General features: G+C 35.3%; 1 protein-coding gene and 1 long non-coding RNA gene across 4 annotated transcripts; one reads left to right on the plus strand and one right to left on the minus strand.

Annotated features, from left to right (window-relative positions):
* The first annotated feature begins 14,050 nt into the window (after nucleotides 1–14,050).
* On the plus strand, nucleotides 14,051–15,320 carry LOC139904157 (uncharacterized). Of its 3 annotated transcripts, none has more exons than XR_011778688.1 (3): nucleotides 14,051–14,187; nucleotides 14,653–14,717; nucleotides 14,819–15,320. It is a non-coding gene; the product is annotated as an uncharacterized lncRNA (long non-coding RNA). The 3 variants fall into 3 exon arrangements; XR_011778686.1 differs by having other exon boundaries at nucleotides 14,057–14,247; XR_011778687.1 differs by having other exon boundaries at nucleotides 14,057–14,247; nucleotides 14,831–15,320.
* Nucleotides 15,321–31,932: 16,612 nt separating this feature from the next.
* On the minus strand, nucleotides 31,933–33,247 carry LOC139841069 (uncharacterized). The gene is made up of 2 exons (XM_071831302.1): nucleotides 32,581–33,247; nucleotides 31,933–32,495 (listed from the first exon to the last, which is right to left on the minus strand). The coding sequence occupies exons 1-2, from the start codon at nucleotides 33,245–33,247 to the stop codon at nucleotides 31,933–31,935; spliced, it is 1,230 nt and encodes a 409-aa protein (XP_071687403.1).
* Nucleotides 33,248–72,089: the final 38,842 nt, after the last annotated feature.

Below are 72,089 nucleotides of genomic sequence, written 5' to 3' on the forward strand. Positions count from 1 at the left end.
ATATTTGAAAGAAAGATGGAGCTACACGATGAATGAATTAAATCATTAAAAGGAAGTAAAGTCTTCCAAAAAAGAAACGTGCTTCTTGATTAAGGTCAGGAAGTTGTCGTCCAGACCAGTTGTAGAGTCTACGAAAAACCTTGAAAAGTTTTCTCTAAAATCAGCTGGAAATCCACGGACCTCAGCATCAAACAGGGTCGCCAAGTGGTCAGACTTATCCTAACCATGAGAAGATCTGTCTCGTAAAATGGGGAGGGCACCGTGCAAATTAGCTTGATAAGACTAATGAATCAGATCCTCAGAAAGGATAATCTCCTTAAAGATCAAAAATCAGCGTTTAAGACTGATATTACTCAATCCTATAGATTGACTTTTAAAGATTGAGAATTACAAACTCATAGAATTCGATGATATCTAAACTCGAGCTTGAACGAGAAAATATTTTGATAAAAATTACAAACCGATTTGTTTTCTGAAAACCCATTTTTAATGCGTTCATTACCATTGAACGTAAAATCCTAGGAATTCACCTGGAATTCATTAGGTCACCTGAACCAAATCGGGTGTCAACCGTAAGAACGGTGGTTGCATAGCATGGTCGAAGACAGGACCTTGTGCCAGACCGAAAAACTATAGGGTGAGCTTTACTATTACTCCTACAAAGGATAGTAATTGCATCTGACATGTTATAGACCATAATTAAAAGCATGTCAGGGGACATTGCCTTAACAGTTGCTTGTTCAACGCTTTCCTTTACAACCGGACGGTAGTTTATCGAAAGGTAATATACGAAGCAAGTATACTGGACGTGTTGCTTTCCTAATACAAGGTTAGCAAGTGGGTGACACAAAATCGCAAGTTTTGAGCTAAAATTTTCAAATCTGAAACCCACCAAACCCACAAAAATATTTTGCAAACACCGGTGAAGGGTTATTCCGGAAAACTTATCTAGGGTAAAAGCTAGATTGTATTTTCAAAAGATCAAATGTTTTCATAAAGATCCAATTTCCTTAAGGATCTAAATTTTCATAGTCATGTGGGACTGTAAACCACATCGTTACTACCATTGTTCATACTGCCGTATAAAAATCAATGATGTACATAGTGTGAAGAATAAAGAAGTGATTCTAATATTTTTATTTCAAGACTATATTGCTTGAGGACAAGCAACGCTCAAGTGTGGGAATATTTGATAATGCTAAAAACGAACATATATTTCATAGCATTATCCCTCAAGAAAGACAAGCTTTTAGTTGCAATTGTTCTATTTACAAGTGATATTTGTTTAAATAATAAAAGGTGAAGACAAAAGACAGATTCAACGAATTGAAGACGCAAATGACCAAAAAGCTAAAAAGTACAAAGTACAATCAAAGTGGTTCAAATTATTGATGAGAAACGTCTCAAAATTACAAGAGTACAAGACGCAAAACGCAAAATACAAGATATTAAATTGTACGCAAGGACGTTCGAAAATCCGAAACCGGGACCAAAGTCAACTCTCAACTCTCGACGCAACGGAATAAAAATTACAAGTCAACTATACACATAAATATAATATAATATTTAAATAATTCTTAAAATTATTTATATATTATATATATTTATATAAACCGTCGGCAGAATGCAAACAAACTCTTGTGAGCTGGAAAAAGGGGCCATGCGATCGCATGGCCTGGAGGCTATAACTCCATGCGATCGCATGGTGAACAGTGACAGGTCAGGTCCTATAAAGTTCGCGAGTTTTGGACGAATTTTGACACCATCTTTTCCATCTATCTCTCACTCAACGTATATATATATATATATATATATATATATATATATATATATATATATATATATATATATATATATATATATATATATATATATATATATATATATATATATATTAGTTTTAATTTTAATTTTAAATTCTAATAATAAGGGTATGTTAGCGAATATTGTAAGGGTGTAAGTCGAAATTCTGTCCGTGTAACGCTACGCTATTTTTAATCATTGTAAGTTATGTTCAACCTTTTTAAATTAATGTCTCGTAGCTAAGTTATTATTATGCTTATTTAATGCCGAAGTAATCATGATGTTGGGCTAAATATTAAAATTGGGTAATTGGGCTTTGTACCATAATTGGGGTTTGGATAAAAGAACGACACTTGTAGAAATTAGACTATGGGCTATTAATGGGTTTTATATTAACTAAATGATACCTCGTTGATTTAATATATAGACTTATAATTTGACGTATTTATATATAACCACATACGCTTGACTGGGTACGGTGGGCGGGATATCTATAAATACCAATAATTGTTCATTTTACCGGACACGGAACTGGATTAATAGTTAATAGACTTGTTGAAACAAGGGTGGATTACATTCAAGGGTAATTGGTGTAATTGTTAACAAAGTAGTAAAACCTTGGTTTACACGCAGTCGATAACCTGGTGTATTCATTAAACAAAGTATTAAGACCTTGTTACAATTCGAATCCCCAATTAGTTGGAATATTTGACTTCGGGAATAAGAATAATTTGACGAAGACTTCCGCATTTTATGATTATGACTGATAGACTATTATGGACAAATCCGTATGGACATATTGAATAATCCAGGACAAAGGACAATTAACCCATGGAAATAAATTAAAAATCAACACGTCAAACATCATGATTACGGAAGTTTAAATAAGCATAATTCTTTTATTTCATATTTAATTGCACTTTTAATTATCGCACTTTTATTTATTGTCATTTTATTTAATTGCACTTTTAATTATCGTTCTCTTTAATTATCGCAATTTTATTTTATCGCACTTTTATTTATCGCAATTTCATTATCGTTATTAATTTACGCTTTAAATTAAGTTATATTTATTTTTAATATTTTACATTAGGTTTTAACTGCGACTAAAGTTTTAAAATCGACAAACCGGTCATTAAATGGTAAAACCCCCCTTTTATAATAATAATACTACTTATATATATTTTTACAATTATAAGTTAAAAATATAGCGTTAAACTTGGCGAGTTCCCTGTGGACGAACCGAACTTACTAAAAACTACACTACTGTACGATTAGGTACACTGCTTATAAGTGTTGTAGCAAGGTTTAGGTATTTCCACTCTATAAATAAATAAATAACTTGTGTAAAATTGTATTGTATTTAATAGTATTTTGTAGTAAAAATTAATACTATTTTGTATACACCTCTACGCACATCAAGTATTTTCCCGGCAATGGAACCAAAAACGAACATATATTTCATAGCATTATCAAATATTCCCACACTTGAGCGTTGCTTGTCCTCAAGCAATATAGTCTTGAAATAAAAATATTAGAATCACTTCCTTATTCTTCACACTTTGTACATCAGTGATTTTTATACGGCGGTATGAACAATGGTAGTAACGATGTGGTTTACAGTCCCACATGACTTTGAAAATTTAGATCCTTAAGGAAATTGGATCTTTATGAAAACATTTGATCTTTTGAAAATACAATCTAGCTTTTACCCTAGATAAGTTTTCCGGAATAACCCTTCACCGGTGTTTGTAAAATGTTTTTGTGGGTTTGGTGGGTTTCAGATTTGAAAATTTTAGCTCAAAACTTGCGGTTTTGTGTCACACACTTACTAACCTTGTATTAGGAAAGCAACAAGTCCAGTATACTTGCTCGGTATATTACCTTTCGATAAACTACCGTCCGGTTGTAAAAGAAAGCGTTGAACAAGCAACTGTTAAGGCAATGTCCCTTGACATGCTTTTAATTATGGTCTATAACGTGTCGGATGCAATTACTATCCTTTGTAGGAGCAATAGTAAAGCTCACCCTATAGTTTTTCGGTCTGGCACAAGGTCCTGTCTTCGACCATGCTATGCAACCACCGTTCTTACGGTTGACACCCGATTTGGTTCAGGTGACCTAATGAATTCCAGGTGAATTCCTAGGATTTTACGTTCAATGGTAATGAACGCATTAAAAATGGGTTTTCAGAAAAAAAATCGGTTTGTAATTTTTATCAAAATATTTTCTCGTTCAAGCTTGAGTTTAGATATCTTCGAATTCCATGAGTTTGTAATTCTCAATCTTTAAAAGTCAATCTCTTGAGTAATATCAGTCTTAAAAGCTGATTTTTGATCTTTAAGGAGATTATCCTTTCTGAGGATCTGATTCATTAGTCTTATCAAGCTAATTTGCACGGTGCCCTCCCCATTTTACGAGACAGATCCTCTCATGGTTAGGATAAGTCTGACCACTTGGCGACCTTGTTTGATGCTGAGGTCCGTGGATTTCCAGCTGATTTTCGAGAAAACTTTTCAAGGTTTTTCGTAGACTCTACAATTGGTCTGGACGACAACTTCCTGACCTAAATCAAGAAGCGCGTTTCTTTTTCGGAAGACTTTACTTCCTTTTAATGATGGAATTGATTCATCGTGTAGCTCCATCTTTCTTTCAAATATATTATCGTAAATCGGGTAAAACTGATTAGTTTAGTCCAAAGCAAAAGAATCTTCAATTATTTGTTACATAAATATGTGATATATGTTCAAAATAACTTGGTAAATTTTTCCCACACTTGGCTTTTATTTTCCTTTCTTTGCCTTTTTATTGTTCTCTATTCCATTTTAAATGAATTCTAACATTTTGGGTTGTTTCTCAATTTATGTCCTTTCCGAGGTAATAATAATTTCGGTATTAACACCTAGTTTTATCGTTCATAAATATAGATAAACATGATTTTGAGTTCATTTAATTGAAAATTTTGAAAAATTTTACTAGAATTGGTAGTCAGTATATAAGACTAGGGCTTTTCTTTATTATCAGAGAGCACTAGATTCTAATACAACTACTGCATTACTAGTATTTTTAATGGTAACCAAGTGTATAAGTCAAAAATTTAAAAATCCGAAAGAATTTAACCCCAATGGAAAAGATATATAATCGATCACCAAACTGCGAATTTATAGGGGTGTGGCCAGTTACTATTCACCATGCGATCGCATGGTTTTGTAACTGCCAGGCCATGCGATTGCATGGCCTGCTTTTCCAGCTCACAAGAGTTTGTTTGCATTCTGCCGACGGTTTATATAAATATATATAATATATAAATAATTTTAAGAATTATTTAAATATTATATTATATTTATGTGCATAGTTGACTTGTAATTTTTAGTCCGTTGCGTCGAACGTTGAGAGTTGACTTTGGTCCCGGTTCCGGATTTTCGAACGTCCTTGCGTACAATTTAATATCTTGTATTTTGCGTTTTGCGTCTTGTACTCTTATAATTTTGAGACGTTTCTCATCAATAATTTGAACCACTTTGATTGTAATTTGTACTTTTTAGCTTTTTGGTCATTTGCGTCTTCAATTCGTCGAATCTGTCTTTTGTCTTCACCTTTTATTATTTAAACAAATATCACTTGTAAATAGAACAATTGCAACTAAAAACTTGTCTTTCTTGAGGGATAATGCTATGAAATATATGTTCGTTTTTAGGATTATCAATGACTTTTATGAGGCAGTTACAAAATTCTACAAGTATTTTGTGCATGTTAACTATTGTTAGCAAAAGCCTTTTATATATGACTAAATTAACGCAACATCAAACACACTCCGTCAAACCAGGTGGCAATTTCTAACGCTCCCTGACGTCCTTGATGCAGCATCACAACCAAGGGTTGTTCAACCTGTTCAACAGCATAGTGACCAACCTCTTTATAGGGCCCACAGCATAGTGACCATATAGGGCCCAAAATAAAAGGTGTCCATTAGACTCAACTTGATGATTTAAAGCATCACATTAAAGCGTAAATAATTTAGATCAAGTAATAGGCAAAAATAGACAACTGATTAAAATCTTCTAAAGTTACCAACGAGCATTGCTTCAGTGGTACCCGGTCCATATGATCCTAGGCCCCACGTTTGCAAAGATGGAAAAGGAAAACCATGCAGGCTCGAATCCGAGTTCTGGCAAGCTGTAGGGGTTTATGGTGATGGTGTTTCGCTAGGCTCCAGGGGGCTACGGGGGACCGCTGAATGGGTCAACACAGGGCTTGCATATACCTGCCGAAACATATGTTTAGAAAAGGAAAATCTTCTAAAGTTACTTAGAAAATATTTATTGAGCTCAAAAAAGTTACTTTACGATAATCATTGATGTATTGTTATTATTTATTCTTAAAATAAAATTAAAATTATACCAGCATAAAATAAACATGACATAATTCAATTAAATTTAAATAAACAAGGATGATATTTTTTTCCTTTGGCTTCTTGTTGTTTTCATTTGTTTAAGGTGTTCTTCGTCTCTGTTAGTTGTACGTGGGCTAACAGCATAGTTGATGTTGAGCCTCCTTATTTCTATTTTTATTTTTGGGTAGTCTTATTAGTTTGTTGGGTTTGTTACTATGCCTCGTGATTTTTGGCCTTGTTTGTATGGTTCGCGCCTAGATAGTTTAGTTTTCTTTTTGCGGTTGGTGTAGGATCTTTTGTTTGAGGTGCGAACAGTCTTGGGTCGGTTTGTATTTTGTTTCTTCTGATGGGTCCTTTCAATTTTGGTGAGAGTCCCTGGTTCTATTTAAGTTATTCGTTTTTTGCCAAAAAAAAAAAAAAAAAAAAAAAAAAAAAAAAAAAAAATTTGTTGAAATGACTTAATTCAGTTAAATCTAAAACATGGCGTATTTTATTTGTACTTGTATTTAACTAGGTATGTGGTCCGCGCTTCGCGGCAGATTTTGGTACGCCTTGTCGAAATTGACAATTACCAAATTTCTTTGATCTGCTAGGTTTTTCTGCAGCAACAATTAAAAACATGCTCCTTGTTTTGCCTGTAGATAGACATAAATTAGATAGATATATAGACATAAAATTGTTGCAATTGTTTTGTAGCACAAATATAGTGATTGTTTGGGTTGACAAAAGATGCACCTACATACTCCATATATATGTGATGCCAAAAGGTTATGAAGTAGTTATTTTTTTTTTACAAAAGTGGTTGATCTCACATGTGGTTATAAGATGAAAGCGTGAATGAGAGGTACCTTTGTAATCTTTAACCCGGCATGAGCTAGCATCGATAATGATTGATTTTTCTAGAGCACCGTTTGCGTGCGTCTTTGTCTGATTGTGTTTCCTGCTCATTCCATAAAGTCAACTGAATTGTGACTGGAAGTAGAATGCATAAGGTGGTTTAGATATTCTTTACTGCGGTAATCTATAACTACGCTAGTCACCTTGAATCACAGTCAGACATACAACTAAGAACACAATTTTAAGCATTTTCCTAAACATATACAGTAACCTACAACAAACCAATTTTTACATTTAAACTTACTACCAAAACACCAATATACAAACAAAACTCTACAAACAAACTAATTGTAACGAATATAACATACATTCATATCAAAATTTCTAATTTGTCTATGTCATCACATCTTATATTATCTGCCTAGGAATATAAAGCAACATAGAGAAATCAATTTCAACCATACACTTACTAACAAAACAACATAATATTAACAAAATATGAACAAACAAAACAATGATAATGTTTCTTACACAAACTCAGTATCAAGATTTCAAAGTATTTTTCTTGAAAACATACATTAACGTTTCTAAAATCAACTCCAACTTTAAATTTGTTAACAAAACATCATACATATCAACTAAGATTTACAAAGAATAGTTATATTATTTTGTGTTGGGAGCATACTTCAAGTTTACGATGTAAAGATTCTTACATGTTATTTGATTGCGGTTTGCGTCTTCGGAGATGATGGTGTATGTCATATTGCGTCATTTGCTTGCCAAATAATCAATCAAATAAGTAATCATTAACGATATAGGAATTTAAGCATATAACAAAATATAGAAGTTGTAATCAAAATCAAAGCACAAAAGGATGCCTTGTATCAATTTTATCAATGCGTTCCAAGGCAAATTTGGATGACCAAGCGATGAATGCTACCACGTCACTCCTCATAGAAAGTGGAGCTGGTGACCTTTTACCCAATATAACTTCAGAAGTAAAGCCATCGAGTGAAATCCATTCACCTTCTTTGATCACAATGGCTGAAAATTTAAAAAACTCGTACAACAAATGTTTGTTAATGGACATAATTCGATATATTTTATAAAATCACAGCGTCTTACCTTACAATTGTAAGGTAGTCAGCTGCTATAGAGAAGAAGGTAAATATAGCCTAAAGCTGCTATAGTGTGTTACTGTTGTTGATCACGAATAAATTTTCTATGGATTTCTATTGACTTCAAGTAAAATTGATTGAGTCCTTTTGAAGCCTATGTGACCTGCAGTAATAATAAGCATAAAGCGCATTTATATGAAAGATCATATAGCCTTCAATGGGTAAATCCGAATCCAAATAGTTTGTGATCACATGAAGCATAAACATGGTGATTTAATTTGTTTCAATGGTTGTGTTATTCGTACTTCGATTATTTTCTTATCATCACGCTTACTTCGAACTTATTCTATCTACCTATTAAAACGCCAACTACTTATCAACTACTTAAACACCAACACACTAAACTATAATTCTTGGAACAAATTAAAGTACGGGGAGAATGCCGATAGAGCCGTCGAGGGCTAAAGACAGGACGTGGGCAGCAAGGTTAGTGTTATATATATATATATATATAGCCTAAAGGTATGACTGCTAATCTTACTTGATACATGAGTAGGAAAATTTTTTTTACAACAAATCATAGTATAACAACCATTATATAAGATTGATTGTACATTGTCTACGATAGTACGATTTTTCCTCTACATTTTAATTGTGCATTATTTCAGCATCTCAAGTTCATAAAGCTTTTGAAGAGCAACATATATATCTACAATTCATAAAGCTTCGCACAAATCAATTTAGTAAAATAAATAAATATAGTTAGAAAATTTGTAGATACTATATAGTGTATATTAGAGATCATAATAAAAATTCTTGTTTCTTTGGTTGATTGTCCAAGTTGAATAAACTCTTAGTAAAAAGCAAATTCACCCTGTCATTTCATTGAGCATATGATGTGCAGCCTATAAATACCACCATCATATTTCATATTATTTGCTTATATATTACACAAACAACATGCCTAATCTTATTTGTAATTCAGCAAAAAACAAAATATATCAATTTATCGTATGTTATCAAGTTAGGATTTCAACAAACAACCTGATTATCAAAATTTAAAAGCGATTTTACACTCAATACCCCCAAATATAACTCAAACCCTGATAGATTGAAAAACAAAATTATTAAACTAACCTGATTACAATTTCAATCGCAAATTAGAGGAAAGGCCGCTAGAGAAAGAGATTGCGCAGGGATACTGATTGAGTTCTTGTTTGTTCGTACCGCCACAACTTGAAGCAGTGCTGCTCGTACGATGTCAAAGAATAGGGTTAGTGGGAGCGATGGTGTTGTTGGTGGCGTCGGTGGTGGCTTTGCCGGCTGCGACTGGCGATGGAGGCGATTAATCTGGAAGGTATGGAGGTGTTTGATAATAATCGAAGGTGGTGTTGATGTGTAGGTGTGTATAAGTGAAAAAGGAGATTCTGGAAAAAAAAAATTGCTACAGTAGCTACAGTGGTTTAAGGGTAGGTGGCGAGATGTGATTGGCTACCGTTGTCCATAGTTAGTATGTAGTATAATATTAACAAGTGTACTGTTCACCTTACACTGTTTTGACTTTTGAGTATAAGCTGCTAGGTACATAAAGGTCCACTTTTAATATACAAAAGGTCCATTTTTACATATTGAACATGGTGCATAAAATTAAGAGGACGACCCTTGTAACAGCTGACGAGCCAGGGGCGTCAGTTAATAAACTGTCGAAAAAAATTCATCAGGGACACGTGTTAGTTTGTGACTTTTTGCGTTCGGCAGACTAGATTTCAACGGTAACATTATCGTTTGATTTTTATTTTTTTTATCTTTTTTAATTCAAATTTATTCAATTTTATAACTTTATATGTAGAAATACACTTTATCTTTTCCTCATTTACTTCCAAATTCTTCTTTCAAGTAATTCCACATTCTTCAGTTGAACTTGCAACAATGTCTCACTTGAATTAAAGACCAACAAATTCAAATGATTTGATCGATAAACCACCACAACAAAGCGATGATTTGTCCGAAAAGCTTTAGACCTGGAGTACAAATATTATTTTGAAAAGCTTCAAAAAATGTACTTTGATAATTTCAAACATTTAGTCGATAAACCACCACAACAAACCGACGATTCGTCCGAAGACTCCAACAAGTTTAGTAGTTTAATCATTGTATTTTCTATTTTAAGTACTTTTTTCAAATTTAGTAATTTTTAATGTTTTATTTTTTCCCGAAAAAATGTTCTATTTTTTCCCCAAAAAATGTTTTATTTTTATTATTATTGTTATTGTTATTTTTATGAATATTAAATTATTAGTTTTAATTAAATAATTAATTAATTTTATATAATAAAATGTAAAAACAAAAACATGCAGACCATATAAATACTTACACACAAATTTGACATTTTGAGTCGATGAATGTTAAATAGTGACCTTGCCACGTCACATGCAGAAAAGCACTTTTTGATATAAAGGTATCCAATTTAACTCCACGTCGAAGTGAGAGTTAAAACTAGTCTAAGGGTATGTTTGGCAAAAGTAGCTGGTAGCTAGTAGCTTTTAGCTGGTAGTTGTTAGCTTTTTACATGTATTTTATTGTTTGGTAGAGTAGCTGAAACTGTAAAAATTAAGAGTAATGACAAAAAGCTAGAAGCTAGAAGCTAAATATTAAACGCTAGTTCTACTAGCTTTTAGCTTTTTTTTCTCCCTCAAAAAACTGTAAGCTCTTGCAAACAAACGGAGTTTTTTTAATTTAATTAATAGAAGCTTTTTCATAAAAGCTAAAAAGTTAGAAGCTCCTAAAAACTTCAAAAAGCTTGTTGTCAAATATGGCCTAATAGGAAGTAATTTGGTTAATCTTATATCGATTCCATCAAAACGATTTTGGCTAGAGAATTAGGCAAATTCGGCTCTAAATGTTTCGTTCATATACATACGCATGCTTTTAGCATTGAAGCAGAGTAAGGCCAGTTGATTTTTTTTTCTTATCAAAATCTGAATTGATAATCTGTTTTGTGAATATAAAATTAAAATGTATCATTCAAATAAGTTGTAGATAAATAATAATTTATTAAAAGTTACCAGTTTTAATCTATATGTCTCATAAATAAATCTGTCGTTGTAAAAATATTTTATGTGATGTAAATTTATGTTCTTCATTGAATGTATTATTAAGACATATTTTTGTATTTATTTAAATAAGCAAATGACCTATTAAATTAAGTTCATATATAAATATAAACTTTACCTATTCTACTTAAAAAGCCCACTTATCCAGCCCATGAGAATGGCCCGTGCATCTCGTCAAGTCCATGAGTTCATAAATATGTGTCGTTATGCCCAACAGTAACAAACAACACCAATTTTCATGGGGAAATTGGCCAAAATACACTATTTTTTTAAGTTTTAAGAGAAAATACACTTTTTAAATAAAAATTGCCAATATATGTCATTGAGTAGACCAAAGTGTTGGTCGACCACCATATATCTTGGTCGACCACCTCATTTTTCAAGGTGGTCTACCAAGCTTCATTGAGTCCTCGGCAGTGGCGGATCCAGGAAAAATTTTCACCGGGGGCGAATTTTTTTTAAAACGTAGGGAATTTTTTTTGGCAAAATATAGAGGTTTTGGGGAAAAATATAGAGTTTTTTGAGCAAAATTTGGAAGTTATTGGGCAAAATACGAAGGTTTTGGGGCAAAATATGGAGGTTTGGGGGCAAAATATGAAGGGTTTGGGGCAAAAATAATTCCAACGGGGGCAAAATCGAAAAACCGAAAAAATTTGCACTAAAATTTCGAAATCCACCGGGGGCGGCCGCCCCCTCCTTAACCCTTTGGATCCGCCTCTGGTCCCCGGTCGACTACCATGTAAACATGGTCGACTACCTATCATTTTTGCATGGTCGACTACCCCAACAAGAAACAACGCGATGGTTGACTACTGTATTGATTAAACCAATGATAAGTAATTATGTCTCCCAACATGCCTATTAACGTAATTTTTATCCCAAGTTATAAAAGCAACCCTATTTTTAGCAAGAACCAAGACCTACTGCTTATGAACTATTAACTCCTGGATTTTAAACCTCATTGAAAAACTCTAAGACGAATGCTTAGGTCACCAGTAGTGGAGACACGTTACAACAGATATTTCAACTTTGACTGTAAATATATTTATTTGTGCTATATAATATTTGATGAAACTTATATGAATGAATTGAGTCTTAAATGTGTTTTCATTCCATATAATTTTCACGAAGTATTATATAATACAAATAGAAATATTTATGGTCAAAATTGACAAAAAAGACTTTGAAAAATTAACATTTGATACTTAAGATGTGACAGAGGGAGTATTACAGGTGCCAAATTTAACCCATTTACTTACAGACGGTCAATTGGGTAGTGTTTACCTCAATTTCATCTAAGAAGTCCAACGGTTTAAGAGTCGCGTGAAGTGTATTTTCAATGAATATAGTTTAATGAATCAACCTAACCCGATCCAATTCAACCTAATTTAAGAAGTTTGTGTTTCAAGTTTCAACCCCAACTCATTCTGATACATTACCGAACCCGCCCATATTTCCCCCTTTGGTTTACATGATATAATGCAGATCGAAATAGAGCAATACAAAAATATATGAATGCCTTAAAAGATTAGATACATTCAAATCGAATTAAAAACGGGCTCTTAGAAAATTGAGATGGTCGACCATGTATTGGGCCGCCCGCGTTGTTTCTTGTTGGGGTAGGCGACCATGAAAAAATGAGAGTTAGTCGACCATGTTTACATGGTAGTCGACCGGGGACTCAATAAAGTTTGGTCGACCACCTTGAAAAACAATGGCGGAGCCAGGAATCAACGTTAAGGGTGGCATTATGCAGTAATTAAATATAGTAATAATTTTTTTTATAAAATAACAACGATATCCGTTATAAACAAATAAACCATACGACTTACAATCTTACTCCGTAGATGAGTTCTTACAATCTTACTCTATAACATTATCTCCTTCCTGTTGTGATTGGTGATTATCGACATTTTTTGGCTTGAAAAAAATAAAATATTGTTCTTTTTGGAACCACGATTGAACCTAAGATCATTAAATAAAAACCTATTATCAATCAACTTAACATAATTAAGGACTAAAACAATTCGTTCATTGAATTTTAATTGTAAATAATAATAACAACAAATAATAATGTTAAACAAAAACCTACAAGAATCACAAAAATAAATACAATTATAATTATACTAGTTATCATATTCATAATTATCATAATAGTAGTTGATATTGATATTATATTATATTAATATACTAATAAATAGGGTTGAACATAAACTGGAAAGAAAGAAAAACTAACCTTGCACAATAGTTGTTGAATTTCGCAAGGAGACGTCATTAATTAGATAAATGTTAGGTGTGAATAAACGTGAAATCAAGTTATACTCCGTGATTAAATAAATAAATGAGTTGGGCTACTTTTCATTTAATTAACTTGTTGATATGATTCATATGGACTTAGAGTAATATGGGTCAATTGAGGAAGACTTAGTTTTGATGACCTAGTATAAATACAAAAATCTATATCTATATCTATATCTATATCTATATCTATACTCTATACTATATATAATAACAAAACTAAAAATAAGTCATTTTAAGTTGCTTCAACTAATCATAGTCATTCATTAATTAATAATCGGTACTAATCTAAACCATCCATTTTTCACTAATATTCATTATGACCTCATAATCAATGATCTTATTTGTTTGATTACCAAATTACCTTTTTATCAAAAAAAAAAAAAAAAAAAAAAAAAAAAAATTGGGCGGCCTATGACGCATACTCTTTGATAACCTACATTATAATAACAGTTTCGTTTGTTGATTAAGAATCGTCATTTTCTCAAAATTAATTTCCGATCTATATAGATTCCAGGATGACAGCATTCACAATCGATCAATAACATATTTATATGTCTGGTTCTTAAAGGTCGATTTTGAGTTATTATAATTCGAGATTCTGTATCGCTCCAGTCAGGTGTAGGTACATATTTGTTAGCCCGAATTGTAATTCGAGTTTCTGTATCGCTCCAGTCAGGTGTAGGTACATATTTGTTACCCCGAATTGTGACTTTTAACTACATTAACTTGGCAAATTTGGTTTATTTTCATATAAAGTTAGGGTTAATCGGATCCATTACGATGAAGAACGCCTTTGTTTTCTCTTTTGTTGATGAAATTGGTTATATTTGAATCAATTATTAGTTTTTGTTTTTGTATTGATTGTTATTATTGTTAAGCTCCTTTATGCAACAAGTTACTCCACCTGTCATGTTTTCTTTTGTTCCCTATTGTTAAACGTCGTTGTTTACGATTATTGACTAAACGGAATACATAAATTCAAGATAACAATTTATGATGTTCAGATGCAGGTGTGTTACTGCCTTTTTTGATATATTTATGTTTATCATATTATAAACATAATGTTCCTTCTTTCAACTAATTGCAGAAAAAATGGGACGAGAGGTTCATGTTGATGTATTTAACATTCTTATTCATGAAGGTAGAATAATGGTAAATAACTTAAATACTAAAGTTTAATTCTTTTGCGTTGTCATTTTTTAGTTTTGATGAGATTTCAATGCTTCATAATTTATACGATTTGCGATTTTAAGTGTTGGTTGCAGATATGGATCTGTAATATAAAACATATGTTAAAAAGAATGGGAGACAGATACGAGGTGAAAAGTGTTTTGGTTGAAGGCCAGCTCTTCAAATGCGTTTTCAGCAGGTACTAAGAATCAAAATTTAGATGCCACAACTATGTGTATCGTATTTGGTTATTAACATTTTACACAGTGTCAACTTTCTTAGAAATGCCCATTTGTTCATCATAGTTTAGGTTCCACGATTATGTGTTGGTTGGGTTTTATTAGGTTGTAGTCAAATGGGTTGGTCAGGTTTTATTGACACAACAAAAATTTTCTACAAAAGAATCAATGTGTTATTTATGATTGCAAAAAATAAACGAGCATCGATGAGACAGGTTTTTTAGAGAAGTTAATCAATCCACTAACGTTTTCAATTGTTTATTACAGTATCTAATTTCTTATCAGTATGGTGTTTGTTGGGATATCGATTAGACTGTGGCAATAGCCACAAGAAATAAGAATTAAAAATGTGGTAAATTGGTTCGGGGCAACGGGGCACATGTCCAATAACAGACATCTATGGTACGATTTGGGTCACGTTAGCCAAACACTCTATGGTTAAAAAAATGTTGTACATATTGAGTTTGTTAAATTTGGTAACTTAGCCTTTCTTGAAAATGTTTGACCCAGTAAGTATTACTTACTAACAGTAAAAAATTAGGGTTACTTGCATAACAACCACAAGTCAAAGTAAATATGGGTCATGGCGAGGTTGGGTTCACCTAATCTTCTGGAAAAGGTTTTTTTTCAAATTCTGTTTAAAACAGTTTTGTATGTATGCATAATTGAGTGCAAATGTGGCATGTGGGGTTGTATATGTTGTTACACAGATTCTATGTTCCCTTGCCGGAAAATCCACCATGGTGAAAAGCATTTGAGGCTGACATATCAAATATAGAATAAGTTTGTAGAGTTATGGCTCATTTAGATACTCTACCAAAGGCATAATATATACATGTATGCAAAGAAGGTGGTTCGTTTACAATGTCTAATAGGTAGTGGAATTCACCATCCCAACCCGTTCCCAAGGTACGTCTCTTTCTGCCTGTTTTCACTATTTATTATATTAAATAGGGCAATTTCAATTGTGGCCAATCTAGAATGTGTTTTTTTACTAACGAGTGCCAAATGTTGTTTTCGACTCTTTATTTTTTACTACTGATTAGAGTATGATCGTTTTATTTATTGGTACTATGGTATATTACATCAGCTTACGGTTCAAACTTATAAATAGATGTGGCGAAAACTAATTTGTTTTGGATAAGAGTTAAAACAGGTTAGTAGTAGGCAACTGATATTTTATGGCATCAATAACAATATTGTGTTCAAATTATTTTGGAAAACTTTGACCCATCGCTTTTATCTGTTGTGTATAGTTGTGTTTAATCTAACCATTTATTTTGGGAAGTATAAATTAAATATATGGTGCATTTGTAAGAAGTAAGAGTGGATATATCATCTCCCTTATGTTATAAGAGTGCTCCCAATGGAGACATGTCTCCAGCTTAGTTCTCAGCGCCACATCAGCACTTTTTTCCCACTTCCTTCTCAGGACTAAACCCAGGACTAAACACTCCCAACCATGACACTCCTTCCTTTCTTTTTTTTTTTAATTTTTTTATTTTTTCTAAAATAATATTAATTTAGTTATATATATTATAAATAATAAATATGTAATAACATAAAACTAAAATTTCATTGAATAATTAACTTTATTTAAATAAATATTAACTTTATTTAAATAATTATTAACTTTATTAAATAATTATTAACTTTAACTACAATTATTTAATTAAATCTAATTTAAACTAAAAATATAATACTCCGTATAATTTTATTAAAATGAATGTGGCTCAAATTGTGGCCCATATTCCAATCTCACAAACCCCACACTTCATCCTCTTCATTCATCTTTTCCACTAAACTTGAGAACTTCATGTGCAGGAGAAAAAAAAAAAAAAAAAAAAAAAAAAAAAAATAATAATAATAATACAAAGAAAAGTAAAATAAAAAGGTAAAGGTCCGCCCACAAATATGTCAAAAAAGCACGGAACGAGGGGCGAGATGCTGGACGATGGCCTGGGCGGCGGCCTGGGCGGTCCGCTACCATCGGCGCCCAGGTGGGCGGATGGCTGGGCGGCCCCCAGGACCCAACCGTTGGGAGCTCTCTAAATGCGTGGTTTCCTTTTCTGGTGAGATGATTGTACGCATTAGTTAATGATTGCTTCGTGTGTCCTGTTAGCATGTGAATAACTTCTCAAATCACATGTCAGAAATCTCGTAAAAAATTGTTATCAACAATTTTTGTGATTATGTACACAATTGGTAATACATTTTAAATACATAAATACATTATAATCAAATTGTTCAATACCCATGATTTCCCATTTAATTAACTTTCAATTACGTAATTTTAATTTGAAAAAATTCATAGACATATTCACCATAAGACAAATATTGATGGCATTATTCACACTTTACAACTACTTCAAAAGATTGAAGTTGTTTAATCACTAATGGAAAGCTATACCTATATAAAATTTCACATTATTTCAAGTTCATCATATCAATATTCATATAATGTGTATTAATCAATCATCACATAAAATCCCCGTTTCTATTTTACTTTAACAAAATTTCATTCAAATATCCCTCAAATTCACGGGTCTTATAGAGTTTAGGATTTAGGGTTTTATGGTTTACGGTTTAGAGTTTAGTGTTTATGGTTTAGATATAGAGTTTAGGGTTTAATGTATAAGGGTTTAGTCTATAGGGTTTAGGTTTTAGAGTTTAGGGTTTTGGGTTTAGATTTTAGAATTTATGGTTTAAGGTTTAGGGTATAGAGTATAGGGTATAGAGTTTAGGGTTTGGGGTTTAGGGTTTAGTGTGTAGGGTGAAGGGTTGGTGGTTTATGGTTTAGGGTTGACTTAGGGTTTAGTGTTTAGGGTTTAGATATAGGGTTTAGGTTTTAGAGTTTAGGGTTTAGATTTAGATTTTAGAATTTATGCTTTAAGGTTTCGGACATAAAGTTTAGGATTTAGGGTTTAGTGTGTAGGGTTAAGGGTTGGTTGTTTAGGGTGATTTAGGGTTTAGGGTTTAGATATAGGGTTTAGGGTTTAGTTTATATGGTTTAAGGTTTAGTGTTTAGGGTTTAGGGTTTAGACTTTAAGGTTTAAGGTTTAGATTTTAGAATTAGGATTTTAGAATCAAAATTTTGTTTTTTTTTTTATTTATTTGTTGGTACATTTTGAAACTTTAAAAATTTAAATCCCCTTTAAAATATTTGGTTTAATGTTCATCATAGACTTATTAATAGTTCGTTAGTATATTTTAAAACTTTTAAAAATTTCAAGCCCTATAAACTTATTAATAGTTCGTTAGTATATTTTAAAACTTTAAAAATTTCAAGCCCTATAAAACATTTGGTTTAATGTTCATCTAAACATAATAATAGTTTTTTAATTTATATATTTAATTTTATAGCTTAAATGATTAGATTATATATTGTTAGATTGTATCGTTTAATCATTTGTAAATCATAATCTATTCCTGATTAGTTTCATAAAAAAGCTCCGCGAATTCGCGGGTATTATTCGATAGCTTTATTATATGATTTCGTCCTTTAACTCGCAACCATTCAAATAATATCAAATATTAGTTTATGGAGTTTCAAATTACTTCTTGATTAGTCTTATAAATAAGCCCCGCGAATTCGCGGACATTAAGCTAGTTATCATATATAATAACGAGCTTATTAAATATGTTGGGGGTGGCATTGCCACCTTTGGCCACCATACTGACTCCGCCTATGTTGAAAAATGAGGTGGTCGACCAAGATATATGGTGGTCGACCAACACTTTGATCTACCCAATGATGTATATTGAATTTTTTTTTTAAAAGTGTAATTTGGTCAATTTCCCTTTTCGTGGGGCATCTCTAAATTATGGACTGATGGTAGATCTTTATTTGTTTCCAAACAAAATAGTATAGGCCTAACCCATGTAGTTTAGTGATGTAGTTTAATGGTAGTGACTTGAAAATATATATTTGAAGATTCGAAGTTCAATTCTTATAGATTATTATGATATATTCGAAGATTCAAGTTTAATTCTAATGGTGGCTAGGGAATGGTTGGAGAGTAATCATGCTATGCTACGTACATCAGAATATGAGATTAGTTACTCATCTCCCAAGTTGCTCGAATAGAGAAAAACCTTCAATTTTTTACTTTTTTTTACATTGACATTAATAAGGGGTTGTTTATTTTTTATTTTTTTACATTAAATCAGTTATGGATAGGGATGACAATGCACACTCAATCCAATGAATATCCATCTGATCCACCCGCTTCGTGATAGATATGGATGAATCAAAATGAATATAGACACGGATATGGATGAACCTAAATTGATATGGATATGGATATGGACATGGATGAAAAATTTCATCCATTGATATATCCATTAAAACCCGATATCCATAAAATACATAAATATAGATACATATAAATGCTTACATATTTAGTATTAAAAATGTATTCACCCTTATGTTTACATTAATGAAATGAAATAACTATTATACATTACAATAAAACACGTATATCTTTGTTTTTAAGATGAAATATTATTACTAACCCGCAAGATGCGAGCAATCAAAGAAAATTCATCGCCAAGACAAAAAGAAACAAACCGAAAAGCTTAAAAAATCAAAACCGAAAAAATAAACTAAGCACAAAAAGCAGAATTAGACGATGGTATTGTTCGGGTTCAGCCTCCAAACTTCAAAGTCACCTTGCACCATTTTTGATCTATTCACCAACCATAAGAAAGAAAGTGCCTTTAGATTCGCCATTATGTCCTCATTGAGAATAGATTGTCTCGACTCCATATGTGAATGAACAAGTTTATTACGCCACTTCCAAATCAACCACATGAGCACCAACCTTGATGTTAGAAAACACGTATATATAACAAAATAAACAAACAAATTATATCTTTAATTTTCATAATCTGCATTTAATAGTAAATTCAACAAATTGTGTCTTATCTTCCACAAATATTACATATTCTTGCGGATCAATTTTAATTATGTAATATTATATTTAATTTACTATACTACATTTTTGTTTTTCGTCGCATATTATGGAATATTTTAACATTTTTATAACATACAATTGATATCCATTAACCCGCTTAATCCAGTGGATATGGATACGGATGGATGAAATAAAATTAAATCGATATAGATACGATGGATGAACAAAAACTAAATGGGTATGGATACGAATACAACATCACCCGATCCATTGTCATCCCTAATTAGATATTGATGGATGTATATTAATGGTAATATGAAATAATCTACTAATAAGAGAATGATGTTTACTTTTATTAATGAATGAACCATCTTCTTAATGATGTGAATGACAAGTTTCCCTCTTACTTATATTTTCTTATCAAATATCAAGTGCAGATATACAGATAATAGATAATAAGTAATAAATAAAATCAATATCAACATAAATAAAAATAAACTAGTCCCGATAGGCCCGTACGATGCGGTAGGGCTTTTCGCCTGCATATTCATATTTAACGTAGTGTTGTGTATGTACAGAAGGAAAAACGGCCCATGTGTTAAGACCCGTTTTAAATGTAGGCATGGTTAGCGTTTTTTTTTGAAAAAGTGTCTGTTTCGAACGTAGTTAGTCTCGTTTTGTTCGTAAAATTATTGCAAATTTAATGGTGATAGCGGCGGAAAATAGCTCGTGGCGAGTAGAAAGATAACGCTTGTTGAAGTGTATGGTGGGTGTTATTTTTTGATTTAATTTAAAAATAAAATTTACGTTTTAAACCCCTGATATTTACAGTTTATACCCCTGAGGAATTGTATGATTGAATTCTTGAGGGGGTGGAGTGAAAATTTGTAGTGTGAAACCATCTAGTGGAACAAAATTTTTTTTTCCTGAAAGGACATAAAGTCCCACGAGTTTTAGTATATAAGGTAAATAGAAATGTATAAATAAATAAAACAAATTCTTTTGAGCAATCTGTCTATTATCTCCCTCTATAAAATAAAATTTGTAGCCCTAATTTCATCAAGACCTCTATCACTCCACTTCCAAATCTATCAGATGGGTGCATTGTACAGTGCCTTATTTTGGAAGATTTCTCTAAAGCTATGCAAGATCTGGGCATGGGTAATGACGAGTTGTTGTTGTATATTTAGAGTTTCGATTTCGGATTTCTGAGAGTCGTGTAATCACTTTCAGATCAAAGTATTTCGATGGTACTACCGAAATCTTCAATCGGATAAAACTCAGAATTTTGAACAATGAATCTGTGTTTTTGTGTGAATGAATTTTATGAAAACGTACCAAATAAATAACCAAAATCGGGTGTCTTATATGATGGAATTTAACAAGTTTCATTAACAACATGTTCTTATAGTTAACTTAATCATTAAACCAATTTAATGTAGTTAAAACAAGCGGAAGCAATATGTAAAGTTCATGTTAACATGTTAAGCAATTAAGTTAAATTCCATATTAATATCAAGTCATGGATAGATACTTACATATATATATATATATATATATATATATATATATATATATATATATATATATATATATATATATATATATATATATATATATATATATTAAGAAGTAAGATGTATTACCTCCTCAAATTAATTGAGGGTGAGTTTGAAGAACAAGAAGATGAACAATTTGTGTAAAAGCCCAAGCTTTTGATGCACCAACACCACCCTTAAACTTGTAAGGTATTTAAGACCCTTAATCACCTTTGAACAAGCTCAAAGCTCTTTCCTTTTGCACCCAATTTTCTGGACAGCAGCAAGTTGAAAGAATGATGATGAATGAAGCCTCAAAATAATGAAACCTCAAGTGGTTATACCCCAAACTTTACACCAACACCTAATACTATGGTTAGGATTTATTGACACTTGAAGATAAGCTTCCAAACAAGCTCAAGGACTCTCTCTTCTAGCTACAAATTTCGGCCAGAATGCAGTAAGTCAAGAAAAGAGAGTGTTTTTGCATGCATTCTTGTATTACTTGAGTCAATGCATGGGTAGACTAGTTAAGCATGTGTATGTGGTGTTGTGTCATCTTAAAAGTAACAAAATAGCATGGGTAAGACCTCTTGGGAATGCCAAAACCGCCACCCATCATGGGTTTTATAAAATGCAGTTTTTTTATTTATTTATAAAACAAGATATTTGTTAAGTTACTTTCTTTTTATAAACCCTTTTATAAAATATAACACAACTTAATTATTTAAAACCTATAAATAATTAAATCCTCATCATATAAATTATCCAAATAATTTATCTCAAGTAATAATATTTTAGAAAACCGATTTTCTAAAATCCAAGTGTCGCGTATTGATTTAATGATCCATTCATTAAGATTAAATACGATTAAGGTGTCGGTAAGCTTGTTATTGGGTATGACCCGACTTGGATCATAACATATTAGCCACATTAATTAAATATGTCTCTCGGGCATACGAAAAACCTTCAATCTCCCACTTGCACGAGAAACATAACAAATTAATGCAAGTGATGGATACCACCTAACGACCGTCCATCACCCCCAATATGTTATGACTTTGTGCCATTCAATAACATCATCCCTTTAGAGTTCCCATCTCGAATATGAATAGGTGAATCTTTCATTCTATCCTTTCGTCCTAGATGTCATGTTAAATCCAAGAGATACAGAGTGATCACTCTCTTCTAGATTTAACTTTATTAGGCCTTAGACATCTGACTCTCAACGAATAATAGGGACAAATTCCATCTTGACTACATACGTCCTAAATATACACCTTGCATTATACCTGAGCTCTTCCTTATGAACTACCATATTTCAGAATAGCGAAGGAAAGAATCAATGCACGATACTTGGTAAATATCTGAACCCAATATGTATCTCAGGTCAGAGGATACAATGATATTCTCCTTTACTCAAGATTACATGTGATCAACCACAAAGGCTCCATTTAGTAAATCTTGAGGGCGGGTCTTCCAATATTTGTATCCCACAAATATCTATGAACCTTGGTTGCAACCTTGCCCCACATTCATCCCGTGAATGTATACCAATCCAAGTTCATAATAGTCTAAACCTCACACTCGTTCCTACAAATGTGATCGACTATGGAATTTAGAATAATTACTTATTCATGGATAAAATATGCAAAATAGGAACATAACTCAAAATAAATTAATGCCATAATTATATTAATGAGTTTGAACAATTTCGTTCCGTTACAATACATAAAACAGATCACAACCAATTACTAGAATATCGAAGCCCTAATGCACTAACATGCCCTTGATGTTTTGCACCATGTAAGAGCTTCGTGAGTGGATCCGCTATATTTAGATCTGTGTGAACTTTGCGAATACATATATTTCCCTTTTCAACTTCATCCCTTATGTAGTTGAATCTCCGCTCAATGTGACGGGTCTTTTGATGAGCACGAGGTTCTTTGATTTGAGCAATCGCACCCTCGTTGTCACAAAAGATCTCAAGAGGGTCCTGAATGGAAGGGACTACTCCTAAGTCGTCGATGAATTTCTTCATCCATGCAGCTTCCTGAGCTGCCAATGAGGCGGCAATGTACTCCGACTCTGTAGTGGATAATGCAACAACATCCTGTTTTGAACTCTTCCAAGAGACCGCACCTCCATTTAATGTGAAGACATAACTGGATTGTGATCGAGAATCATCTCGATCAGTTTGGAAACTCGCGTCCACGTAACCCTTTACTGCGAGTTCCTCCTCACTAGACCCGTATATTAGAAACATATCCTTAGTCCTCCTAAGGTATTTCAATATACTTTTAACAGCAATCCAATGACTGTTTCCTGGGATATTCTGGTATCTACTTGTCAGGCTAAGAGCGTATGACACGTCCGGTCTAGTGCATATCATTGCATACATGATTGACCCAATAGTATATGCGTACGGGACTTTCTTCATTCTCTCATGTTCTTCTTTCGTGGTGGGGCACTGAGATGAACTGAGAAGTGTTCCCTTTTGAATAGGTACCAAACCTTTCTTAGAGTTCTCCATCTTGAACCTTTTCAAGATCTTTTCAATGTATGCACTTTGATTCAAACCTATCAGTTTCTTGGATCTATCCCTGTAGATCCCAATCCCCAAAACGTATTGTGCTTCTCCAAGATCCTTAATGGAGAAGCATTTACTTAACCAAGTTTTAACTCCTTGCATTGCCGGAATATCATTTCCAAATAATAATATATCATCCACATATAATACTAGGAACACGATAGTGCTCCCACTAGCTTTCTTGTATACACAAGCTTCATCACCATTTTTAATGAAGCCAAATTTCTTGGCCTCCTCATTAAAATGATGATTCCACATTCTAGATGTTTGTTTCAATCCGTAGATTGACTTCTTTAACTTGCATACCTTCTTAGGATATTTCGGATCAACAAAACCTTCAGGCTGAACCATATAGACATCTTCCTCAAGATGTCCATTTAGGAAAGCGGTCTTGACATTCATTTGCCATATTTCATAATCATAATGAGCAGCAATGACAAGTAATATCCTAATAGACTTTAGCATTGCCACAGGCGAAAAAGTTTCATCATAGTCAACTCCTTGAGTTTGAGTGAAACCTTTTGCTACAAGTTTAGCTTTATATGTATCCAAGTTTCCATGTATGTCGGTTTTCATTTTGAAAAGCCATTTACAATCAACTAGCCTTGAGCCAGTAGGTTGTTCAACAAGTTCCCAAACTTGGTTGTCATACATGGATTGCATCTCAGCGTTCATGGCTTCCTGCCATTTATCTTTATCAATCCTTGATAAGGGATCTTGGTAGTTTGTTGGCTCATCCAAATCAACCACATAGCAACCATCCATGAGAAACCCATATCTCTCAGGAGGATTACTAATCCTACCAGACCTGCGAACGTCTTGTATACTTTGATCATCCATTTGATCATTCTCAACATTTTCATGTTGAGTGCTAGTATTAACCAATTGTGTATCATCTGCTTGATCTTGAACCTCTTCAAGATCTATCTTCCTTTCACTATTTCCTTCCATTAGGAACTTAGTTTCAAGGAATTCAGCTTTTCGAGCAACAAATACATTTTGCTCGGTTGGATCATAGAAATAGTATCCCATATCATCCTTGGGATATCCTATGAAGATACACTTCGTGGATCGAGCATTCAACATATTAGGGACGTAACGCTTAGGATAAGCTTCACATCCCCATACCTTTAAGTATGATAGAGATGGAGGTTTTCCAAACCACATCTCATGAGGAGTTCGTTCCACTTTCTTGGTTGGGGCCATATTTAGAATACGAGCCGCGGAGCATAGACAATAACCCCAAAATGATAGAGGCAACGAGCTTCTAGCCATCATAGATCGAACCATATCCATTAGGGTTCGGTTCCTCCTTTCGGAAACTCCATTAAGTTGGGGTGTTCCAGGAGGAGTGAGCTGCGAGATAATCCCACAGCTTTTAAGATGATCTTGGAAAGCATCGCTTAGGTATTCACCTCCTCTATCGGTACGAAGTACCTTGATTGTCTTATTGAGTTGATTTTGTACTTCGTTTTGATATTCCTTGAATGCTTCAAAAGTTTCGTCCTTGTGTCTTAATAAGTAGACATATCCGAAACGATTAAAGTCATCAATGAAAGTAACGAAGTATCTTTCACCATTCCTAGTTATGGGCTTAAAGGGTCCACATACATCTGAATGTATTAATCCCATTAAGTCCTTAGCCCTTTCATAGGTCCCTTTGAAAGGTGCTTTAGTCATTTTGCCTTGTAAACAACATTCACATACATCAAACGAGTCTAGTTCATTTGATTTTAAAAGTCCATTCTTTTGAAGTGTATGCATTCGATTCTTGTTTATGTGACCAAGGCGACAATGCCATAAGTAGGAATCACTCAAATCCCTTTTTAATTTTTTGGTGTTTGCATGGAACATTGAGCTATTGTATGATGTGTCATCATGAACCAATTCATAAATACCATTCGAAGGCGAAGCCTTGAAATAGAACACATTATCTAAAGAAACATGGATGTCATCATTAATGAAATTAAGATTAAAACCATATTGTTTCAAACGGGATACAGAAATAATGTTTCGTGATAAATCGGGTGCTTACAAAACATTTTTCAAAATAAGCTCCAAACCACTTGGAAGCTTTAAAACAAAGTCTCCATGAGCTTTCACTTGCACTCTTGCTCCATTTCCCATGAAGAGACTTGCTGTTCCCGCATCTTGATTACTTCTTTTGAACCCCTGCAAAGAATTGCAAATATGAGTTCCACATCCTGTGTCTAATACCCATGTATTAGAAGAAGTAATACTAAGCTCAATGTATACCATATATACATTACCTGAGGTTTGCCCTGCATCCCTCTTTTCCTTCAACTCCTTAAGGTAGACCGTGCAGTTGCGTTTCCAGTGACCCATTTCACCGCAACCAAAACACGGATCTTCCTTGGGGTTAGCTTTTCCGGCAACCTTTTGCTTCTTGTTATTGTTGGTTGGGGTAACCATCTTCCCCTTTCCCTTGCCCTTGCCTTGGTAGGCGGGTCCTTTCCTCTTAGCCGCCTTCGGCTTAGAAGTATTATTGTTTTTGGACCCGCCTTCATTGATCATAAACATGGGTGAAGCCCTTTTACCCATGCTCGCTTCGGCCGTCTTAAATATGTTGTGTAATTCGCCAATGCTCTTATCCCATCCATTCATGTTGTAATTCATTACAAATGTGTCAAACCTCTTTGACAAGGAATTAAGGATAAGGTCCGTGGCTAATTCATTAGACACGTTGCAGTTTAGACGGTTCGCTCGATCAATTAGGCTTTTCATCTTAAGGACATAAGATGAAACGGATTGGGAGTCGTCCATCCGACATGCATGAAGCGTTCGAACCGTTTCGAAGCGCTCGACACGAGCTTGTTGAAGGAACATCTCCTTCAACTGTGTGATCATGTTATATGCACTATGATGCTTAAAATCCTTTTGGAGTTCGGGTATCATAGTCCCAAGCATGAGGCAAGAAACTTGCACCGAATCGGTGCAATATTTCTCCCAATAAGCCATGCCTTCCGTATCATCCTCGTCCGGTTGATCGGGAATGGGGTCTTCCAACACATACGCCCTATCCTCTAGTTTGAGGACAATTCTTAGATTGCGAAACCAATCCATGAAGTTCGTATGGTTGAGTTTTTCCTTTTCGAGGATTGACCTCAACGATAGGTTGTTAAAGTTGATTGGTGCGTTTGGAATGTTGTTGTTATTGGCGGCCATCTACAAAATTTAACAAAGTTGTTTAAGTATTAATTTTAATTTAACAATCAATACCCTTTAAATCCAATTGATATTTATTAAATTTTAGAATCCAACGGTAAACCAAATTTCGGTTAGGTGACCTTTATCCCGTCATTTGATTTAGCTAGGTAGTCATTGTATGACAATTGCAATCCTTTTGCAACTTCTAAGTTATGGGATCATGCAATCCTTTTGCATGGCATATTTATCCCATCAACGCCTATTTGTTTCTCATGCTTCGGTGACCCTAAGTTCATGATTCCCAAATCAAGTCGTCCTACTTGTGTAAACGTGTAAATTTAACATACAAGTGGTTAGGTGACCTTTATCCCACAAGTGTGCGAAATTCACCTTAATCATATTAGTTTGCTCATAACGGTTAGGTGACCTTTATCCCATTATGAGTTCCCTAATATTTTTAAGTGTTGCACAAAAGGATGGCGTTTAACTTGTTTACCTTGTTAATAGAATGGATTTTAAGTTTCCATTAATTCTAGTTTAAGAAAACTTTTATGCCATACACCAACATGCGTTTAGTGTATGGTTTATTTGAAATTCATTTTCAAGTCTTGTAATTTTAGCCAATTACTTGATATAAACCATTTTATATATGATCCTTATCATGTTCTTAATAACCGTTTATTAATGTCCTTTTAGCCATTTTTAATTTAACCATTTAAATTGACGTTTTGCTTGTTGTTAACTTGTGTGATTAACTTGTAGCATACAAACATACAATCCACAATCATACAAAAAACAACCATGCATGCAAAACAAATATGTTCACAATCAAGCCAATTAGGTAGACATTTGTTTAGCCGAAAACAAATGCCACCGGTAAGGGTTATAACACAAAGTAGGAGATTTTAAATCTCTCACTTAATCTTGCATCCAAATGCTTCTTCTTGTGTTCTTCAAGTCTTCATTATCTTCATTATTTTACAAAATATATCCTAATACATTTTTCTAAAAAATGAAAATACAACTTAATCTATTTTACATACCAAATATAAAATAAATTACATAACTAAAATAATATTATTACAAACCAATTGAATAAATATTATTACAAACCAAATGAATAATAAATAATCATCAAACATGCAACCAAACAAACACAAGGTCTATGCATTGATTGTGAACATTTACATACAACAAAATATGAAAAAATGGAAGCACCCAAAACCCATTTTGGGTCTCCAAATTTTCGGCCAAAATTAGATACCCACCCAAAACCCGACAATTTTTGTATTCCATTTTCATGCATGTACTTGGAATGCAAATATAGTGGGTTTAAAGACGATATAAAAAGCATAATCCATAGACCTCGGCTCTAGATACCATTGATGAAATTTAACAAGTTTCATTAACAACATGTTCTTATAGTTAACTTAATCATTAAACCAATTTAATGTAGTTAAAACAAGCGGAAGCAATATGTAAAGTTCATGTTAACATGTTAAGCAATTAAGTTAAATTCCATATTAATATCAAATCATGGATAGATACTTATATATATATATATTTATATATATATATATATATATATATATATATATATATATATATATATATATATATATATATATATATATATATATATATATATATATATATATATATATATTAAGAAGTAAGATGTATTACCTCCTCAAGTTAATTGAGGGTGAGTTTGAAGAACAAGAAGATGAACAATTTGTGTAAAAGCCCAAGCTTTTGATGCACCAACACTACCCTTAAACTTGTAAGGTATTTAAGACCCTTAATTACCTTTGAACAAGCTCAAAGCTCTTTCCTTTTGCACCCAATTTTCTGGACAGCAGCAAGTTGAAAGAATGATGAAGAATGAAGCCTCAAAACAATGAAACCTCAAGTGGTTATACCCCAAACTTTACACCAACACCTAATACTATGGTTAGGATTTATTGACACTTGAATATAAGCTTCCAAACAAGCTCAAGGACTCTCTCTTCTGGCTACAAATTTCGGCCAGAATGCAGTAAGTCAAGAAAAGAGAGTGTTTTTGCATGTATTCTTGTATTACTTGAGTCAATGCATGGGTAGACTAGTTAAGCATGTGTATGTGGTGTTGTGTCATCTTAAAAGTAATAAAATAGCATGGGTAAGACCTCTTGGGCATGCCAAAACCGCCACCCATCATGGGTTTTATAAAATGCAGTTTTTTTTTTTTTTTTTTTTTTTTTTTTTTTTTTTTTTTATAAAACAAGATATTTGTTAAGTTACTTTCTTTTTATAAACCCTTTTATAAAAGATAACACAACTTAATTATTTAAAACCTATAAATAATTAAATCCTCATCATATAAATTATCCAAATAATTTATCTCAAGTAATAATATTTTAGAAAACCGATTTTATAAAATCCAAGTGTCGCGTATTGATTTAATGATCCATTCATTAAGATTAAATACGATTAAGGTGTCGATAAGCTTGTTATTGGGTATGACCCGACTTGGATGATAACATATTAGCCACATTAATTAAATATGTCTCTCGGGCATACGAAAACCTTCATTATAACTGCCAAATGGCAGTTCCAAAACTGCCGAATGGCAGTTTCATAACTACTAAAAACGGGTGTTTTATCCGGGCTTTTTATTTGCGTCAAACCGGGTCAAAATCGAATTTCAACACATTTTTAATAAAGCGATGTTAACCCAAATAATGGTAGTGATGTTAACCCAGCCAGGGGCTCTGCCCCTTGGACCCCGCCATGGGTTGCCACCCCTTGGACCCCGCTATCGGGGGCGCTGCCCCCGAACCCACGTCATAATCAAGATAAGTTCAAACAAGTGTGCACTTCACACTTTCCCAAATTTGTTCGATATTTATCAAGATTTTTTTTGTTAACAAATTAATCCCATTACACTTAAATCATATTACTGACACAAATCACCTACAGTTCTTAGCGGTTCAATCGATGGAAGATAGAAAGGGTACCTTTTTAAAGTTCACTTGGCTAATACTACAAGGCTTACCGTACGAATGTGGAATGGTCGACAATGTCGTCGCTATAGCAAAGAAATACGGTAATATGTTATGTGTAGACAAGTGGACTCACAAGAAACCACAATCGTGTTATTCTTACGTTTTCGTGGAATGTCAAGTTCCTGGTGATATTCATGAATACAATGTAGCAAGATTCAAAAACTCTAAAACTTATAGTGTTTGCGTGTAAGAAGATAAATCCCATTTTGTGAACGATTCAATGCTCTCGTATTTAGATGTGGAAGAGTGCAATTCTTAGGTGTTAAGATTGTCATCTGCTAGTGTAATTCCAGATCCCGTGTCGGAAGTTGAAATTCAATCTGATTATGACGATGCCTTGCCGGATGAAGGTAATTTGATTTCAAATTTTGAATCTCCTTTATGCTCAGTTACAAGTGAAGGGGGAGGGGGGGGGGGAGTTGACTTTTTACCAGGCACCTACAGTTATCCACTCATGGCCACGGAGGTTCGCCTGCAATGACTCCGGGCTGGTCGCGTAGCGAGTAGTCGCCCTGGGATTAGTTAAGTTGACCGTTTGAATACCCAGGTTAAAAAAAATTTGTAGGACAATGTACTCCGTATTTTTAACAAACCCCAATACATTAATTCAATGCCAACTAATACCCTAAGACCATTTGTAACGATAGGGGGCGTGAGTTGGGGGCGTGGGTTGCTTTTTGATGACTAGGACGTGTGGGTGGTTTGAGTGAAGTAGTGGTGGTGTGGGTTTGTGGTGTGGGTTAGTGGTGTGGGTTAGTGGAAAGCTGATGTGGCATTTTATTTTTATTTTTTCTGTTTTATTTATTGCTTTATTGAATTTATTATTAATATTTTCAAATTTATTTTTTAAAATTCAAAAATAAACGAATTTAAAAATCCGACCGTTATTATTATTATTAATTTTTTTTTTCAAAAACGGATACTTTTTCACCTATAAATACACCCACTAACTCAATTCATTTCACACACTTCATTTCTCAACTCAAAATCAAAACACTTCCAATCAGTGAAAATGAAAACAATTCCCCCAATGATTGTTGCATACGATTTTCATTATGGGGGTGATTTCCTTAATCATATGAAGGTCTACAAGTCTGGCAAAAAAATTTTATTCGAAGGAATCGATATCCGTGACGTTGGTTTAGACGATCTGCTAGCCTTTCTAAAGGCAAATATACCGTGTGAATACACGGATGTGTTGTTTTTTGAAGACGATTATGATGATGAGATGGAGGCAAGCTATCTCCGTACCTATGATCAATGGTACGGGATAAAAGATACCATTGAAGATCGTGGTAACCGCATTACTCTGTATGTGGTTCTTGAAGATGAAGAAACGTTGGGTTGGCGTTACATCGATGAAGCAGCCGAAGAAGAAAAAGATGAACCGGTGGCTCCAGAGTACGACACAGATGGTCGTTTTTTTGATGAACTCTGCTGAATTCATCGATGTTTGTGTTTTAAGATCTTATGTTGAATTTCAGTTTAATTTAGTTCTTGTTTAAAAAATGTAACCGTTTGTGTGTTGAATAAAAGTGATGTTTAAGAAATGTAGCCATTTGTGTGTTGAATAAAAGTGATGTTTAAAAATAATATTACATTACTCAATAAGTAAACACGAAGAACATTAATTTAAATTACTGAAATTAAAAATTACATAATTTAAAAATCTTAACCGAAACTAAAAATACATAACAAATTACTCAATAATATTAGCGGTACGAAAGTAAGGTGATAAGTTCCAAACGTGCTCGGTTAAATCTGCCTCTAACTGTTTGTGAACTTGCTTATCTCTTATTTCCTTAACCATTGCATCTCGATCCCTCAAATCCCTGTGTAACCGTCGTGGTGGGTTCCGTTGTATCATTCTTTCTTCTTTCTTCCCAATAACAAACCCGTTATTTTCTTGAATCATGTTATGTAATATGATACACGCATACATATGTCTTCTTATTTTGTTGAAGTCCATAGATCTCGCCAGAGTTTTTAACATTTGAAATCTACCCTGTAATACTCCAAATGCACGCTCAATATCTTTTCTTGCACTTTCTTGAAACCTTTTAATTTTTTTTCGCGGTTCGTCAGTTGGAGAATGGGGAGCTTTGACCAACATTGCCCAATCGGGGTATATACCATCACCTAGGTAATAACCTCTTTCGTAGTGATGCCCGTTAACATCGAATGGTGAAGGTGGAACAGTTTCATTTTTAATAGTGTTGAACAATGGTGAATAATTTAAAACGTTAATGTCGTTGTTCGCACCTGTCATACCAAAGAATGCATGCCATATCCACAAATCTTGCGAGGTGACTGCTTCTAGCATAATGGACGGGCCTTTTTTTATCACCTCTAGTATATTGACCTTGCCACGCAATTGGACAATTCTTCCACTCCCAATGCATACAATCAATACTACCAAGCATACCCGGTAAACCATGTTTTTGGGCATGAAAATTATAAAGCCGAGCAATATCTTCGGCTGTTGGTTTTCTCAAGTACTGTCTAGCAAACAAATGAAACACGCATCTACAAAAATTATCTAAACATAAAGCAGCTGTTTTCTCACCAATTTTTACGTATTCGTCATGTAAATCAGGTGTAGTTCCATACGCCATTTGACGTATGGCCACCGTGCATTTTTGAAGTATCGTCAAACTTTGATGACCAGTAGCATCGGGACGTTCCCTAAAAAACATAAAATAATCGGGAATATCGCTACTATTAAAGTTTGATATACCTTCGATGATACGGAGAAATAATTCACGACTCATTCGATAACGTCGTTTAAAGTTCTTTTCCGTATAATTTGGAGTTTCAGAAAAATAATCGTTGTATAACCTCAGTGCCGCATCTTCGCGATCCCTTGGAATATAGGTACGGGGGCGAGGGACTCGTGAACTTGTAGCTTCTCCCTCGACATCTTCGTCCGCCAAACTACTAACAAAATTATATATTTTTTCATCATCCGAATCGTCATCAATAATAAACTCGAGCATTTTGAATGTTTTATCCATTATAAAATTTTATAGTGTTTGTAAATATGAAAGGAAAAGTATTATTGGAGGAAAGAAATGTATATAGAATGTGTAAAATAGATGTGTATAAATAGGATAAATAATATTGGATTAATTTTTTTATTTTTTTTATTAAAACCCGAAATTGGCAACGGATATATCATCCCTCAACTAAAAATGTGACAAGTGTCCCAACCAAATTCCCTCACTCCCGTTGCCTCTTCCGTCTCCAAGCCACGCACCACCCCCACACCCCTCTCCCCCGCCCTCCTCCACGCGCAGATACCTGGCACACCAGGGCGTGGCCGGCTGCCACCTCGGCTCCCACGCCGTCGCCTGGTTGCCGTTACAAGTAGTCTAAAGGGGACAAAAGGGAGGTTACTTTACAAAAGAGTACCAAAGTGGATTCCCTGAATACGGAAACTGCACCATCACTTGTACCAAATGGAGCCCCAATTCTAATTCTTCCAACCAAGTTAACACTCTTGCCAAAATACATTCCACAAACCTCCATTGCCCTACGATAGAGTTCAAATGTCCATGTTCTATCTTTTTAGATAACTTCCATAAAGTTAACGAATTACAAGCACAGGAACCAAATTCAAATGTGCAAGTCGCTATTACAAAACCATCCATAAGCAAAAAAAAAAAAAAAAAGGAAAAAAAAAAAAAGAAAATTTTGAAAGCAAAATCGGGCAACCTCGATAAAGAACCATTCAATTTATCCCCACTTAAAGTTTGGGAGGAAGATGGGTTAGATGGGTCTACGAATCCTATTGCTAATCGTCCACAATCTAAAAACCAAAACCAAAATCAACACTCGTTAATCCTAGTAAAGAGGTTGTTCAAATATAAAGGTATAACGAATTCTTTACTGAAATGAGAGAATATGGAGAGCCTCCAACTCCACCCAACAAAAAGATTCAATAATATTGGGAGTTAATTAATTTAGCAATATCCGTATAGTGGTGGTCAAGGTAAATGAAAACAAGAATGTATTTTGGAAGACGATAGTTCTTACTCCTTCGGTCCTTCATTTCGAGGTAAACTTATGCTCGAATCGACTAGTTTAAACTACCGAATTCTATCACCCATTTAGAAAGATACCGTATCTCTTAGCGAGGGCGAAAACATGGCGTCTAGATTGGGAAATGGCAAGTGGATATTGGCGGTAGGCAATGGGTTGAGGATTCAATTTTGGCTCGACGTTTGGCTAACTTCTATTAAAATAATCTTAAATATGCTTTTATATATAGTTTATGTTTACTTAAGGTTGAAACTGTCGATTTTTTTTTTCTTATCCTCTGATGTTGATTACTATGTAGAATGGGTAGTACATATGATGTTTCCTTTGCAAGAATATGCTGCTATCTCGTATTCACAAGATTGGAGTTCAGGAATGGAAATCAAAGCCGGGAAATTGTGGTGGTTAATCGGTCCGACCATGATGTGTTAAAATGCAACCTAAATTTACTAGACTGTTTATCCTAAAACACCACACAATACATACAACTAAAACCCTTTCGTATAGCAGGTAATAAGTAAAAGACCAGTTCGTTCCACAGGGAGTAGTTGAATTTAAGAACTTAAAACTAATATTTATTCTAGCTGGAAGTTTTGGTTTAAAACTAATTAAACTAAGAAACACAAATAAACAAATACGAATTCAGACGAGATAACGGCATTCACTTAGATTCAATTCCCTAAGATCCGGATTGATTTTCTTAAGACCGTTATAATCAATTCCCTAAGTGTAATTGTCGTGACCTAGTTCATTAATCAATTACCAATTAGTAAGATAAGCTGGTTTCCCTAACTTAGATACTAATTATCCTGAAAGTGTAAGTTAATAACGCTAGTTTCCCTCACGCTTCTTAAGAACACATTCAATCAGTTTAATTACTCAAGATGGTGATTCAGTTGAAGGATAAATTAAATCGGCGTCCCTTTTTAGCTTTACAATTACCTACTCAATTGATGGTTTAATCACTAAGTCTAACTACACTAGTTTCCTGCATGCAATTCAACCAATCTAAATTATCTATCAATAACTAGACGAGTTTATCAACTTAATAACCATCGTTACTTCAATCATAGACTTATAATTAAATGGATCAATCAATGAGAGTAATAATGAATTAAGGATCAAGAGCAATTATTTAAATAGACAAAAGAGTTTGCAATCCATCACCAAGGTTCAATCATCTAAGTGAATATAATGAATTTAGCTAGACATAGTAGTCATGAAAGCAAGAAAGCAAAAAGATAAACAATAATCAATCATTGTAAAGATTAAAATAAAGTATAAATATGTACTAATGATTAACAATTGAATTCCTAGTGTTTAGATGCTCCAAACTACCATAAAAAGATGGAAAAACGTAACGCTGACTCAAAAATTCGTAAAAGAAAAGCTGTCTAAAAATTGGGGTATAAAATTCTATTTATAGGGAAAATTTTGAGTGCAACCGACCCAAAAACTCGCGACCGCGAATAGCACCTCACGACCGAAAGATAGCACCTCGCGATCGCGAGGTCTTCAACTCAGGAAATCCCGACCGCAAGGTATGAAATGGTGCCCGCGAAATTTCAATCCTCGATACTAAACTTCTGATCAAAATTCGCGCCCGTAACTAAGAAAATCGCAACCGGGATTAAGAGGCTCGCGACCGCGAGATGCATGCAGCAACTTCAGTTCCGTTTTAAATTTGTCTTTCTTCTTTAACTTGACCCTTTATTGTTGAAACTTCACTAAAACATCAAAAATACTAACACAAAGACTTCCTGAGCTGAAAACATTATTTCTAACATAACCATAAGCCAAAGTTTTCAATCTCCACCAAAATATAACCAAAATAATCCAATATCGCAAATAATAATATGTGTAAATGAGGCGATATCAAATTCCCCCAAACTTGAAACTTGCTTGTCCTCATGTAAGTCTGTCTTCATATAATAAAAAAACCAAGAACAAACATACCCGAGAATTGTCTTCAACAATTATAGAACCAAGATACACCAACATTAACATCACGAACAAACATAACCAATATGTGTAATCTTCAATATAGAATTACAAGGTTTAAGTCTTCAAGTTCTTCAAGTGTATAAATCATCAATAAGCCCGAAAAATCACCAAATGAAACACATGACAAAAGATCCAGGTACAAATTACATACTACGCACTAGTTGCAAAGCTAGAAGCGTCACCGTCAATTCCTGGGTGAAACTCAATTAAAACAGTGGGTGTGCCAAGTTGGTCATCTTAGTGTTCAGTACAACGACACTTATCAAGTGTACCAACGACCACTCTGGTGACTCTAGAGCAGGGTACACAAATAAAGGAAGGTTGTGGAATTTAAATCCCACGTGACTTATAATGAGATATATAGATAGTTTCGTAGATTTAGCCCCAAGTAGCTCTCATTTTTTCAGATTTTAGCCCCGAAAAGGCTCTATTTTTGTGTTTGTGAGAGTTTAGTATCATTCACAGCCAATCTGATAATGATAAGTGACAAAAGAGCAAGTATCAAACCCTAACAAAATCTCTTAGGTTTTAGAGAAAGATGGGAATGATACATGAATGACTTTTTATACAATTCAATTCAGGGGTAACAATCTGCGAATACTAAGCTATCGCGCAGAACAGATGTTGCTCCAGATTTACATTGTAATCAATCATGCACTGGATAGGGACTCGGATTTAACCTACCGAGTTTATTTTCGATTTTAAATGTTCAAGACTTTCTCTTCCCATAGTACCTTTACATCTTAAAAAGATGTTAGTATGAAATGATATAGTTTAGGAAGATGCTATACCAAGTGGAACGAAACTTTAAAGACTTTACTTTTAAGTTTTAAATGGAACAACAAGAAGACTTTACTTCCTTTTAACACACACACACAAAAAAAAAAACATTAAATTTTCCCTAAGGTACTGTAAGTAACTAGAGGAGGGGGGGTGAATAGTTACTTAGTGCATTTTTAAAACTTTTTTTATTTATTTAGAACCTGAGATTACTATAGTGTGATTTGAATAGTTTGTTCACAAGTACAATAAATAAGAAGATAAGGGATAAGAGAACAAACACGGAGATTTATAGTGGTTCGGGAAGATGTTAACTAATCTTCCTTAATTCACTCCTCAATTTTAACGAATTGAGAGTTAGTTTCACTATGATGCTCCAAAATCGGTGGAGTGTCCGGATACAACACTAGCTCATTGATAAGCCGCAACTTATGAACCCTTACATCCCGTTGAAGAATTCACAATCACCAAATGCTCTTACCACAAGATCCTAATTGCTACCACTAAGTGAAACCTCACTTATCTTCTAGATCCCTTTAAGAAGATAATTTACAAGTAAACTCACAACTAAGTATACAATCACTCTTGCTTGAATCACTCTAAATTGATTACAATAAGATTTGAATAATATCATTAAATGTATGGAAATGTAAGTGCAAGAGGTGAGTCTTCAAGTGCTCCAAGGTTTGGCTTTTATAGTAAATAGAAATTCAAACTCGGACATCTGCGGCTCACCCCACGGTTGACCCTGGGTCGACCGTGCAGCTCTGATCTCTGAATTTTGTAGCCATTTGAGATATTTAACTTTGTCTTTTTCCCTTATTAGATGGCTGCAACTAGATGCCAAAAACATCTGAAAATACTTGTGATATGATCGAAACGGACGGTTTAGTTTATGCGGTGTCGTCAGGCCGCAAGGCGTCAGAATCAGCTAATCGAAGAGGGGGCTGGTAGTTTCAAATTTATATTTAGCGGGGCCTAAATCGTACTAATCCTTATTATGAGTAAGGGAAGTATGACCTAGGGTCGTATTCTTAAGATATCAGTAGAATTGAACATATAATTAAAGCTTAAGATAATCCTAAAGTGAAGGAGTAGTGGTATATTACCTAATTTTGGGTTTTTTTATTTTATGAAATAAGTAAAGTAAATGCGATAAAATTTGTAATTCATATAGGGTTAAAACAAGTGTATACTATAGTTTCGCCAGTTACTTTACCGAGATTATGGAATGCTGACTCATGAATAGGTAGTGACCTTGTATTCTTTACACTGGTCCTAAACGCCCTGTCATAAGACATGTCATAGGATAATGCGTTAGGCTTGAAGATTATGAATAGACAGCAACGTCCCTTACCCCCGACGCCCGTGCAGTCTGACTACAGGCATACACGTTAAGACGGCTCATCCAATTGAGTGACTCGGTTGGGTGACGTATTAACATTCCACAAAGATCTAAACTTTCTTAAGCATAATAGAATACAGGGTTTGCCACATCTGAGAGACGTGATGTGTTTCGATGCTTTCGTTAATGATTGGGTTTAGAAAGATAGTTAGGCCCTTAAAAAGAGTTCAACCATAAAGAACACCATGGCCAAGTCAGGTTTGACTTCTATGAACACGTTCGGTTATCCTAACGGTCCAATCTTTTATGTGTTTAAACAAAAAGTTCCTTAATTAACTAAGAATCCCTCAAGCGGGGTAAAATGCTTCAAACCACGTTATGGTGAAGTGTACTAATCAGTACTGACCGGGTTCCATGGCCTTACTTAGTAGAGGTACAGTTTACAACAACCGTTGTGCTTCAGCATGCACGTACGAAGTTTATATGCTTGGTGACTACACTAGCATGGTCTAGGACCGACAATGTACTATGGGTCTAGTTAGATGTTTCACTTCGAAAGAGTCCCCTGTCGAAATCAATGGCTTGGTGGACTTACTACAACCGGTGTGCCTCAGTCAAACTTACGTTGTATCCGATAGACTTCTCTTACCAAGGGGTGACACAGATAGTGTACTCTGAATCGGGGTTCGCGACTTCCCAATAACAGAGCCGATAACTACATTCTATTAGTTGGAAAAGCGATTGAGTTTAAAGCATAATTGGAAAGCATCTTGACAACATACATAAACCATAATATTATTTCGGCATTATAACTGACTACATCATAGCATACACTAAAGATAACTACTCGCTAATCATGGCAACAATATCACAAAGCATAATAATGAAAGACATTATAGAAATACAAAGGATAGAAGTACCAGTAGATTAAACGAGTTCCGAATACAAAAGTGACAACTTCAAACTCCAGACCGCTCCTAATACAATCTTCGACGTTCTTCTCCGGGTACTAGGTTTCCCGCACGGAGTCGAAGACCTTGAAAGTGTGACTAATATTGTAGAAAGAGAGAGAAAGAAGTGAATTGAAGTGTGTGTAAAAATGGATGATAAAGACCCTTTAAATAGACTTGGTTTTGTACTGCATACGGCTGGTACGCCGTATGGCAGGCCGTTTTTTGGAACCGTTTGCACTGGTCAGCCGTTTTGCCTGGCCGTTTTCCTGGGCCGTATGCAGGCCGTTTTCTCTATAGGCAGGCCGTATGGCAAGCCGTATGGTCTGCTGATTTCACTGGATCGTAATTTGATTTCCTTGATCGTAGCTTGGTTTCTCGTCTTTCACCGTTTTCGCTCTAGAATCTTCGTTTTAGCTCCGATTCTCTTGATTCTTTTTGCACCGTCTTCGTACTCACTTGATCTTTAATTTCAACCGACAAAGCGGGTATTTTGGCGATAAAGCTCAGAACTTTATTGTTTTTGGGCCTCAATACCGGGGTGAAAACGTGACTTTTTAGCCGATATCAAATATCCCACACTTAGACTTTGCTTGTCCTCAAGCAAACTTCTCGTTTTTACTTTAAAAAAATCTTTTTGGAGTTTCTTTTCTGTTAGCCTAAGCGTTTTGCTTTTTTATTATAAGGGCGAAAAATAAGGTGAGTTATCTATGTCAGGGTTGAAACTATCTCTGCAAGCATGCGAGGAGGTTACATGACTTAGGCTAGCTTTCACGGGTCACTCAAATCACCCAAGTATTTAGGGTTCCCTATAGATCTAAGAAATGAATTCACTCATAGCCAGTCATGTTGCACCCGTCGTCATATGCTTGATAAAGTCTTAAATCCTTGCTACTAATGTGAAAACAGTAGTAACCAGAGCTTCTAGGTCATTTGTCAATGATAAAAAGGAATTTTGGAGTGGTGGTAAAGTTGTTTTTAAGAGGTGAGAAACGGGTAATATAGTCTTTTTAAAGCCTTTTATTCGGAATTTTGGAAATATAAGATAGATAGGAGTGCTGATATTTTTGAGAAGCTCTTTGAATTTTTTCTCCTTTGGAGTGATAGGCGTTTGTGGTCAAATTCTTCTTGGCATTTCTCTTTATAAGTTCTGCTTCTTTTTTCAGAACTTTGAAAGTACATAAGTTTTTTTTTATCTCGAGAAACTTTCTGCCAGTAAACTTTTTCAAGACCTTTGTCGTGATCTTGAGAGGTTTATAACATCGGGTTTTCGAAAGGAATCTCATTTTCTGGATTTTTCGTGTGATAGTAAAGATGATGTGGATGAAGGTTTAATGTGGTAGAAGTGGTGAAGGTGTGAAAGACTTATTTCTGAAAAATGGCTAGCTCTTCTGATTATACACGAATCACATTTCGTTACTTGGAGATACAGATCTAGAGCAAGTTTTGATTCTGAGTACAGACATCGGCACTTTCAACGGAAAATAATGAAGCATTAAAGATGAATGCTTATATGGTCTTATTTGGGTGCCTCACCATAATCAATTTAGGTCGATAATGCCTATTCATGCAATGCTCTATTAGAGATTCGGTTCGTCCTAACAAGATTTCTACCTTACTTAAGCCTTAATTTTATTTACAAACGTTTCAGGTTTTCAAAAGTACTTTTTCGGAAAGGCTTTATCTTGTTAAAAATTTGAAATTTGGCTTAAGAACTCAGAATCTTCGTAATGGGTTATTTTAATATAGCATAAAAAGATTATACCAACATCCCACACTTAGACGAACATTGTCCCCAATGTTCCTAGTGTATCCCACACTTAGGAGTTTTAGTTAAAGATTTGGGAATATTTGTCTAGTATTTATTTGGGTTGGAATCCCACACTTAGTGATAAGCTAGGATGTGGCATAATTAAAATTTGAGCTAGTAACGGGAAGAAAGGAGTACCCCCAGCAGATGGCCGTGGTTGCTTGTGAAGAAACTACCTCGCTTGTAAAGATAGGTTGTTTCAGCAATCTTGGAAGTTATGTCCCTTATTGATCGGCTCATTTGTCATCCTTTATTCTTCTATTCTACTTTATTGCACGAGTTGCCTCCCGAGAAGCGCTTTTGTTTAAGGTCGTTGGCTCGACCATAATAAAAAGCAGACATTCCCCTCTGGTAGTTGTAATCTTGGTCTTCTCGAGGGAATGTGAGTCTCGGTGGATAAATTCGGAGAAAATGCCGGACCAAAAGTGATAGCAGATCCGGTACTTCTCTTGAAGATCTTCTGAAGGAGAGGTAATGTGCAGTTTCAGCCCGTGACAAATCTTGAAGTCCTATGAGAGTATGATCGACGACTCTGCTGATTGAGCCATGAATGTCAATCATCGAGGCAGTGCTGGAGTGATTACCTCCCTAATAGGGTGTTCATTTTGGAGGTCTTCAAATAGTGTCAGAAATTGTATCTTGAGTATCTCAAAATCTTCTGAGATGTGATCTCCACAGTAGGAGTATGTAGCTTTGCACAAATTGGTCAAGAGGCAAAGCTGAAAAAAGTGAAAAGCAGTCCTGACCCAAGCATTACTGTCACCATCTTAGAGTATATCTCCCGACATCCAGCTTTGAATGTGAAACTAGGATATGTGGAATTGTGGAAGATACGTGCTATCTGCTTTGTAACATATGTGGCAATGTTGACTTGGTCTGGTTTAAGATGTGAAAATGAATTGTTTCGTTTTCTTTCTTCTGCAACTACGTCTTGTAATTCTTTGATAATCAGATCGGCATGGTGATCAATTGTTACGTATATCACTAGCCTGTCTGGTGTGCTTTCGAAATTATATCTTTTCAAGAAAGCGAAGAGGTTGTGAATATCTTCGATCATTTGAATATCAGAGTGATAAGTCGGGCGTCCGGTGAAAAGATCCATATGCTTCCGGATGAGAGTCAGTAGTGCTCGTTGGTTTACTGAGAATGGAAGTGCAGATCCGGCTAAGGCGTTGTAAACCTTAGAGTAAATGATCTTCTGATCTCGACAAAATCTTGTCTCGAGAATAGTGCGAACCACTGAATTGTTCTCTCGTTGCCTTTCTTCATGGTAGATATTATTGTGAAGAATATTGATAAAGTCTTGAATGCGTTCTTCTAATATTTCAACATTATCATCTTCTCTCTGTAGATAGAGGTTGTATTCATCTTCGATAGCCTTGATCCGTTCCTATAAGTGTAGTGTGAAATCAATTGTTGATTTATGGATGGCTTCGAGAATATCTTCAAATTCATCGGTGTCATTGATAAAGGTTATCATGTCCGCGTGATTAGATATGACCGGAATCTGATCTGGAGAAGAGTCCGGCTCCTCTTGATCTAGTTCGGGTGGAGAATATGAATCATCCAGAATGTCTTCATGTTGCTCTTCCTTGTCTTCATCGGTATAGTTTTCTTCTGTGGATTCATCTGATTAACGGGCTTCTTCAGTATTCTGGTGCTTCACTTCAACACTTGCAGGCTCAATCTCTATATCTTTAACTTCAACCTCCTTAGCAGTTTTCTTTTTGAATCGAATAATTAAACTATGATCCTCCGTCTCTAGCCTCATTAATTCTTCGTGACGTTCTAAGCTTAGAGAGGGTTTATCGTAGTTTCTTTTACGTCTATCATTTCCTCTTCCTTCTCAGATTCTTCTTCTATTGCTTCGTTGGGATCCTCTTCTTCCATTTCTGGGTCATCAGCAGAATGTGACTCGACACTCATTTTGATATCTTCGGCTGGTGGTGGGGACTCATCATCGGAAGTGATCCGTTTGGTGGAAATAGCAAACATCTCTGTCTGTCCAGAAAGATCGGTAGGCTAGTCAATTTTGAAGGTAACGCTCTCCCCATATGATCGCAAGATCAAGGTTTGATTGTACATATCAATGACAGTCCTAGCCGTGTTCATAAAAGGTCTTCCTAATACTATTGGTCTATGTAGGTCTTCCTTGATGTCCATTACTACAAAATTCGTAGAATACAAGAATTTGTCGACTTTCACCAAGACGTTCTCAACTATGCCCTTAGGATATCGAATTGTGTGATCGGAAAGTTGGATTGTCATTTTAGTTGGAGATAAGTCTCCTAACTCTAATCTCTTGTAGAGAGAATGGGGGATTAAGTTGATACTTGCTCCTAAATCTGCTAGCGCATGAATGGTTCTAGACTGGTAGATTGAACACGAAAAATGAATCGGCCCGTATCTCCAAGCTTTTGCGGTAGAGAGTTTCTGAGTATTGCCGAGCATTTTTCACTCAGTGGAATTTTGTTGGAATCTGGTATCCTTTCCTTTGTAGTGAGAAGCCTTCAGATGTATCTCTTCTGGTTGGGAACTTTGGACATGGTATCTAGGAATCTTCCATCAAGTTTGTAGGTTTCAAGCTTGGATGGTTCTTCTAGTAGCCTCCCAGGATAAGGTACACGAACTGGAGTTTGAGTGGGTAGCTTTTGAGTATACATTGATTTGTTCTTGAGCCTAGCTGACCTTCTTCGTGGTTCTTCCTTTGGGATTATAGAGTCCATTTGCTTAGCTTCCTCTATGTGGGGATTTTGGATAGTATTACTAGGTAATCTTCCTTGTGGTCGGGTTTCAAGGCGTTGAGATAACTGTCCGAGCCGTGTTTCTAGACTTTTGAGCAGAGCCAATTGGTTTCACATTAGTATCTCTGTTTGGTCTTGTCTAGATGAAGTTCTCTAATTTAGCTGTAATTGTCCTTGAATGAACTGAGTCAAATGATCATCAGTCCCGAGAGCAGGGTTGGTTACTTTCGTAATTTGGGTGGTTGGGGAATTTTTCTCAGCTGGTGGACCAGTGAGTGGAAGTGGTTGATCGTAGGTCAATTAAGATTATTGGGGTGGATAAGGTGGGTAACGATAGCGTAAAGGCTGGTTGTTTCTTTGAAATTGACTAACTCTAGGTTGTTAATTGAATCCGGGATTTGATTGACGAGCTAGGTATTGAACGTAACAGACTGAACCGTCAGGGTTCTCGTACTCAACTTGATATTCTTCAGTGGGTTGCGGGTTGGTACAATTAACACAGGCCTGAGCCTGGTTAACCTGCTGCGGTTGCATCTTCAATTCTTCGAGTTGTTTGGCAAGAGATTCCATCTTTTCCGCGAGGGATTTGATGGCCTCCGTTTGAATGTTAAGTGCCGAGAGTGGGGCAGATGATGAAGTTGTTTCACCACTGTTCCAGTCATGATGATGCATTATCATGTTCTCGAGCAGCTCCCATGCTTCGTCTGCGATTTGGTTCATCCGATTTCCTTGAGCTGCTGCATCGATCGTCGTCCTATGATTTACCGTAAGACCATTGTAGAAGGTACAGATTTGGGCTGACTGTTCAAACTGGTGATTATGGCATTTTTTTCAGCAGGGTTTTGAATCGCTCCCATGCAGTGTAAAGAGATTCATCATAACTTTGTTTAAAGTTAATGATGTCATTCTTAAGCTTGGTTTGTTTCGAAGGAGGGAAATATATGGTTACGAATTTAGTAGCCATCTCCGTCCATTTCGTGATGGAATCTTTTTCCAATCCTTCAAACCATGTTTGTGTATGATGAGTGAGAGAATAGGGGAACAAGTATAGCCTGACTATATCTTGTCCTATCCCTGGCTGTTTGTTTGTAGGAGTTCGAAAGAGATATGAATTAAACAAGGTGAGAGTTAGGATCGTCATTCGGTAGTCCATGAAATTGACAGCTATTTTGGATGAGCTATATGATGTGATGTTTTAACTCGAACGAGTGTCCTTGAATCTCTCGGAATCTGATCGGTCCTCCTCGACCTTTAATCGAGGGTTTGATATTTTCTGCTAAAGTAACGCGTAACGCCATTTGATTTCTGATTCGTTCTTCCTTACGTGCTTTAGAGATTATTGCGTCCGGAACAGGTACGAATAACCACAGCCCTGGTCTAGATCGGGTTTGGGTCATACACTGATTATGCCCTTTTGTTTCTAAATTTTAAGTAGATAAGCTAAGTTCTTAATTTAATCTAAGGTAATCTAAAGCAATCTTAATCTAAGGTAATCTAAGGTAATCTAAGGTAGTCTAAGGTAATTATCCTAAGTTTAAATATGTTTTTGGTTCTTGCTACTGATTCCCTGGTATTTTGATAACAGAACTTCGCACGAACTATTCAATAAACCAAGTGGCCAGGCCGACTACAGAGAGGCAGAATCTTTTTGTTCCAATATAATTGGAGACTGTTCGAAAAAGCCAACAACAAAGTCCGTGTATAATTGTCTTTCTTAGACACCACTAAATGCTTGTGAATAGGTTTGATAAAAGTAGTATTGTCTGATACCAGTTCCCCGGCTGCGGCGCCAAAATCTTGACTTCCTCTTGATATGACCGAAACTGACGGTTTTGTTTATGCGGTTTCGTCAGGCCGCAAGGCGTCAAAATCAGCTAATCGAAGAGGGGGCTGGTAGTTTTAAATTTATATTTAGCGGGGCCTAAATCGTACTACTCCTTATTATGAGTAAGGAAAGTATGACCTAGGCTCGTATTTTTAAGATATCAGTAGAATCGAACCTATAATTAAAACTTAAGATAATCCTAAAGTGAAGGAGTAGTGGTATATTACCTAAATTTGGGTTTTCTATTTTATAAAATAAGTAAAGTAAATGCGATAAAATTTGTAATTCATATAGGGTTAAAACAATTGCATACTATGGTTTCATCAGTTACTTTGCCGAGATTATGGAATGCTGGCTCATGACTAATATTGTAGAAAGAGAGAGAAAGAAGTGAATTGAAGTGTGTGTACAAATGGATGAGAAAGACCCTTTAAATAGACTTGGTTTTGGCCTGCATACGGTTGGCAAGCCGTATGGCAGACCGTTTTTTGTAGCCTTTTGCACTGGTCAGCCATTTTACCTGGCCGTTTTCCTGGGCCGTATGGCAGGCCGTTTTCCCTATAGGCAGGCCGTATGGCAAGCCGTATGTATGCTGATTTCACTGGATCGTAACTTGATTTCCTTGATCGTAGCTTGGTTTCTCGTCTTTCACCGTTTTCGCTATGGAATCTTTGTTTTAGCTCCGATTCTCTTGATTTTTTTGCACCGTCTTCGTAATCACTTGATATTCAATTTCAACCGACAAAGCGGGTATTTTGGCGATAAAGCTCGGAAGTTTATTGTTATTGGGCCTCAATGCCGGGGTGAAAACGTGATTTTTTAGCCGATATCAACCTGCATTACCCCTTTTATCTTGGAAGCATTCTTTGAAGTTGACCTTGACTTGAAAGAGGTAAGTCACTTTGTACTAGAGGTGTGTTATTGATTTCCTTTTAAGGCAACTGCAGAATTTTGATCCCATGACAATCATAAGCTTCTAAACTTCAAGTCACAAGTCTTCAAACCTTTTGTCAACATTAGTTTTGCAAGTATGTGCTCTCATTGGTTACTTGCAAGCTTCCAAATTAGACTAACTTGTTTTTATATGAAGACTTTTGGGAGTTTACACTAAACTCTTATTACACACATCATTAGTGCTTAATGGTTAATCAAGTGGAGTGCATCTCTTTAATTAGGACTTAATGACCATCTTTTTATTATTTTTAATTTAGATTTATAAATATACACTTTGAAAACGAACTTTTAGCCATACTTGAATGTTTAACATTAATCATAAGCTAAAAGTGTCATTAAGGTGTCATTAAGTGTGATTAACCAACATTAGTGTTTTAGTGACCAAAACTCATTTGAATATGAAGAAGGCAACTATTCAAGTATGTTTAAAAAAGTTTTGTAAATTATAGATGCCCCGAAGTAGTCAAACATTTTTCGATCAAAAATCCGGACAGTAGGAAATTGCGATTGACCCACGGCTGACCGTGGAGTCGACCGTATACCTTGTTTCGAAGAACAAAGATACTGGACATCCACGGTTTGACCTACGGTCAACCGTGGTCCCAACCGTGCTTCCCTCAGTGTTTTTCAAATGAATCTTTTGACTTAATGGTTTCGTGTATTGGTCGTTTGCAAGAGATAGTGTAGACTTATGAACTTGTGTTGTTCTATACGTTGTTGTAAGCACACAAAACTTGGTGTCATCATCAAAACAAAGTTTTTAACATATGAATATTAATATTGGATTACTAACCAACATTCTCCCCGGTTTTGATGATTGTAAGTGTGCTTAAGCGTATAATACAACACATGTGTTAACATCAATAACCATACACTTTCTCTACCTTTTATCGAAGCAAAAAAGGTTAGCTCCCTCTGGAACTAAGTGCGCCATTGAGTAATTCTCCCCCATGAATGGTACATAACGGTTGATGATATAGCTCCCCCTTAAAATGTGCAATATAAAACTCATATGAAAGATCATTAGTACACATATAAGTTATAATAAGAGTACATAATACATTACACATCCTAAGCATAAGTTTTAATCATAAACTAGGTTTAACCTAACAACCGCCCTTAAGACAATCCTAACCAACATTTTTAAAGGTAATTGGCATTGGTGCTGACAGCATCCGCGATTTCTGAGTCCTCAGAGTTGGATGAGAGGATAGTGATAGGAGTGGCAATCCAAAAGGTAAGCGGAGTGGTTGACACAGAACGAGGAATCTCTAGGGGAGTTATCATTCCTAGGTGTCGGAAGATGCGATTGAGATGAATGGAATAGGGAAGTGGATGATTAGGAAGATTACGAAGATTTCCCATTCGTTGAGTCACGACAAAGGCTAAGTTTATGGCTTCTTTAATAGAAAGGACCATAGGATGGCTACCTCGGTTCCCGAGAGATGATCAACATAATTCTCCCTACAAAAGATATTGTGTCGGATGACAGTTAGGAGGAGTTGAAGATCATGACGAATCTCAGAATCTTGAACACGGATGGAACGATTGAGATTGTGAGGTATTTCTGTGTGAGTGATGGTGGATAGGTATTTCTGAGTGAGTGATGGTGGATAGTACTTATTGTATGGATATGTTGGATGCAAAGATCTAAGATCGGTTCGAGGAGTGTAGAAATCACGACCTTATGAGGGAATTCTCATAACCGAAGCAAAGTACGAGAGAGGCCAACTGTGAATTTTCTTACCGAGTTGAAATTTGACTTGATTAGGGTTGACAAGTTCGAAGTTGGCATAAAATTCTCGGATAAGAGGTGGGTAGATGACTTCATCTAGGTTTAAGAAAGAGAAACATTCTTTTTGAGTGAATGTTTTGTGAAGGTTTGGAAATTCATCATAGTGAACAACTCTTTCTTCAAGAAGGGTTTACGTTTCCATTTGTTGTTGGTGATATGCCGCACATTCCCCTCGTGTGTTAGTCATTTCCTAGGGACATAAACATATTAGCAAAAATTCATGTTTACCACATGATTTTTAAAATCTATATGATAGACATGTGTCGATTAATTCCTGTCTAGACACGTTTTGATAAACAAGTAAGGTGTGCCATTTTGAAAAGTTAGACAAGGTTCATCATTTCAATTTTTGTTTGCCATTGTTTTGATAAGTATCATGAGATTGACAATTATCACAAGAATTTGGTTAAACATTTGTGTGTGCATGAGTGGTTTGAGAAGAAAAACAACTTGTATGGATTATGCAAGGAAAACTTCTTACTTGACACTCTATAAGTTAAGATCTTTCCAAACAAGCTTTCATGCAATTGATAGTTTATGCATCAAAATAAGTGTTTCTATTAGTTATAAAAGACACTATGTAACATCCCGTTTTTCATCATACATGTTCGAGGTACGTGAATGATCTTTAGAATGTTCATACTTGATTGTATAATTGTATAAAGATGATTGTACGATGTGTGTATGAAGGGTACCAACCACGTACGTGTTGCTTGTTCGAATGTCGAAGAAAACTAGACGTTGTTGAGTTACAAGGTGTGTACGTACCTTTTCGACCCCAAATAAAGTTTGAGTTGATGTTTCAAAACCTTACCATTAGAAATGAAATCTTATTGCGTTTCCAACGATATTTGATTCATCGAAAACGGAGTTACGATAAAAAATTTATGGCCAAAACAAGTTGCTGAAGTGCGGATGAAACAGGCAAACTCCGCGGCGCGACCAGAATGGCCACGGCGCGACATTTGCCTATTTTGAGGGTCAGAAAGCTTGAAAATGTGAACTAAAATCACGCTTTAGTCCACGCGCGGAGGGTTTACTCCGCGGCGCGACAATAGGCACGATCTGATGCTTTTCAGCCTTTTAATGAGTTAAATGAAGGGCAAAATTGGTATTTCACATGTGGACGGGTTTTTGGCCATAAAACTGATCCTATCCTTATCCAAACCTCATTTCCTTCTCATTTCTTCCTTCCCATTCATTTGAAACCCTAGTGAGAGAGTAAGAGGTTCTAGAGAGAGAGAATCAAGGTTTTGGAGAAGAAGAAGGGTGATTCAAGTCGAGTCTCAAGAATTAATGTTGTTCTCCTCGTTCACGGCTACGTTGTGGTAGTGATGGTAAGTTCTAACTCCAAAATTCATCTTCATGATTTGATATTCAAGTTAGGGTTTTGAGCTTTTTAGTTGTAAAACCCATTTAGATGATGAAGTGGGTTTATGAAAACTAGTTATTTTTTATACATGGCGGGTTTTGGGTTGGTTGACATTTTGGCCATGATTAGGCTTTGGTTTTGGGTGTAATCACTTAGTTTAGTGATTTTGGAAGTGTTGGAACCCTTTTGGGCTTATTTGGTTGACTAATTTTGAATTGGGTCAAAATTAGGGTTTATGTGTCAATTTGGGTAAGTTAAGGGTTTAACACTTGTGATTTGGTTGATTGTTGTATTAGGACCATTTTCACTTGTGTTAGTAATTATTGGTTAGTTTGGACATTTTTATGACTTTGGTCAAAATGAGTAAATTGAATTGGGTCGAACTTGATGATGACACTAGTTTTGGTCAAAGAGATGTTAAACACTTTTGTTAAGTGTTAAATGGCGTTTTTGAATGAAAGTAAACGTGGGAAGTGATTTTGGGTTAAAATGATATTTTTAACATAAGTCAAACGTAGTCAAAAGCAATATGGGTCAATATTGCACGTGTTGGGGTTTTTGGTGAATTTGGCGTTTGAGATGATTACTACCTAAGTAGCAATTTAATGTTAAGACCTAGGTTTGGTCTAATTGGTGTAAAGTATGATTTGGGCAAAATTTTACTTTGTTGTGGGGTTTGAATTACCACCCGTAGTGGTTGTGAGTAATAGTCGTGTTTTACTCACACGTTGATCAAGTGATGCCATAGCCGTTTTTGGAACACCTCGGGGGGTTAGCATACCATAGCCGTTTTTGGGCTCTAACGGTTGTTATGAACACCGATGACTTGTTCGCGAGTGATGTGTGCGAGGTGTAGTACGAAATAGATTATATTTTACTACGGAATACTATTAAATACGATACAATTTTACACAAGTTATTTATTTATTTATTGAATGGATATACCTAAACCTTGCTACACCACTTATAGGCAGTGTACCTAATCGTAGAGTAGTGTAGTTTTTAGTAAGTCCTTTTCGTTCCACAGGGAGTCAGCTGAGTTTAACGCTATATTTATTTTACACTATATTTGTATAAATATATATATAAGTAATATTATTATTATTATAAAAGGGGGGGTTTTTACCGTTTAGTGACCGGTTTGTCGATTTTATGTCTTAAGTCACAATTAAAACCTAATGTAAAATATTAAATATAAATATAACTTAATTTAAAGCGTAAATTAAATGACGATAAATAAAAGTGCGATAATTAAAAGTGCTATAATTTAAAGTAAGATAAATAAAATGACGATAAATAAAAGTGCGATGAGATATAAAAGAAAGGAATTATGCTTATTTAAACTTTCGTAATCATGATGTTTGACGTGTTGATTTTAATTTATTACCATGGGTTAATTGTCCTTTGTCCTGGATTATTCGATACGTCCATCTGGTTTTTGTCCATAATAGTCCATCGGTCATAAATATAACGTGCGAGTGTCCTCGTCAAATTACCCTTATACCCGAAGTCAAATATTCCAACTAATTGGGGATTTAAATTGTAACAAGGTCTTAATACTTTGTTAATGATTACACCAGGTTATCGACTGCATGTAACCCAAGGTTTTAATACGTTGTTAACAATTACACGAATTTTCCTTGTATGTAATCCACCCCTGTTTTAATGAGTCCATTGACTATTAATCCATTCCCGTGTCCGGTTAAATGAACGATTATTAGTATTTATAAATATCCCGCCAATCGTGTTCGATCGAGTGTATGTGGTTATTTATAATTATTTCAAATTGTAAATATTTATATTTAATTAACGAACTATCATTCAGTTAAACAAATATAAAGCCCATTAATAGCCCATAGTCCAATTTTCACAAGTGTCAGTCTTTTGTCCAAACCCCAATTATGGTCCAAAGCCCAATAACCCCGTCTTTAATATTTAGTTCAACATCACGATTACTACGGCTTAAATAAACATAATAATAACTTAGCTACGAGACATTAATGTAAAAAGGTTGAACATAATTTACAATGAGTATTAATCGCGTAGTGTAACACGGACGGAGTTTTGACTTACAAACTTAAAACATTCGCTACTATAACCTTATTATTATTAACTTAATATCAAAATAAAAATAAAAATTATAAATATAAATATATTGAGGGAGAGTAAATATCAGTTGATGAAGGTGTGTTTAATTTGTCGCCCAAACTTGCAATTTATAGGACCTGGCCAGTACTTTAATGCCATGCGATCGCATGGTTTTTGTGCCTCCAGGCCACGCGATCGCATGGCCTTCTTTTCCAGCTCCAAATGCTTCCAAAAACGTGGGCGGCTCTTGATTTATTTATTATATAATATAATATATATAATTTTATATAATTACATATATATTATATTATATTATATTCTTGTGCATAGTTGACTCATAATTTTAGGTCCGTTGCGTCGCGCGTTGATAGTTGGTTCATGTCCCGGTTCTGGATTTTCGAACGTCCTTTCGTACGATTTAATATCTTGTACTTTGTGTTTCGCGGCTCGTATTCTTGTAACTTTTAGACGTTTCTCAGCAATAAATTGAACCACTTGGATTGTACTTTGTACTGGGACGTAGCAAGTCTAATGATTGTAGAATTGGGTTACACTCCGAAGAGTGTGTGGTTAGGGGATCGAGGAAGGATTCTAGTTATGAATCATCTTGGAAATTGGCGAATCGAGGAGTCTTCGGGTCGTTAAACTCATGGGAGTGGGACCCGTATAATGATGATTGTGTTTGTAAATTGTGGATTATGGGGTAACGTTCCTAATGGAAAATCCCTCGTAGTAATGGTTTTATCGAGGTGTGGAAGGATGTAAGACTTGGTGTTCCCAAGCATCTCCTTAGTGTTGGATGAAAGGTTTCGTTAGGCTATATTGTTCTGGCCTTGTGGAAATTGAAGGTAGCATGTGATCGCCAGGAACTTTCGAGAAGACAATAAACCGTAAGGTTTGTCAGGCAGGTATGACTTCAGGTCATTATGGTGGAGAGATGGGTGACATCGGGAGTATGAAACCCGAGGATCGAGTTTCTAAATTTCGGTAGGTTGTGGTGGGAGTCTGCATGACACTGCGTCAGGTGCCCCTTTATGCCTGCAAAGTGTGATGTTCAACTCCGATGATGGTGTGAACACTTTGTGCTTAGGGTGACCGTGAGATGCCCTTGGAAGCAACGGAGATTACAATAGTGATCGACGGGTGATTGTAATTCGACGGTTATGAAAGTCGAAGTTTAAGAGCATTTTGGTAAATACTTTTTGGGAAGTGACAGATGGGCGAATCTTGTTGCTCTTAAGTGTTAGACGAGTAAAGATGACTGGTGAGCCGGTGACGGACTTAAGGGTCGGTTAGGCCGAAGGTTATGATGAAGGTTGATATTTCGGTCGATGCAATTATTGTGTCGGATTGGTCACTCTTCTCCATGAGAGTGAGCAATTGTTGGTAAAGGTTCGTTGAGTGGAAGGTCGGGTGATCTCTACTGAGATGCACGACTGATTTATCGGGGTGACGTATGCTTAGGCATAGAGACGTATGTGGGACTTTGGTGGAGTTCGCTTTACGAACGATTAAGGCAGTCGATTGTGATTTGTGGTATGAAGGTACGAAGTCGTCGCGTGTACGACATCTCTAGTAATTTTGTACGACGGCTCTAAGAGCCTAAAGTGAATTTGCGGTGATTCAGTGATTGTGATCAATGATGAAAATGATCATGTTTGTGTTGTGGAATGGTAATTCCGCGGGATGTTATCGTCTTGGCGGTGAGAATGTGGAGCTGAATCCTAAGTGGGGAGTTTTTACTACCGTACGAGGAAGCTCCGGTGGTGTATGTAAAGAGAAGTGGCGTAGTGTGTAGTGACCCGAACTTTTCCATGTTTTTATATATTAAGTGAAATTGATATTTACATGATTAAATATTTCCAACATGTTAAGCAATCAAACTTGTTAAGACTTGATTAATTGAAATAGGTTTCATATAGACAATTGACCACCCAAGTTGACCGGCGATTCACGAACGTTAAAACTTGTAAAAACTATATGATGACATATATATGGATATATATATATAGTTAACATGATATTATGATAAGTAAACATATCATTAAGTATATTAACAATGAACTACATATGTAAAAACAAGACTACTAACTTAATGATTTTGAAACGAGACATATATGTAACGATTATCGTTGTAACTACATTTAATGTATATATATCATATTAAGATATATTAATACATCATGATATCATGATAATGTAATAATTTAACATCTCATTTGATTTAATAAATAATGGGTTAACAACATTTAACAAGATCGTTAACCTAAAGGTTTCAAAACAACACTTACATGTAACGACTAACGATGACTTAACGACTCAGTTAAAACGTATATACATGTAGTGTTTTAATATGTATTCATACACTTTTGAAAGACTTCAAGACACTTATCAAAATACTTCTACTTAACAAAAATGCTTACAATTACATCCTCGTTCAGTTTCATCAACAATTCTACTCGTATGCACCCGTATTCGTACTCGTACAATACACAGCATTTAGATGTATGTACTATTAGTATATACACTCCAATGATCAGCTCTTAGCAGCCCATGTGAGTCACCTAACACATGCGGGAACCATCATTTGGCAACTAGCATGAAATATCTCATAAAATTACAAAAACATGAGTAATCATTCATGATTTATTTACATGTAAACAAAATTACACATCCTTTATATCTAATCCATATACCAACGACCAAAAACACCTACAAACACTTTCATTCATCAATTTTCTTCATCTAATTAATCTCTCTCAAGTTCTATCTTCAAGTTCTAAGTGTTCTTCATAAATTCTACAAGTTCTAGTTTCATAAAATCAAGAATACTTCCAAGTTTGCTAGCTTACTTCCAATCTTGTAGAGTGATCATCCAACCTCAAGAAATCTTTATTATTTACAGTAATATATCTTTCTAATACAAGGTAATACTCATATTCAAACTTTGATTCAATTTCTATAACTATAACAATCTTATTTCGAGTGGAAATCTTACTTGAACTTGTTTTCGTGTCATGATTCTGCTTCAAGAACTTTCAAGCCATACAAGGATCCTTTGAAGCTAGATCCATTTTTCTCATTTCCAGTAGCTTTATCCAGAAAAATTGAGGTAGTAATGATGCTCATAACATCATTCGATTCATACATTTAAAGCTATCTTACTCGATGGTTTAAACTTATAATCACTAGAACATAGTTTAGTTAATTCTAAACTTGTTCGCAAACAAAAGTTAATCCTTCTAACTTGACTTTTAAAATCAACTAAACACATGTTCTATATCTATATGATATGCTAACTTAATGATTTAAAACCTGGAAACACGAAGAACACTGTAAAACTGGACATACGCCGTCGTAGTAACACTGCGGGCTGTTTTGGGTTAGTTAATTAAAAACTATGATAAACTTTGATTTAAAAGTTGTTCTTATGGGAAAATGATTTTTCTTATGAACATGAAACTATATCCAAAAATCATGGTTAAACTCAAAGTGAAAGTATGTTTTCTAAAATGGTCATCTAGACGTCGTTCTTTCGACTGAAATGACTACCTTTACAAAAATGACTTGTAACTTATATTTTCGACTATAAACCTATAATTTTTCTATTTAGATTCATAAAATAGAGTTCAATATGAAACCTTAGCAATTTGATTCACTCAAAACGGATTTAAAATGAAGAAGTTATGGGTAAAACAAGATTGGATAATTTTTCTTGTTGTAGCAACGTGAAAATTGGTAACAAATCTATATTAATCATATCCTAGCTAACTTATATTGTATTATACATGTATTCTAATATATTATGTAATCTTGGGATACCATAGACACGTATGCAAATATTTTGACATATCATATCGACCCATGTGTATATATTATTTGGAACAACCATAGACACTCTATATGCAGTAAAGTGGGAGTTAGCTATACAGGGTTGAGGTTGATTCCAAAAATATATATACTTTGAGTTGTGATCTAGCCTGAGACGTGTATACACTGGGTCGTGGATTGATTCAAGATAATATATATCAATTTTTTTCTGTACATCTAAAGTTGGACAACTAGTTGTAGGTTACTAACGAGGACATCTGACTTAATAAACTTAAAACATCAAAATGTATTAAAAGTGTTGTAAATATATTTTGAATATATTTTGATATATATGTACATATTTGTTATAGGTTCGTGAATCGACCAGTGGCCAAGTCTTACTTCCCGACGAAGTAAAAATCTGTGAAAGTGAGTTATAGTCCCACTTTTAAAATATGATATTTTTGGAATGAGAATACATGCAGGTTTTATAAATGATTTACAAAATAGACACAAGTACGTGAAACTACATTCTATGGTTGAATTATCGAAATCGAATATGCCCCTTTTTATTAAGTCTGGTAATCTAAGAATTAGGGAACAGACACCCTAATTGACGCGAATCCTAAAGATAGATCTATTGGGCCTAACAAACCCCATCCAAAGTACCGGATGCTTTAGTACTTCGAAATTTATATCATATCCGAAGGGTGTCCCGGAATGATGGGGATATTCTTATATATGCATCTTGTTAATGTCGGTTACCAGGTGTTCACCATATGAATGATTTTTATCTCTATGTATGGGATGTATATTGAAATATGAAATCTTGTGGTCTATTGTTACGATTTGATATATATAGGTTAATCCTATAACTCACCAACATTTTTGTTGACGTTTAAAGCATGTTTATTCTCAGGTGAATATTAAGAGCTTCCGCTGTTGCATACTAAAATAAGGACAAGATTTGGAGTCCATGTTTGTATGATATTATGTAAAAACTGTATTCAAGAAACATATGTCGATGTAATATATTTCTATTGTAAACCATTATGTAATGGTCGTGTGTAAACAGTATATTTTAGATTATCATTATTTGATAATCTACGTAATGCTTTTGAAACCTTTATTGATAAAATAAAGGTTATGGTTGTTTTAAAAATGAATGCAGTCTTTGAAAAATGTCTCATATAGAGGTCAAAACCTAGCAACGAAATCAATTAATATGGAACGTTTATAATCAATATGAACGGGACATTTCAGTTGGTATCCGAGCGTTGGTCTTAGAGAACCAGAAAATTTGCATTAGTGTTTCTTATCGAGTTTGTTAGGATGCATTAGTGAGTCTGGACTTCGACCGTGTTTTCTTTAAAAATGATTGCTTAACATTTTTGTTGGAAACTATATATTTTTAACATATGAATATTATGTGATATATTAATCTCTTAACGTGTTTGATATTATGTGATAGATGTCTACCTCTAGAACAAGTCCCATTGACTCACCTAATAATAATGAAGAGTCAAATGTAAATTAGAATGATTCGTGGACTGATTCACAAGTTCCCGAAGAGGAACCGGAAGAAGAGTCGGAACCGGAAAAAGAATCGGAACCGGAAGAAGAATCGGAACCGGAAGAAGAAATAGAACCAGTGGGGGAAATAATAAAACGGTTAAGTAGAAGAAAATCCTCAACCAACCGACCAAGTTAATTATGGTCAATGATGTTTCCGCCAAGGAAGCAAAGTATTGGGAGGATTACCAATTCTCCGATGAATCGGATCCCGACAAGGATTCCGATGATGTCATAGAAATTACCCCAACACAATTTAATAAGGCAAAAGAGAACAATAAGGGAAAGGGCATAAAAATAGAGAAATTTGATTCCAAACACGATGAACTTTATATGTATCGTCAACACCCGTATTTCTTAAGTTTTGACAATAACCCGGGAACCTCTAAACCACCAGGTTTTTCTAAACCAATGTGGAAAACGACGGCTCGTATTAGGGGAACATCATATATCCCTAGAAACTTGGCAAAACGAACCAAAACCGAAGAAGAAGAAATGAACGAGTCGGAATAAGATAGTTGTATTCGTGTGGTGTAATATATGTAATATAGTGTGCTTATGCTTTATGATATATGTAAAAATTGCTTGTATTAATAAGTATTTTTTTTATGAATCTAACTCTTGTCTATTTTACAGTATAAAAACACAAAATGGATAGACAACCCAATATTTTAAGAGACCTACCCGGAAACATGATTGATGAAATCTTGTCTAGAGTCGGTCAGAATTCCTCGGCACAACTATTTAAGGCGACATCAGTTTGTAAGACATTCGAAGAACGTTCCAAGAATGCCTTGATTTATAAAAGGCTTTCGTTCGAAAGATGGGGGATATCACATTGGGAAATCTATAAGTTACGATGTGTTTACTTTGACGCATATATTGCGGGGATCCCAAATGCTATTTTACGCAACGGGTTAAGAAATTATTTTGACTCAATATATCCGAATATAGGACTTCGTGATTTAGAAAAAGCGGCTAACATGCAACATAAAGAAGCATGTTATGCTTACGGGTTAGTAATGTTCGCTTCTCACCAAAGTGAGAACAAGAACATCGGGCTACAACTATTAAACAAAACGTAACCACAAGTGACGGAGTCGGTAATTGGGGTAAGAAATGAGGTTTTTAGGTTATTACGAGACTGTTGGTCATTACGTAACCTTCATCCTTTTGATGACGTTACAACACATTGTCTTACTATCGGTCACAACGGTTATGTTCCACAAAACCAAGGATGGGAAGTGGTATTAGTAAAACCAGAATGCATGACTTGTTTCTGGACGTATGAATTACGTGTCTTTATTGCCTTTGCTGAACGCCTTATTTATTAACTAGAATTATCTTCGCAACTACTTTTTATCAAAGTTTTATGTGCTATATTTCATGCTATATGTAAAAAAAAGCGGTATTGTAAGTTTGCAAGTTATTGTATAAAGGTTTGAATATGATAATAATTTTTTTTTTTTTTTTTTTGTGATTAGTTTTTCATATAGAATTGTAGTAGTTGAAATGGTATGTTAGCTACTAAGTATGAACTTAATGGGTAGGTACTACCCGAATTAAAGAGTATAAAACGCTAATATGAAGAAAGAGCTTTTATAAATAAGTTCATATTACGCTACGAAATACTATTGACTACTCTTGATATTCTATATGATTAACTCGTTTCATTTGACTATTTTGAAGGAAATGGCACCGACTACTCGACACACCTTGAATATGAGCGAAGAGGAATTTCGTACCTTTCTTGCTTCAAACATAGCCGCAGTACAGGCTGCGCTACATACCAACAATAAATCTGAATCTAGCAATGCAGCTAACGGCGCAAGAAATCGTGTAGGATGCACCTACAAAGAATTCACTGCCTGCAAACCTTTGAAATTTGATGGAACCGAAGGACCGATCGGATTGAAACGGTGGACCGAGAAGGTCTAATCGGTGTTTGCCATAAGTAAGTGTACTGAAGAGGACAAAGTGAAGTACGCTACGCATACCTTCACAGGTACTGCGTTAACATGGTGGAATACCTATCTAGAGCAAGTGGGACAAGATGATGCTTACGCACTACTGTGGTCAGCATTCAAGCACTTGATGAACGAGAAGTACCGTCCCAGAATCGAGGTCAATAAGCTCAAGACAGAACTTAGAGGGTTACGAACCCAAGGATTTGATATTACCACGTACAAAAGACGATTCACAGAATTGTGCCTATTGTGTCCGAGAGCGTTCGAAGATGAGGAAGAGAAGATTGACGCGTTTGTGAAAGGATTACCAGAAAGAATCCAAGAAGATATAAGTTCACACGAGCCCACCTCCATACAACAGGCATGTAGAATGGCTCACAAACTAGTGAACCAGATTGAAGAAAGAATTAAAGAACAGGCGGCTGAAGAGGCCAATGTGAAGCAAGTCAAAAGAAAGTGGGAGGAAAACGGTGATAAGAATCACCAATACAACAACAACAGCAATTACAATAATAATCACAACAACTATCCTAACAATCGCAACATCAATCGTAACTACAACAAACGGCCCAACAACAACAACAACAACAACAACAACAACAGCAACTACAACAATCATCCCAACAACAATAACAACCGCAACAACAACAACAATCAGAAGCAGCTATGCCAAAGGTGTGAAAAGTATCACTCGGGGTTCTGCACCAAATTTTGCAACATGTGTAAAAGAAATGGTCATAGCGTGGCGAAGTGTGAGGTCTACGGACCAGGGGTTAACAGAACGAAAGGAACAAATGGTGTCGGAACGAGTAATGGCGGAGCAAGTAGTGTCGGAGCAAGTTATGCCAATGTAGTTTGTTATAAATGTGGAAAACCGGGCCACATTATTAGAAATTGCCCGAACCAGGAGAACACGAATGGACAAGGCCGTGGAAGATTTTTCAATATTAATGCGGCAGAGGCACAGGAAGACCCGGAGCTTGTTACAGGTACGTTTCTTATTGACAATAAATCTGCTTATGTTTTATTTGATTCGGGTGCGGATAGAAGCTATATGAGTAGAGATTTTTGTGCTAAATTAAGTTGTCCATTGACGCCGTTGGATAGTAAATTTTTACTCGAATTAGCAAACGGTAAATTAATTTCAGCAGATTATATATGCCGGAAGCGAGAAATTAAACTGGGTAGCGAAATATTTAAGATTGATTTGATACCCGTAGAGTTAGGGAGTTTTGATGTAATAGTTGGCATGGACTGGCTGAAGAAGGTGAAAGCAGAGATCGTATGTTATAAAAATGCAATTCGCATTGTACGAGAAGAAGGAGAACCCTTAATGGTGTATGGAGAAAAGGGCAACACGAAGCTACATCTTATTAGTAATTTGAAGGCACAAAAACTAATAAGAAAAGGTTGCTATGCTGTTCTAGCACACGTCGAGAAAGTACAAGCTGAAGAAAAGAGCATCAATGATGTTCCCGTCGCAAAAGAATTTCCCGATGTATTTCCAAAAGAATTACCGGGACTACCTCCACATCGATCTGTTGAATTTCAAATAGATCTTGTACCAGGAGCTGCACCAATAGCTCGTGCTCCTTATAGACTCGCACCCAGCGAGATGAAAGAACTGCAAAGCCAACTACAAGAACTATTAGAACGTGGTTTCATTCGACCAAGCACATCACCATGGGGAGCTCCTGTTTTGTTTGTCAAGAAGAAGGATGGTACATTTAGGTTGTGTATTGACTACAGAGAGTTGAACAAACTTACCATCAAAAACCGTTATCCACTGCCGAGAATTGACGACTTATTTGATCAACTACAAGGCTCGTCGGTTTATTCAAAGATCGATTTACGTTCTGGATATCATCAAATGCGAGTAAAGGAGGATGATATTTCAAAAACTGCTTTTAGGACGCGTTATGGTCATTACGAGTTTATGGTTATGTCGTTTGAATTGATTAACGAACCAGCTGTGTTCATGGACCTTATGAACCGAGTGTGTGGGCCATATCTTGACAAGTTTGTCATTATTTTCATCGATGACATACTTATTTACTCAAAGAATGATCAAGAGCACGAAGAACATTTGAGAAAAGTGTTAGAAGTATTGAGGAAAGAAAAACTGTACGCTAAGTTTTCAAAGTGTGCATTTTGGTTGGAAGAAGTTCAATTCCTCGGTCACATAGTGAACAAAGAAGGTATCCAGGTGGACCCAGCAAAGATCGAAACCGTTGAAAAGTGGGAAACCCCAAAAACTCCGAAGCATATACGTCAATTTTTAGGATTGGCTGGTTACTACAGAAGATTCATCCAAGATTTCTCCAAAATAGCAAAACCCTTGACTGCATTAACGCATAAAGGGAAGAAATTTGAATGGAAGGATGAACAAGAGAAGGCGTTTAAATTATTGAAGAAAAAGCTAATTACGGCACCTATATTGTCATTTCCTGAAGGGAATGATGATTTTGTGATTTATTGTGACGCATCAAAGCAAGGTCTCGGTTGTGTATTAATGTAACGGACGAAGGTGATTGCTTATGCGTCTAGACAATTGAAGATTCACGAGCAAAATTATACGACACATGATTTGGAATTAGGCGCGATTGTTTTTGCATTAAAGACTTGGAGGCACTACTTATATGGGGTCAAACGTATTATATATACCGACCACAAAAGTCTTCAACACATATTTAATAAGAAACAACTGAATATGAGGCAGCGTAGGTGGATTGAATTGTTGAATGATTATGACTTTGAGATTCGTTACCACCCGGGGAAGGCAAATGTGGTAGCCGACGCCTTGAGCAGAAAGGACAGAGAACCCATTCGAGTAAAATCTATGAATATAATGATTCACACTAACCTTACTACTCAAATAAAGGAGGCGCAACAAGGAGTTTTAAAAGAGAGAAATTTAAAGGATGAAATACCCAAAGGATCGGAGAAGCATCTTAATATTCGGAAAGACGGAACCCGGTATAGGGCTGAAAGAATTTGGGTACCAAAATTTAGAGATATGAGAGAAATGGTACTTAGAGAAGCTCATAAAACCAGATACTCAATACATCCTGGAACGGGGAAGATGTACAAGGATCTTAAGAAACATTTTTTGTGGCCAGGTATTGTAGTGACCCGAACTTTTCCATGTTTATATATATTAATTGAGATTGATATTTACATGATTAAATTTTTCCAACATGTTAAGCAATCAAATTTGTTAAGACTTGATTAATTGAAATATGTTTCATATAGACAATTGACCACCCAAGTTGACCGGTGATTCACGAATGTTAAAACTTGTAAAAACTATATGATGACATATATATGGATATATATATAGTTAACATGATACTATGATAAGTAAACATATCATTAAGTATATTAACAATGAACTACATATGTAAAAACAAGACTACTAACTTAATGATTTTTAAACGAGACATATATGTAACGATTATCGTTGTAAAGACATTTAATGTATATATATCATATTAAGAGATATTCATACATGATAGTATCATGATAATATAATAATTTAAAATCTAATTTGATATTATAAACATTGGGTTAACAACATTTAACAAGATCGTTAACCTAAAAGTTTCAAAACAACACTTACATGTAACGACTAACGATTACTTAACGACTCAGTTAAAATGTATATACATGTAGTGTTTTAATATGTATTTATACACTTTTGAAAGACTTCAATACACTTATCAAAATACTTCTACTTAACAAAAATGCTTACAATTACATCCTCGTTCAGTTTCATCAACAATTCTACTCGTATGCACCCGTATTCGTACTAGTACAATACACAGCTTTTAGATGTATGTACTATTGGTATATACACTCCAATGATCAGCTCTTAGCAGCCCATGTGAGTCACCTAACACATGTGGGAACCATCATTTGGCAACTAGCATGAAATATCTCATAAAATTACAAAAATATGAGTAATCATTCATGACTTATTTACATGAAAACAAAATTACATATCCTTTATATCTAATCCATACACCAACGACCAAAAACACCTACAAACACTTTCATTCTTCAATTTTCTTCATCTAATTGATCTCTCTCAAGTTCTATCTTCAAGTTCTAAGTGTTCTTCATAAATTCTACAAGTTCTAGTTACATAAAATCAAGAATACTTTCAAGTTTGCTAGCTCACTTCCAATCTTGTAAGGTGATCATCCAACCTCAAGAAATCTTTGTTTCTTACAGTAGTTTATCATTCTAATACAAGGTAATAATCATATTCAAACTTTGGTTCAATTTCTATAACTATAACAATCTTATTTCAAGTGATGATCTTACTTGAACTTGTTTTCGTGTCATGATTCTGCTTCAAGAACTTCGAGCCATCCAAGGATCCGTTGAAGCTAGATCCATTTTTCTCTTTTCCAGTGGGTTTATCCAAGGAACTTAAGGTAGTAATGATGTTCATAACATCATTCGATTCATACATATAAAGCTATCTTATTCGAAGGTTTAAACTTGTAATCACTAGAACATAGTTTAGTTAATTCTAAACTTGTTCGCAAACAAAAGTTAATCCTTCTAACTTGACTTTTAAAATCAACTTAACACATGTTCTATATCTATATGATATTCTAACTTAATGATTTAAAACCTAGAAACACGAAAAACACCGTAAAACCAGATTTACGCCGTCGTAGTAACACCGCGGGCTGTTTTGGGTTAGTTAATTAAAAACTATGATAAACTTTGATTTAAAAGTTGTTATTCTGAGAAAATGATTTTTATTATGAACATAAAACTATATCCAAAAATTATGGTTAAACTCAAAGTGGAAGTATGTTTTCTAAAATGGTCATCTAGACGTCGTTCTTTCGACTGAAATGACTACCTTTACAAAAACGACTTGTAACTTATTTTTCCGACTATAAACCTATACTTTTTCTGTTTAGATTCATAAAATAGAGTTCAATATGAAACCATAGCAATTTGATTCACTCAAAACGGATTTAAAATGAAGAAGTTATGGGTAAAACAAGATTGGATAATTTTTCTCATTTTAGCTACGTGAAAATTGGTAACAAATCTATTCCAACCATAACTTAATCAACTTGTATTGTATATTATGTAATCTTGAGATACCATAGACACGTATACAATGTTTCGACCTATCATGTCGACACATCTATATATATTTCAGAACAACCATAGACACTCTATATGTGAATGTTGGAGTTAGCTATACAGGGTTGAGGTTGATTCCAAAATATATATAGTTTGAGTTGTGATCAATACTGAGATACGTATACACTGGGTCGTGGATTGATTCAAGATAATATTTATCGATTTATTTCTGTACATCTAACTGTGGACAACTAGTTGTAGGTTACTAACGAGGACAGCTGACTTAATAAACTTAAATCATCAAAATATATTAAAAGTGTTGTAAATATATTTTGAACATACTTTGATATATATGTATATATTGTTATAGGTTCGTGAATCAACCAGTGGCCAAGTCTTACTTCCCGACGAAGTAAAAATCTGTGAAAGTGAGTTATAGTCCCACTTTTAAAATCTAATATTTTTGGGATGAGAATACATGCAGGTTTTATAAATGATTTACAAAATAGACACAAGTACGTGAAACTGCATTCTATGGTTGAATTATCGAAATCGAATATGCCCCTTTTTATTAAGTCTGGTAATCTAAGAATTAGGGAACAGACACCCTAATTGACGCGAATCCTAAAGATAGATCTATTGGGCCTAACAAACCCCATCCAAAGTACCGGATGCTTTAGTACTTCGAAATTTATATCATATCCGATGGGTGTCCCGGAATGATGGGGATATTCTTATATATGCATCTTGTTAATGTCGGTTACCAGGTGTTCACCATATGAATGATTTTTATCTCTATGTATGGGATGTGTATTGAAATATGAAATCTTGTGGTCTATTATTATGATTTGATATATATAGGTTAAACCTATAACTCACCAACATTTTTGTTGACGTTTTAAGCATGTTTATTCTCAGGTGATTATTAAGAGCTTACGCTGCCGCATACTTAAATAAGGACGAGATTTGGAGTCCATGCTTGTATGATATTGTGTAAAAACTGCATTCAAGAAACTTATTTTATTGTAACATATTTGTATTGTAAACCATTATGTAATGGTCGTATGTAAACAGGATATTTTAGATTATCATTATTTGATAATCAACGTAAAGCTTTTTAAACCTTTATTGATGAAATAAAGGTTATGGTTTGTTTTAAAAATAAATGCAGTCTTTGAAAAATGTCTCATATAGAGGTCAAAACCTCGCAACGAAATCAATTAATATGGAACGTTTTTAATCAATAAGAACGAGACATTTCAGTTGGTATCAGAGCGTTGGTCTTAGAGAACCAGAATTTTGCATTAGTGTGTCTTATCGAGTTTGTTAGGATGCATTAGTGAGTCTGGACTTCGACCGTGTTTACTTGAAAAATGATTGCTTAACAAATTTTGTTGGAAACTGTATATTTTTAACATGTGAATATTATGTGATATATTAATCTCTTAACGCGTTTGATATTATGTGATAGATGTCTACCTCTAGAACAAGTCCCATTGACTCACCTAATAATAATGAAGAGTCAAATGTAAATTGGAATGATTCGTGGACTGATTCACAAGTTCCCGAAGAGGAACCGGAAGAAGAGTCGGAACCGGAAGAGGAATCGGAACCGGAAGAGGAATCGGAACCGGAAGAAGAATCGCAACCGGATGAAGAAATTGAACCGGTGGGGGAAATAATAAAACGGTTAAGTAAAAGAAAATCCTCAACCAACCGACCAAGGTTAATTATGGTCAATGGTGTTTCCACCAAGGAAGCAAAATATTGGGAGGATTACCAATTCTCCGATGAATCGGATTCCGACGAGAATTCCGATGATGTTATAGAAATTACCCCAACTGAATTTAAAAAGGCAAAAGAAAATAATAAGGGAAAGGGTATAAAAATAGAGAAATCTAATTCCAACCCCGATGAACTTTATATGTATCGTCAACCCCCGAAGTCCTTAAGTTGTAACAATGACCTGGGAACCTCTAAACCACCAGGTTTTTCTAAACCAATGTGGAAAACGACGGCTCGTATTAGGGGAACATCATATATCCCTAGAAACTTGGCAAAACGAACCAAAACCGAAGAAGAAGAAACGAGCGAGTCGGAATAAGATAGTTGTATTCGTGTGGTGTAATATATGTAATATAGTGTGCTTATGCTTTATGATATATGTAAAAATTGCTTGTATTAATAAGTATTTTTTTATGAATCTAACTCTTGTCTATTTTACAGTTTAAAAACACAAAATGGATAGACAACCCAATATTTTAAGAGACCTACCCGGAGACATGATTGATGAAATCTTGTCTAGAGTCGGTCAGAATTCCTCGGCACAACTATTTAAGGCGAGATCAGTTTGTAAGACATTCGAAGAACGTTCCAAGAATGTCTTGGTTTATAAGAGACTTTCGTTTGAAAGATGGGGGATATCACATTGGGAAACCCATAAGTTACGATGTGTTTACTTTGACACATATATTGCGGGGAACCCAAATGCTATTTTACGCAATGGGTTAAGAAATTATTTTGACTCAATATATCCGAATATTGGACTTCGTGATTTAGAAAAAGCGGCTAACATGCAACATAACGAAGCATGTTATGCTTACAGATTAGTAATGTTCGCTTCTCACCAAAGTGAGAACAAGAACATCGGGCTACAACTATTAAACAAAACGTTCCCACAAGTGACGGAGTCGGTAATTGGGGTAAGAAATGAGGTTTTTAGATTGTTACGGGACTGTTGGACATTACGTAACCCTCGTCCCTTTGACGACGTTACAACACGCTGTCTTATCAATGGCCATAACGGTTATGTTCCACAAGACCAAGGATGGGAAGTAATCCTAGTAAAACCAGAATGCATGACTTGTTTCTGGATGTATGAATTACGTGTCTTTATTGCCTTTGCTGAACGACTTGTGTACTAGCTAGAATTATCTTCACAACTATCTTGTATCAAAGTTATTGTGTGATATATTTCATGCTTTATGTAAAATAAGCGGTATTGTAAGTTTGTAAAACATTGTATAAAAGTTTGAACGCGAAATATTATTATAATCAGTTTTTCATATAGAATTGTAGTAGTTGAATTGTATATTAGCTACTAAGTATGAACTTAACGGGTAGGTACTACCCGAATTTAAACTTATAAAATGCTAATATGAAGAAAAAGCTTTTATAAATGAGTTCATATTATGCTACGAAATACTATTAACTACTCTTAATATTCTGTATGATTAACTTGTTCCATTTGACTATTTTGAAGGAAATGGCACCGACTACTCGACACACCGTGAATATGAATGAAGAGGAATTCCGTACTTTTCTAGCTTCAAACATAGCCGCAGTACAGGCTGCGCTACATACCAACAATAACCTTGGATCTAGCATTACAGGAAATCGTGTAGGATGCACCTACAAAGAATTCACTGCCTGCAAACCTTTGGAATTTGATGGAACCGAAGGACCGATCGGATTGAAACGGTGGACCGAGAAGGTCGAATCGGTGTTTTCCATAAGTAAGTGTACTGCAGAGGACAAAGTGAAGTACGCTACGCATACCTTCACAGGTTCTGCGTTAACATGGTGGAATACCTATCTAGAGCAAGTGGGACAAGACGATGCGTACGCACTACCGTGGTCAGCATTCAAGCACTTGATGAACGAGAAGTACCGTCCCAGAACCGAGGTCAATAAGCTCAAGATAGAACTTAGAGGGTTACGAACCCAAGGATTTGATATTACCACGTACGAAAGACGATTCACAGAATTGTGCCTATTGTGTCCGGGAGCATTCGAAGATGAGGAAGAGAAGATCGACGCGTTTGTGAAAGGATTACCGGAAAGAATCCAAGAAGATATAAGTTCACACGAGCCCGCCTCTATACAACAGGCATGTAGAATGGCTCACAAACTGGTGAACCAGATTGAAGAAAGAATTAAAGAACAGACTGCTGAAGAGGCCAATGTGAAGCAAGTCAAAAGAAAGTGGGAGGAAAACGGTGATAAGAATCACCAATACAACAACAACAGCAATTACAACAATAATCGCAACAATTATCCCAACAATCGCAACATCAATCGCAACTACAACAAACGGCCCAACAACAACAACAACAACAACAACAACAACTACAACAATCATCCCAACAACAATAATAACCGCAACAACAACAACAATCAGAAGCAGCTATGCCAAAGGTGTGAAAAGTATCACTCGGGGTTCTGCACCAAATTTTGCAACAAGTGTAAAAGAAATGGTCATAGCGCGGCGAAGTGTGAGGTCTACGGACCAGGGGTTAATAGAACGAAAGGAACAAATGGTGTCGGAATGAGTAATGGCGGAGCAAGTAGTGTCGGAGCAAGTTATGCCAATGTAGTTTGTTATAAATGTGGAAAACCGGGCCACATTATTAGAAATTGCCCGAACCAGGAGAACACGAATGGACAAGGCCGCGGAAGAGTTTTCAATATTAATGCGGCAGAGGCACAGGAAGACCCGGAGCTTGTTACGGGTACGTTTCTTATTGACAATAAATCTGCTTACGTTTTATTTGATTCGGGTGCGGATAGAAGCTATATGAGTAGAGATTTTTGTGCTAAATTAAGTTGTCCATTGACGCCTTTGGATAGTAAATTTTTACTCGAATTAGCAAATGGTAAATTAATTTCAGCAGATAATATATGTCGGAATCGAGAAATTAAACTGGTTAGCGAAACATTTAAGATTGATTTGATACCAGTACAGTTAGGGAGTTTTGATGTGATAATCGGTATGGACTGGTTGAAAGAAGTGAAAGCAGAGATCGTCTATTACAAAAATGCAATTCGCATTATACGAGAAAAAAGAAAACCCTTAATGGTGTACGGAGAAAAGGGCAACACGAAGCTACATCTTATTAGTAATTTGAAGGCACAAAAACTAATAAGAAAAGGTTGCTATGCTGTTCTAGCACACGTCGAGAAAGTACAAACTGAAGAAAAGAGCATCAATGATGTTCCCATTGCAAAAGAATTTCCCGATGTATTTCCGAAAGAATTACCGGGATTACCCCCACATCGATCTGTTGAATTTCAAATAGATCTTGTACCAGGAGCTGCACCAATAGCTCGTGCTCCTTACAGACTCGCACCCAGCGAGATGAAAGAACTGCAAAGCCAATTACAAGAACTTTTAGAGCGTGGTTTCATTCGACCAAGCACATCACCGTGGGGAGCTCCTGTTTTGTTTGTCAAGAAGAAAGATGATACATTCAGCTTGTGTATCGACTACCGAGAGTTGAATAAACTTACCATCAAGAACCGCTACCCACTACCGAGAATTGACGACTTATTTGATCAACTACAAGGCTCGTCTGTTTATTCAAAGATTGACTTACGTTCCAGGTATCATCAAATGCGGGTGAAAGAAGATGATATTCCAAAGACTGCTTTCAGAACACGTTACGGTCATTACGAGTTTATGGTCATGCCGTTTGGTTTAACTAATGCACCAGCTGTGTTCATGGACCTTATGAACCGAGTGTGTGGACCATACCTTGACAAGTTTGTCATTGTTTTCATTGATGACATACTTATTTACTCAAAGAATGACCAAGAACACGGTGAACATTTGAGAAAGGTGTTAGAAGTATTGAGGAAGGAAGAATTGTACGGTAAGTTTTCAAAGTGTGCATTTTGGTTGGAAGAAGTTCAATTCCACGGTCACATAGTGAACAAAGAAGGTATTAAGGTGGATCCGGCAAAGATAGAAACTGTTAAAAAGTGGGAAACCCCGAAAACTCCGAAACACATACGCCAGTTTTTAGGACTAGCTGGTTACTACAGAAGGTTCATCCAAGATTTTTTCATAATAGCAAAACCCTTGACTGCATTAACGCGTAAAGGGAAGAAATTTGAATGGAATGATGAACAAGAGAAAGCGTTTCAGTTATTGAAGAAAAAGCTAACTACGGCACCTATATTGTCATTGCCTGAAGGGAATGATGATTTTGTGATTTATTGTGACGCATCAAAGCAAGGTCTCGGTTGTGTATTAATGCAACGAATGAAGGTGATTGCTTATGCGTCTAGACAATTGAAGATTCACGAACAAAATTATACGACGCATGATTTGGAATTAGGAGCGGTTGTTTTTGCATTAAAGACTTGGAGGCACTACTTATATGGGGTCAAAAGTATTATATATACCGACCACAAAAGTCTTCAACACATATTTAATCAGAAACAACTGAATATGAGACAGCGTAAGTGGATTGAATTGTTGAATGATTACGACTTTGAGATTCGTTACCACCCGGGGAAGGCAAATGTGGTAGCCGATGCCTTGAGCAGGAAGGACAGAGAACCCATTCGAGTAAAATCTATGAATATAATGATTCATAATAACCTTACTACTCAAATAAAGGAGGCGCAACAAGGAGTTTTAAAAGAGGGAATTTTAAAGGATGAAATACCCAAAGGATCGGAGAAGCATCTTAATATTCGGGAAGACGGAACCCGGTATAGGGCTGAAAGGATTTGGGTACCAAAATTTGAAGATATGAGAGAAATGGTACTTAGAGAAGCTCATAAAACCAGATACTCAATACATCATGGAATGGGGAAGATGTACAAGGATCTCAAGAAACATTTTTGGTGGCTGGGTATGAAAGCCGATGTTGCTAAATACGTAGGAGAATGTTTGACGTGTTCTAAGGTCAAAGCTGAGCATCAGAAACCATCAGGTCTACTTCAACAACCCGAAATCCCGGAATGGAAATGGGAAAACATTACCATGGATTTCATTACTAAATTGCCAAGGACTGTAAGTAGTTTTGATACTATTTGGGTAATAGTTGATCGTCTCACCAAATCAGCACACTTCCTGCCAATAAGAGAAGATGACAAGATGGAGAAGTTAGCACGACTGTATTTGAAGGAAGTCGTCTCCAGACATGGAATACCAATCTCAATTATCTCTGATAGGGATGGCAGATTTATTTCAAGATTCTGGCAGACATTACAGCAAGCATTAGGAACTCGTCTAGACATGAGTACTGCCTATCATCCACAAACTGATGGGCAGAGCGAAAGGACAATACAAACGCTTGAAGATATGCTACGAGCATGTGTTATTGATTTCGGAAACAGATGGGATCGACATCTACCGTTAGCAGAATTTTCCTACAACAACAGCTACCATTCAAGCATTGAGATGGCGCCGTTTGAAGCACTTTATGGTAGAAAGTGCAGGTCTCCGATTTTTTGGAGTGAAGTGGGGGATAGACAGATTACGGGTCCGGAGATTATACAAGAAACTACCGAGAAGATCATCCAAATTCAACAACGGTTGAAAACCGCCCAAAGTCGACAAAAGAGCTACGCTGACATTAAAAGAAAAGATATAGAATTTGAAATTGGAGAGATGGTCATGCTTAAAGTTGCACCTTGGAAAGGCGTTGTTCGATTTGGTAAACGAGGGAAATTAAATCCAAGGTATATTGGACCATTCAAGATTATTGATCGTGTCGGACCAGTAGCTTACCGACTTGAGTTACCTCAACAACTCGCGGCTGTACATAACACTTTCCACGTCTCGAATTTGAAGAAATGTTTTGCTAAAGAAGATCTCACTATTCCGTTAGATGAAATCCAAATCAACGAAAAACTTCAATTCATCGAAGAACCCGTCGAAATAATGGATCGTGAGGTT

Source organism: Rutidosis leptorrhynchoides, chromosome 4 (assembly GCF_046630445.1).
Source record: "Rutidosis leptorrhynchoides isolate AG116_Rl617_1_P2 chromosome 4, CSIRO_AGI_Rlap_v1, whole genome shotgun sequence".
Lineage (NCBI taxonomy): Eukaryota > Viridiplantae > Streptophyta > Magnoliopsida > Asterales > Asteraceae > Rutidosis > Rutidosis leptorrhynchoides.

What these genes read in the sequence shown, in the direction of transcription:
- LOC139841069 (XM_071831302.1), bottom strand. Translation starts at nt 33,247, where the DNA reads ATGGATAAAACATTCAAAATGCTCGAGTTTATTATTGATGACGATTCG. An exon ending in GCAAGGTCAATATACTAGAG is followed by an intron (nt 32,496 to 32,580) that starts GTGATAAAAAAA and finishes TTGGTATGACAG; the next exon opens with GTGCGAACAACGACATTAAC.